Source organism: Sardina pilchardus, chromosome 23, assembly GCF_963854185.1.
Source record: "Sardina pilchardus chromosome 23, fSarPil1.1, whole genome shotgun sequence".
NCBI lineage: Eukaryota > Metazoa > Chordata > Actinopteri > Clupeiformes > Clupeidae > Sardina > Sardina pilchardus.
Window position 1 is genome coordinate 29,683,918 of NC_085016.1, and position 72,089 is coordinate 29,756,006.

A 72,089-nucleotide genomic window follows, 5' to 3' on the forward strand; every position below is an offset into this window, starting at 1 on the left:
AATTCAGCTTCAACCGTTTAACGTAGAAACTTCATTCAAACGTTGTTGCGTAGGTCTTGCTTATGCCATGCCTGCTTTGTATTTTTCAACTTTGTAACTTTTATACTTTTTAAACTATTAGTTAAAAACTATTACAATTTCCCCCATAGACTTAACATTGCTCATTATGACATCACGGCAGCAATTAGAATCTTAGGCCAGGTGGCCGGCCACCTGGGCACCAACTGTCAGTTTCTCTGGCTTTAAGCATACAGTCTCTCAGAAGACTACATATCCTGTTAACTGTTTACTCTGTCCACAACTGTTTCAAAATAAAAGTCCTCACTGCAATAATACACTATTAAATCATTTAACCATTGAAACTACTCAACTATTGAACTGTTCAACCATTCCAACTGTCAGTTATCATCCACTATGCCTCCAGTCAACTACATGAAACCTCCATGTACCTAGCAACCAACATAGCAACCATTAAAATTAAGCGTTTATGACCGTTTCCATAGCAACCAACATGATTATACTGCAGTAACTTCTTGTTTCCTGATAGTGGCCACCATGGATACCCTAGCAACAAATGTTTCAAAATAAAAGTCCTCACTAGCAAGTTAGCTAGTTAACATGGTTAGCATTGTTAGCATAGTTAGCATTTTTAGCATAACTGCAAAAAATCATCAACTAAGTTAGCTAATCAACCTGGTTAGCATTGTTAGCAAATTTAGCATTGTTAGCATAGTTAGCATTTTTAGCATTGCTGCTAGAAATCATTGGTTAAGTTAGCTAATCAACCTGGTTAGCATTGTTAGTAAAGTTAGCATTGCTAGCATAATTAGCATTTTTAGCGTAACTGCTAGAAATCATTAGCTAAGTTAGCTAATCAACATTTTAACATGAATAGAAATCATTAGTTAAGTTAGAACTGGAATGTTTCATCTTTAAACAGTCTACCTTCACACTATCAACTCTCTGTAAACTATGCAACCACCATGTTTACCCTAGCTACACCTTAGTAACCATATCTACATTATCTATCTATTTCTGCATTTTCATGCACTGGTAATTCCTTGGAATTGCATTTCTAGTTATTATTATTATTACAGTGCATGCAAATGCACTGTACTGTTCTTCCTAGGCTTCTTATAGTTATTATTATTCCGCTTACCACTTTTTCTAACCGCAATTTCTCTTCAACCGTTTAACTTAGAAACTTCATTCAAACTTTGTAACGTAGGTATTCTAATGGATCGGGTTGCTATGACTTTTCAACTTTGTAACTTTTATACTTTTTGAACTATTAAATAAAAACTATTCAAAATTTCCCCATAGACTTAACATTGGCCTCTATGACATCACAATCGGGTCGTTGAGCAATTAGAATCTTATGCCAGGTGGCCAGCCCCACCTGCAGCAGCCCTCTCTCTCTCAAGCTTTAAGCACACAATCTCTGTGAAGACTACATATCCTGTTAACTGTTTCCTCTTTCCACAACTGTTTCAAAATAAAAGTCCTCACTGCAATAATACACTATTAAATCATTTAACCACTGAAACTACTCAACTATTTAACTGTTCAACCATTCCAACTGTCAGTTATCATCAACTATGCCTCCAGTCAACTAAATGAAACCTCCATGTACCTAGCAACCAACATAGCAACCATTAAAACTAAGCGTTTTTGACAGTTTCCATAGCAACCAACATGATCATACTACAGTAACTTCTTTATTCCTGATAGTGGGCACCATGGATACCCTAGCAACTGCTGTTTCAAAATAAAAGTCCTCACTAGCAAGTTAGCATGGTTAGCATAGCATTTTTAGCATAACTGCTAAAAATGATTAGCTAAGTTAGCTAATCAACCTGGTTAGCATTGTTAGCATTTTTAACACAACTGCTAAAATGATCAGCTAAGTTAACTTATCAACCTGGTTAGCATTGTTAGCATTGTCAACATTTTAGAATACCTGTTAGAAATCATTAGTTAAGTTAGAACAGTAATGTTTAAGCTTTAAAATGTCTACCTTAACACCATCAACTCTCTTTAAACTATGCAACCACCATGTTTACCCTAGCTACACCTTAGTAGCCATATCTACATTTTTTTGCATTTTCATGCACTGGTAATTCCTTGGAATTGCATTTCTAGTTAAACTTCTTCTTCTAACGCAGCCAATTCAGCTTCAACCGTTTAACGTAGAAACTTCATTCAAACGTTGTTGCGTAGGTCTTGCTTATGCCATGCCTGCTTTATATTTTTCAACTTTGTAACTTTTATACTTTTTAAACTATTAGTTAAAAACTATTACAATTTCCCCCATAGACTTAACATTGCTCATTATGACATCACGGCAGCAATTAGAATCTTACACCAGGTGGCCGGCCACCTGGGCACCAACTGTCAGTTTCTCTCAGGCTCCTCTCTGAAGACTACATATTCTGTTCCCCTGTATCCTCTGCGCACAACAGTATCAAAATAAGTCCTCCTAATTCCATTCAACTTTATATCCATTCATCTTCTTCAAACCATTCACTCATCCACCCATTCTAAACAGTCTGCCTATCAACATCAATTAGACGATCTACATTCAACTTTTAAACAATCTACTCTGTCTCAGGCTGGCTCTCTTAAGACTAGCCAGTTAAATTGATTACACCTGTATCTGTATCCACTACTCTCAGTAGAGAGCTGTGTCTCTCCATTCTACAAGAATATAAGGCACATTCCATCCAACATTCTATCCATTCATCTTCTTCAGACCATTCACTCATCCACCCATTAAACTGTCTATCAACATCTATTAAACAATCTGTCTATCAACATCCATTAAACTCTCTGTCTATCAACATTAATTAGACTATCTACATTCAACTTTTAAATTATTTACTCTGTCTCAGGCTTTAAGAGTACTCTAGCTCTCTTAAGACTAGCCAGTTAAATTGATTACACCTGTGTCAACTACTCTCAGAGAGCTGTAGTGTCTCTCTTAACAAGAATATAAGGCACATTCCATCCAACCTTCTATCCATTCATCTTCTTCAGACCATTCACTCATCCACCCATTAAACTGTCAATCAATATCTATTAAACAATCTGCCTATCAACATCCATTAAACAGTCTGTCTATCAACATTAATTAGACTATCTACATACAACTTTTAAAGTATTTACTGTGGGTCCCTCTCAAGCAGCGTTTATATGTCCTCCCTCGCTCCTCGATCCACAATGATCTACATAAAGAAAGATAGAAGAAGGGCTAGACTATCCCATTGTTGCCGCTCCATCATTCTTTATGTAGATCAGTGAGGAGCGAGAGAGGACGCGTAAACGCTATATGAGAGGCACCTTCTGTCTCAGGCTTTAAGCATACAATCTCATTAAGACTACAGATCCTGTTTCACTACGTCCTCTGTCCACAACTGTTTCAAAATAAAGGTCCTCACTGCAATAATACACTATTAAATCATTTAACCATTAAAAACTACTCAACTATTGAACTGTTCAACCATTCCAACTGTCAGTTATCATCCACTATGCCTCCAGTCAACTACATGAAACCTCCATGTACCTAGCAACCAACATAGCAACCATTAAAATTAAGTGTTTATGACCGTTTCCATAGCAACCAACATGATTATACTGCAGTAACTTCTTGTTTCCTGATAGTGGCCACCATGGATACCCTAGCAACAAATGTTTCAAAATAAAAGTCCTCACTAGCAAGTTAGCTAGTTAGCATGGTTAGCATTGTTAGCATTTTTAGTATAATTGCAAAAAATCATCAACTAAGTTAGCTAATCAACCTGGTTAGCATTGTTAGCAAATTTAGCATTGTTAGCATAGTTAGCATTTTTAGCATTACTGCTAGAAATCATCGGTTAAGTTAGCTAATCAACCTGGTTAGCATTGTTAGTAAAGTTAGCATTGCTAGCATAATAAGCATTTTTAGCGTAACTGCTAGAAATCATTAGCTAAGTTAGCTAATCAACATTTTAACATGAATAGAAATCATTAGTTAAGTTAGAACTGGAACGTTTCATCTTTAAAATGTCTACCTTCACACTATCAACTCTCTGTAAACTATGCAACAACCATGTTTACCCTAGCTACATCTTAGCAACCATATCTACATTATCTATCTATTTTTGCATTTTCATGCACTGGTAATTCCTTGGAATTGCATTTCTAGTTCTTCTTCTAACGCACGCAAATCAGCTAGAACCGTTTAATGTAGAAACTTCATTCAAACTGCGTTACGTAGGTCTTACTTAGGACATGTGTGCTATGACTTTTCAACTTTGTAACTTTTATACTTTTTAAACTATTAGTTAAAAACTATTACAATTTCCCCCATAGACTTAACATTGCTCATTATGACATCACGGCAGCAATTAGAATCTTACTCCAGCTGGTCAGCCACCTGGGCACCAACTGTCAGTTTCTCTCAGGCTTTACAATCTCTCTGAAGACTACATATTCTGTTCCCCTGTATCCTCTGCGCACAACAGTATCAAAATAAGTCCTCCTAATTCCATCCAACTTTATATCCATTCATCTTCTTCAAATCATTCACTCATCCACCCATTCTAAACAGTCTGCCTATCAACATCAATTAGACGCTCTACATTCAACTTTTAAACAATCTACTCTGTCTCAGGCTGGCTCTCTTAAGACTAGCCAGTTAAATTGATTACACCTGTATCTGTATCCACTACTCTCAGTAGAGAGCTGTCTCTCCATTCTACAAGAATATAAGGCACATTCCATCCAACATTCTATCCATTCATTTTCTTCAGACCATTCACTCATCCACCCATTAAACTGTCTATCAACATCTATTAAACAATCTGTCTATCAACATCCATTAAACTCTCTGTCTATCAACATTAATTAGACTATCTACATTCAACTTTTAAATTATTTACTCTGTCTCAGGCTTTAAGAGTACACTCTGGCTCTCTTAAGACTAGCCAGTTAAATTGATTACACCTGTATCAACTACTCTCAGATAGCTGTATCAGTGTCTCTCTTAACAAGAATATAAGGCACATTCCATCCAACCTTCTATCCATTCATCTTCTTCAGACCATTCACTCATCCACCCATTAAACTGTCAATCAATATCTATTAAACAATCTGCCTATCAACATCCATTAAACATTCTGTCTATCAACATTAATTAGACTATCTACATACAACTTTTAAAGTATTTACTGTGGGTCCCTCTCAAGCAGCGTTTATATGTCCTCCCTCGCTCCTCGATCCTCAATGATCTACATGAAGAAAGATAGAAGAAGGGCTAGACTATCCCATTGTTGCCGCTCCATCATTCTTTATGTAGATCAGTGAGGAGCGAGAGAGGACGCGTAAACGCTATATGAGAGGCACCTTCTGTCTCAGGCTTTAAGCATACAATCTCATTAAGACTACAGATCCTGTTTCACTACTTCCTCTGTCCACAACTGTTTCAAAATAAAGGTCCTCACTGCAATAATACACTATTAAATCATTTAACCACTGAAACTACTCAACTATTGAACTGTTCAACCATTCCAACCGTCAGTTATCATCCACTATGCCTCCAGTCAACTACATGAAACCTCCATGTACCTAGCAACCAACATAGCCACCATTAAAATTAAGTGTTTATGACCGTTTCCATAGCAACCAACATGATTATACTGCAGTAACTTCTTGTTTCCTGATAGTGGCCACCATGGATACCCTAGCAACAAATGTTTCAAAATAAAAGTCCTCACTAGCAAGTTAGCTAGTTAGCATGGTTAGCATAGTTAGCATAGTTAGCATTTTTAGCATAACTGCAAAAAATCATCAACTAAGTTAGCTAATCAACCTGGTTAGCATTGTTAGCAAATTTAGCATTGTTAGCATAGTTGGCATTTTTAGCATTACTGCTAGAAATCATCGGTTAAGTTAGCTAATCAACCTGGTTAGCATTGTTAATAAAGTTAGCATTGCTAACATAATAAACATTTTTAGCGTAACTGCTAGAAATCATTAGCTAATTTAGCTAATCAACATTTTAACATGAATAGAAATCATTAGTTAAGTTAGAACTGGAACGTTTCATCTTTAAACTGTCTACCTTCACACTATCAACTCTTTGTAAACTTTGCAACCACCATGTTTACCCTAGCTACACCTTAGTAACCATATCTACATTATCTATCTATTTTTGCATTTTCATGCACTGGTAATTCCTTGGAATTGCATTTCTAGTTATTATTATTATTTACTAATCTTTACTATGTTTCTTTAAAGTTATTTTATAATTATTTTACTTTATTTTCATGTTATTTTTATTTTATTTTATTTTACAGCACTTTGGTCAACTGTGGTTGTTTTTTAAATGTGCTATATAAACTAGAGAATGTAATTCCAGGGAAATTACGAGTGCATGAAAATGCAAAAATGTATAGATACAGTAGATAATGTAGATATAGTTACTAAGGTGTAGCTAGGGTAAACATGGTGGTTGCATAGTTTAAAGAAAGCTGATAGTGTGAAGGTAGACAGTTTAAAGCTTAAACATTACAGTTCTAACTGAACTAATGATTTCTAGCAGTTATGCTAAACATGCTAACAATGCTCACTATGCTAACAATGCTAACCAGGTTGATTAGCTAACTCAGCTAATCATTTCTAACAGTTATGCTAAAAATGCTAACTATGCTAACAATGCTAACTGTGCTAACAATGGTAACCAGGTTGATTAGCTAACTTAGCTAATCATTTCTAGCAGTTATGCAAAAAATGCTAACTATGCTAACAATGCTAACCATGCTAACTAGCTAACTTGCTAGTGAGGACTTTTATTTTGAAACATTTGTTGATAGGGTATCTATGGTGGCCACTATCAGGAATAAAGAAGTTACTGTAGTAAAATCATGTTGGTTGCTATGGAAACGGTCATAAACGCTTAATTTTAATGGTTGCTATGTTGGTTGCTAGGTACATGGAGGTTTCATGTAGTTGACTGGAGGCATAGTTGATGATAACTGACAGTTGGAATGGTTGAACAGTTAAATAGTTGAGCAGTTTCAATGGTTAAATGATTTAATAGTGTATTATTGCAGTAAGGACTTTTATTTTGAAACAGTTGTGGACAGAGGAAGTAGTGAAACAGGATCTGTAGTCTTAATTAGATTGTATGCTTAAAAGCCTGAGAGAGAGAGAGAGCTGCTGCACCTGGACTGGCCACCTGGCATAAGATTCTAATTGCCCTATTATGATGTCATAATGTAATGTTAAGTCTATGGGGAAATTTTAATAGTTTTTATTTAATAGTTCAAAAAGTATAAAAGTTACAAAGTTGAAAAATACATAGCTGAAGTCACCTAAGTAAGACCTACGCAGCGCAGTTTGAATGAAGTTTCTACGTTAAACGGTTGAAGCTGAATTGCACGCACAAAAAGCGTTAGAAGAATATCAATAACTAGAAATGCAATTCCAAGGAATTACCAGTGCATGAAATTGCAAAAATAGATAGATAATGTAGATATGGTTACTAAGGTGTAGCTAGGGTAAACATGGTGGTTGCATAGTTTACAGAGAGTTGATAGTGTGAAGGTAGACAGTTTAAAGATGAAACATTCCAGTTCTAACTTAACTAATGATTTCTATTCATGTTAAAATGTTGATTAGCTAACTTAGCTAATGTTTTCTAGCAGTTACGTTAAAAATGCTAATAATGCTAGCAATGCTAACTTTACTAACAATGCTAACCAGGTTGATTAGCTAACTTAACCGATGATTTCTAGCAGTGATGCTTAAAATGCTAACTATGCTAACAATGCTAAATTTGCTAACAATGCTAACCAGGTTGATTAGCTAACTTAGTTGATGATTTTTTGCAGTTATGCTAAAAATGCTAACTATGCTAACAATGCTAACTATGCTAACCATGCTAACTAGCTAACTTGCTAGGGAGGACTTTTATTTTGAAACATTTGTTGCTAGGGTATCCATGGTGGCCACTATCAGGAAACAAGAAGTTACTGCAGTATAATCATGTTGTTTGCTATGGAAACGGTCATAAACGCTTAATTTTAAAGGTTGCTTTGTTGGTTGCTAGGTACATGGAGGTTTCATGTAGTTGACTGGAGGCATAGTGGATGATAACTGACAGTTGGAATGGTTGAACAGTTCAATAGTTGAGTAGTTTCAATGGTTAAATGATTTAATAGTGTATTATTGCAGTGAGGACTTTTATTTTGAAACAGTTGTGGACAGAGGAAACAGTTAACAGGACATGTAGTCTTCTGAGAGACTGTATGCTTAAAGCCAGAGAAACTGACAGTTGGTGCCCAGGTGGCCGGCCACCTGGCGTAAGATTCTAATTGCTGCCGTGATGTCATAATGAGCAATGTTAAGTCTATGGGGAAATAGCTCAATGTTAAATCTATGGGGAAATCGTTTTTTAATTCATAGTTTAAAAAGTATAAAAGTTACAAAGTTGAAAAATACAAAGCACACATGGCATAAGCAAGACCTACGCAACAACGTTTGAATGAAGTTTCTACGTTAAACGGTTGAAGCTGAATTGCGAGCGTTAGAAGAAGAAGTTTAAAGATAAGAAGAATAGGAAGAACAGTACAGTGCATTTTCATGCACTGTAATAAGAATAAATCGGATAACAGTAGAGTGCATTTTCATGCACTCTAATAAATCGGATAACAGTAGAGTGCATTTTCATGCACTCTAATAAATTGACATTGACATTGACATTGACAAATTTCCCCATAGACTTAACATTGGCCTCTATGACATCACAATCGGGTCATTAAGCAATTAGAATCTTATGCCAGGTGGCCAGCCCCACCTGCAGCAGCCCTCTCTCTCTCAGGCTTTAAGCATACAATCTCTCTGTGAAGACTACATATCCTGTTAACTGTTTCCTCTTTCCACAACTGTTTCAAAATAAAAGTCCTCACTGCAATAATACACTATTAAATCATTTAACCATTGAAACTACTCAACTATTTAACTGTTCAACCATTCCAACTGTCAGTTATCTTCAACTATGCCTCCAGTCAACTACATGAGACCTCCATGTACCTAGCAACCAACATAGCAACCATTAAAATTAAGCGTTTATGACCGTTTCCACAGCAACCAACATGATTTTACTACAGTAACTTCTTTATTCCTGATAGTGGCAGCCATGGATACCCTATCAACAAATGTTTCAAAATAGAAGTCCTCAGTAGCAAGTTAGCTAGTTAGCATAGCTAGCATAGTTAGCATTTTTAGCATAGCTGCTAGAAATGATTAGCTAAGTTAGCTAATCAACCTAGTTAGCATTGTTAACATAGTTAGCATTGTTAGCATTGTTAGCATAGTTAGCATATTTAGCATAACTGTTCAAAATGATTAGCTAAGTTAGCTAATCAACGTGGTTAGCATTGTTAACATAGTTAGCATTGTTAGCATAGTTAGCATTTTAGCATTACTGCTAGAAATCATTAGCCAAGTAAACCAATCAACCTGGTTATCATTGTTAGCATAGTTAACATTTTAGAATACCTGTTAGAAATCAATAGTTAAGTTAGAACAGGAATGTTTAAGCTTTAAAATGTCTACCTTAACACTATCAACTCTCTTTAAACTATGCAACCACCATGTTTACCCTAGCTACACCTTAGTAACCATATCTACATTATCTATCTATATTTTTTTTTGCATTTTCATGCACTGGTAATTCCTTGGAATTGCATTTCTAGTTATTATTATTCTCCTAACCAGGTCCAAATTAGCTTCAACCGTTTAACTTAGAAACTTGGTTCAAACTTTGTTACGTAGGTCTTGAAAATAAGACTAAGTCTATGTATATTTCAGTTCTGTAAACTTGATACTTTTTGAGATATTAGCAAAATATGTTTCCCCATTGACTTTTCATAGACCTCTGAAGCTCCTATCCTTGCCCATATAAGGAGATCCGGGAGTTAATTGAAGCCAACTGCCCATATATGGCAAGCTTTTTTGTAGGCGAACTTCAGAGGTCTATCGCACTGCACTGCTGATTAAGCTGATTTGCACCTGTGTCAAGAGCCAGCTGCTATCAAGTTTAATTGACAGCCAGTTAAATTGAACCTGCATTATCAGCCCTCTCTGTCTACCCATTCACTCATACACACACACACCTGACTGCAGCACTTCATATACCACACTTCTCCATGCACTCCACAACATTCTCACCTTAACCTAACCCATTTCACTGCATCATAGAAAGCCATGCTCCTTACATCCACTCACATCCACTCACACACACACACACACACACACGCACGCACGCACGCACACTCACACGCACTCACACTCAGAGGTGGAAAAGTCAAGCTTCAGAGAGTAAAAGTCCAATCACGTATTGGTTCGGTTTGTAAATTTAAGTTTGTTTCACATTTTATCTTATGTCTTGCTTTTGCATGCACTGGTAATTTCCTCGAAATTACGTTTAGTTATTCTCCTAACCAGGTCCTAATTCGCTTCAACCGTTTAACGTAGAAACTTGGTTCAAACTTTGTTACGTAGGTCTTGAAAATAAGACTAAGTCTATGTATATTTCAGTTCTGTAAACTTGATACTTTTTGAGATATTAGCAAAATATTTTTCCCCATTGACTTTTCATAGACCTCTGAAGCTGCCCTCTGCCCATATAAGGAGATCCGGGAGTTAATTGAAGCCAACTGCCCATATATGGCAAGCTTTTTTGTAGGCGAACTTCAGAGGTCTATCGCACTGCACTGCTGATTAAGCTGATTTGCACCTGTATCAAGAGCCAGCTGCTCAAGGGCCTATCAAGTTTAATTGACAGCCAGTTAAATTGAACCTGCATTATCAGTTCTCTCTGTCTACCCATTCACTCATACACACACACACTCACACACACACACACCTGACTGCAGTACTTCATATATACCACACTTCTCCATGCACTCCACAACATTCTCACCTTAACCTAACTACCCCATTTCACTGCATCATAGAAAGCCACGCTCCTTTCATCCACTTAAATCCACTCACACACACACACACACACACACGCACTCACACTCAGAGGTGGAAAAGTCAAGCTTCAGAGAGTAAAAGTCCAATCACGTATTGGTTCTATCTGTGCACTTAAACACAGGTGATCTCACCAATTAGCTGCTCTGCCTGGCTGAAGAGTTGTACTACTTAGAATCAGCTGGTTGGTTGGACTTTTCCACCTCTGTCCCTAAGCCACATACATACAACACACTGCCCCCCCCCCCTTCCCTCACCTTCCTCTGTCCATACCTGTTTGTAAATTTAAGTTTGTTTCACATTTTATCTTATGTCTTGCTTTTGCATGCACTGGTAATTTCCTCGAAATTACGTTTTCTAGTTTCATTTCTTATTTATTTCATTTCAATTTATTAGTCGGCTATTCTACGTGACAGAACAACTCTATATCTGTTAGTGATGTCACACATCAAACAATGCTGCAGAAACGCGAAAAAAATACTTTGATATGAGTAGGCTATCATGTGAGTTCCTGTTGATGATGACGTGTAGCCTCGTGCACGATGGAAATAACTTGAAGTAATCTAGCAGCAGTCTTGTAAATAGTGACCCACAGTCTTTGCAAAATCCTATTCTGAGACTGGGGTGCGTTTCCCGATAACGATGGATAGACACTCTTACGAGGGTTTTCTACGATTCATCTTAAGATCGATCGTTAGGATTTGCCGACTGTTTCCCGAACATGCTCGTAGCGTGAACGCGCGTCCACTGCTCTTACGATGCTCTTAAGGGAGCTGTCCACGATAAAAGTTCTGAAATATCCCCTAATTTGATGGTATGTCAGGTGACTGCACGTCATAGCTAAGCGCACCGTCTGAACTTCGGATCTATACATTAATTAACATCAATACGAAAATAGAAAACCTTTGACATCTGCATGTAAGCATTCCAATTAGCCTAGGCCATATACCACACGCATACATACTTTTGTATTATTTAACATTAGATTGTTGCCCCGTTTTTATGTTTGTTGGAAGATATGTATATTAGGCTTCGGCTAGCTTACTCCTACATCGTTTGCGAGTTCTTTGCTAACCTACTTGTGAGAGCACGGTGTGCTGCCTGTGCAATAATGTTTCGTGTCACTTAAGCAGATGTTTGAATAAAGAGGTTGATAAGAAAATGAGGAAATGTGTAGGCTTAAATAACATAGCCTATAGGCTTAGATTTTGACGCAGAACAGACTATTGTCACATATTCCTTTCTCTGTTTTTACCTCATAAACCTAATAAAAAATAAAAGGCTACACAAAAAGATAATGGCAAACTTTTCTGGCAACGTCTCCTTTCATAACTTGTAGGCTATTCTTGTCCGGTTTTAATAACATTATGTCCATTGAATGAATGCTATTTTGCACGCTAAAATCTGAATCATCACAAGTAAATTTACAATAAAGAATGGTAACGTAAGTTGGATCATTATATTCTTAGTTGTAATCCCCCTGCATATCCTGCTGGTGACTCCACTGAGGCATAGCGTTACGACGCTCTTAGGCAGTAACGAGAACTCTGGATCACTCGTAGATCTACGAGTGTTTTCACGATGCTCTTAACCCAGCTAACAATTTCTGGTTAGGAGAACGTTTTTAGAACGTTTTTTTCCTGGTTAGGAAAACGTTGCCTGAAAGTTGCGAAAGTTGCCACAAGGTTCCCCAGGAAAGTTTTCTTGACGAAAATACTACGTTTTTTTCTGGTTGTTTATTTTGGTTAGCAGAACGTTCTCCTACCCTTTAGGGAACTTTACTATATTTGGTTGCATTAACGTTCCCCTAACCTCCCAGCAACAAAGTGTAAAGGGGGAAAAAATATGTAGAATTATAGTGACATCGAGGCATGGCTCCGCTGTACACTTGCCGTCTGCGGCGACAGCCTATCAGCAACCTGGGAGAGCGAACGTGTCTGATGACTAAGGCAATGACATTACACACGCATGACAATTCACTTACCATTAGCTGCTTGCTGAACTGCGACGAATACGGCTTGTTACCATATGCTAGTGTCAGCTAAGTATTTAAATGCGGTTAGGTCTAATACTTTCTTGTCTACGGTGTCTTTTCCTATAATAAACGATTAGTCAGATCAAAACATAAGCAGAGCAGGCGCTAGCCTAACACACTGTTTCAACATTCAAAACAGGCTGTTTTTATTGCATCGTATGCCATTAAAAGTCCTCGGTTCAGAATTATGATGGATTTTGGTTTATTTTGTTTTAAATTGGGACTGGGAATTGTGGGATAGGCTGAGTGAACAGCACAGTAACATAGGCTATAACTTGGACGTGTTAATATAAAACAATTCTCCCCCGGGAACATTGTGCTGTTTAAGATGCAGTCTCAACGTTTGAGAAAGAATTCATTGGAGTCCTCATCATCATATTTTCATAACAAATAAAGCTTTAAAAACATGAATGCATTTCAGGTGCCACTCTAATCGATTATGGATTAATCCAAAACTATTCGTCAGATTAGTTAGCATGAAGTCGTTGTGTGCCTGCCTGGGACTATGGCTAGCTAGCTCTTCCACCCGGTTTACCCTATACAGTGTTTTTTTAAAGCCTGTTGGACTTAATGGAACAAGTGCATGGAGATGTGAAGAATGTGATCGATACCATACAGCCAGCCTACGTGAGTAACTTTATCTCTGTGTTAGGCCTATCCAAATGTCTTAAAGTTAGCGAGGTTGAGTCTGCTAAAACACCAACACCCCAGAACTCACGGACCCGAGATGGAAGTTTCTCAACCTAGCTTCGCTGGCCCCTTTAGCTGACGGGCTGGCTGGTCGGCCGAATATCAATCCAACAGAGGGGGGAAGAATAGAATAGGGCTATGTCGATTTTGCAACAAATTATTCCGACTTTGCAGTGTGGCTGCTGGCCGTGTTCAATTGGAAAATCATAGAAACTCTGGGGCGATTTTCATCAATCAACCCCACGCACATAACCAGAGAATACCGATATGGTTATACAAATAAGATACCTAAAAACAACTAAGTAGCAACGTTGTGTGAAAAGAGAAATGCAACCAGAATATAACGTTTTTTTCTTTAGTTGTAATAACGTTCGGGAAACTTTGATAACCTGGAGCTAACGTTCTCTCCAGGGTATTAGAAGGTTACTGATAAACTAACCACAGGAGAACCAGCGGCTAACGTTATTTGCTTGCTGGGATTCAACCAGAATATAACGTTTTTTTCTTTAGTTGTAAAAACGTTAGGGGAACGTTATTTGTTTTGACAACCTGGAGATAACGTTCTCTAAACGTTATTAGTAGGTTGCTGAAAAACGAACCATAGGGGAACCAAAAGCTAACGTTAGTGAAAGTTAGCAGAACGTTAATTGTTTGCTGGGAAGCTACGATGGTTTCGGGAAACAGTCGGCAAATCTTAAGACGGTCGTAAGAGGGACTTTACGATCATCGTAGGCTTACGATGCTTTCGGGAAACGCACCCCTGGCCTGTGACTAGACTGTGACTAAAAACTCAATGAATTGTCTTTAGATGTGAGTGGGTCTGAGACTGTAGTCTTTCAAAAATATTTTCCAAATCTTTGCAAAGTCTGTCAATGTAAGGTAGGCGTTTTTTAACCCGTGTGAAAACAAAATTGGACCATCCCATTCTTTTCTCCATAGTGTTTCGTCAGCTGGAGTTGAGTGAGTCTCTTGTAAACAAAAGATTGCATAATTTTTTTCTCTTAGCCATGTAAATATCTGTTGCCGCTTTCTTTTATCTGCCAGGCCATTGCAATTATAACTCGCTATTTGTATTCCATCAAATGACATATTCCACAATTCTCTGTGCTTTTTCCATTTTTATGGTAACTATTTTTTCCATGTAAAATAGGTTTTTGGATGGTATATTATTAATTATTATTCCATTATTTTCTTTTTTCAAACACACTGGGCATTTAAATGTGCTGTTCTTCTTGTTTTTCTCCCTGGAAACATACACCACATAAGTCATTCGCGCATCCACAAAATCATAAAACAAACATACAAATGACAAAACAAAAAAGAAAAAAAAGAAAAAGGGAAGGAAAAAATACAACCCCCTTTCCTTCCCCAAAGGCTTCGACCCCTTGTTATATTGGCCTGTGAACCACACATATAACATACCTTTTCAGACCAAACAAAGGAAAAATGAAAATCAACACAATACACAATAACAACAAAAAAGGAAGAGATCAGTGGGGTGTCCTACGAAGCTCGATGAACATACCCAGGCTTTCTTTGGATAACCTGGATCGACAAATACGAAACTCGCATTCAAAGTTCAACGGTCCTAAGAAGCTCACTTATCAGTCAATTTGTCAAACCAGGTTTTCCTCTTTAGTTTCAATGCGCGTTCACATAAGAGGCGTTCATCGCGTCATGTGACCCACCATTATACCAAATATGGAACGGGCAAGAGCAGTGTATTTCACCCAAGAAGAACAAGTAATTATTATGAATTCCAATGAAGAATTCAAAGGAGAAATTACGGTGAAGGGCAACACTGTTGCGTTAAATAAGGCTAGGGAGGCGTGCTGGCAAAAAATAGCTGATCGTGTTAATTCGTAAGTGAAAATATTCCGTATTGTCTGCCAAATACGCCAGTATTGTTGCCCATTATCCAATAGAGTGATGATGATTTCAACATGGAAAAGCAATGTCCAACCTGCTTTGTGGAAATGTATTTCATTCTATAATGTAGACAATCCATTCGAATGTAACATGGTGGACAAGGCAACCAACCCAAATCTGTAGCCTGACTACGCCACCCTGGGGCCTAGCGCCTCAGGGAACCTTTAAGAGATTGAGACCTTTAGCATCACAGGTTCGATTAAGCATTATGGAGACATGAATTCCTTAAACACAGTATTTATTAAACAAAAGAGACAACACAGACATTCTAACAAAGGCAGACAGAGCTTGCCTGAGGGGGCAGGCTAATATCAAGGGTGAGAAGTTTGCACCAAACACAGCAAGTTTAAGAAAGTGTCTCACACAGTAATGCAGCTCTCCACAGCAAGCAACTCTCAGTACACACAGCAACGGACAAAGACAACCAAACCAAAAGTAACTGGGACAAAATAATAAATCAAACATCAAACAAAATTAAATGAAGACAAGACAGCAGCCTGACCAACTGTAACAGTCCGGAGAAGCAGGAAACATCACCCCTGCTGTCGTCCGGACAGGCAGGGCACCCAGCTATAGTACATAAAATGATAAACATTAACCACAATGACAAAACTAACACAAACAGAAACACTTAAAAAGATGGCATACCTGGTGGGAGGCTCTGGTGTGCTCGCACGCACACCTTCTCACAGCAGAGCCTACATTGCTGCTAGCCACCAGGCTCTTAAATAGGCTGCACAGAGCCAGTTAACCAATTAGGGTCACTGCCCCGCCCCTCGTTAGCTAAGGCAGGCCAGAGGGAAGACAGAGGGCCAGCAGTCAGACTCTACCCTACTACACTAACCCCGCGTACACACTGTCTCCGTCCGTCAACGGATCACGGAGGTTGAACCTGCCGTATGTGTATTTGCATACACGTGATCTGATTGGATGACGGATCCGTCGCTGCCTGAAAAGTTGAACATTTCTCAACTTTCTTGACGGAGGCAACGGAGCTGAAGCGACGGACGGACCCACAATGCATTTCGAGTCCGCCCCATGCAAAGTGAATGAGATCCGTTGACGGACGGAGACAGTGTGAATGTGGGGTAACTACACGTGAAAAAAAAAAAACTAGACTTTGTACTCTCCATTTCCATCAACCCGAAGACGATGGTGTAGTGGATAAGTGTGCGCCTCGTACGCAGATGTCCGGAGTTCGCATCTCGTGTGATTGAAAATATTTTGTATGCATTGCCTTTTTCCCCCATCCAGATGTGGTGCCAGCACCTCCCGAAGAACATGGGTTCAGGTGAAAAATAAGCACAAAAATATAATTCAATGTGGTAAGTTAAAACCATCAATGTAAATTATTTCAGGTGACTGAAGCCTATGGTTTGCAATAGGCTAGGCTCTAACCTTTAATCTGATGTTGATTACCATGAAGCAAATAAAAAGCGATCCCTAAGTAGAAGCACTGGGGGTGGGCCAGCTCCACCGCCCTTCACCGTTTCTGAGGAGCTGGCCCTCGCGAATAATGAAGGGCGGCCGATGATGCAAGGAGTGGAGGGGGGCATGTCATCTGACCCCACTGCCTCCTCACAAGATGCATTTGTAATGGGTATGTATTGGCAATGAACATACATAGTGACTTGCTCATGAAATGTAAGCTTATTGAGTGTAAATTTAATTTCTGCAATTTTCAGTTGAAGGCAGTAACATTGTCTTAAGGGATCCGCCGACAGTGGATATATCCACTCATCAAACAGAGGTAGTTCAACTGTCAAAGCAAAGTGCCATGTATTCTTCTAAATGTTGGCTGAATTTGGGCAAGAATTGCCTATAATATGTTACCCTGATCCTTCTAGGACACAAATGATGAGGAGACACTGTCGGCATGTGAATCCAGGGAGACAATGGAGGTGATTTTTCTTAACAATTCTTACACCTACAATATCAATTTGCAGAATAGAAAATGCCTATTGTGTGACTGACACAGCTGTTAGTTGTGAAAGGGATAATGGACGTCAAAGGTGGTGCCACTTTTGCACTTCAAAAAGCCATCATAATGGAAACTGAAGTGAGCAGTGCTAGAACTGCAGTTAACTATTTCACATGACTCTTCATTTTGGTCATCTTTTATACAGAGGGATGCCCCAATAGATGAGCCTCCCACAAGGCCATCTCGTGGGAGAGACAAGGTTTTTATTTTGGTTACTCCTTTTTTTTAAGGTGCGCCACAAGGCTTTCACCATGATAAGTGAATTATAACACATCATTCCTATAGGTTGGAACAGACAATGTAAGGGCCCTCTACAAGAGAAACCTAGAGCTCGACAACGAGAAAAAAAAGCTTGAGATCAAAAAGCTCAAGCTGGAGATTCAGCTCCTCCATGTATGTTATGTTTAAGGCCTAGACTTTCTTTGGTTGACACAGATTGACCCTCTGACCCTTTTTTCCTACTTTCACAGCAAATGCGCGATTGATAAAAATAAAAATGCTTTGCCGAAAATGATAGATTAGTGATTCCTTTATTCTTGTCACACACAAGACCCCCCCCCCCCCACCCCCCCCACACACCACACACACACACACACACACCAAAAAAAAAAGATTACACATCCACCTTCAAACTCAACCAAAAATTCACCCAAAAAACTGGTGGGTGAGTGCCTGTCTTACGGCCACTCCCGTGGGATGATCTATGGTCATGGGGTCCACAACATCATCTGCCACCAATGGCACATGTGGGGCTCGCTCCTTTCTTATGGTGGCAATGTTGTGTAGCACCACGCATGCTGTGATGATTTGGCTGGCCCTCTCCGGCCTCACCCTTAGGCCACGTAGGCAGTTAAAACGGGACTTGATGATCCCAAAGGTCATCTCGATCCTCACCCTACATGTGCCGAGGGCCCTGTTGAAGCGGCCCTCCGACCGAGTCTGTGGGTCACTGTATGGCGTCATAAGGAACCTCATGCAGGCATACCCTCTGTCCCCCACAAGCAACCCATCATAGCGGCCTATTAAACAGGAAGAACATAATGTGATCAGTGCCTAATCAACATTTACAGTTATTGATCTTGAGTAATTGTCACACCTTGCTCAAACTGCTGGCAGAGAATTGACTCCCGGAAAATCCGAGAGTCATGCACCGAGCCGGGCCATTTGGCATCTACACTGGTGACCATCAGCTGATGGTCACAAGTCATCTGCAAATGGTAAGTTAGGCCATTAAGCACCATTACAAAGTTAGCACCTGCATGCAATTTGTCATCCAAAATTATCTAGCCCAGGTAATAGGCTACCTTACCTGCACATTGATGCTATGGGTAGACTTCCTGTTCACAAAGTCAGCTTCATGTTCCCCTAAAGGTGCATTGATGGGGACATGGGTGCAGTCGATTGCACTTATGAGTTTGGGGAATCCTACACAGATTAAAGAATTACATACAAATGTGTAATATATCACACTAGCCGTAACCTTTAGGGAAGACGTATTACGTCATGTACCATAAGAATTTGGACTATTTAAGCCATACATATAAGTGCACTTTATATTGGAGGCGAACCCCGCGTGAAGTCGTTGAAAACTGACGCTCTACCAACAGTCTATCACAGACAACGGTATTTAGCTACCTGAAAGTCGATAAAATGCCTCTTTCACAGTTTGTGAGGGCAAAAATCCCGGGAACACCACGAACACGTAATAATTTATTAAGCGCCGCTACAATCTTTTGGATTGAGCTGCGCACCGTCTCTTTACTAAGATTGGCCGCATCACCAACTGCATGTAAATATGTCCCCGTGGCAAAAAAACGCAGTGACACACAGACACACTGCGTAACAGTAAGCGCACGGCTTCTTTTTGTGGCATTTCCTACATAAGGTTCAACAAGTACGATTAAATAGCGAATACCCTCTGATGAGAACCTGTATCTCTTATAAAGAATATCTTCAGGAAATGCTAAGGGATCGGATCTGTCCCGAAATACCCTTTGTCTCCGGAGAGACCCCTGTACGATGCGGGCACCGAGGTCCACAGGAATTCCCACAAAAGGTGACGCCATTGTGAAAGGAGGGGCTAAGAGCTGCGGTTAGGGCTTAAGTAGCCGATCTAAACCGAAATCTTAGCTGAAAACCCGCTCCCGACCAGGTTTGGTTGCGAGCATAAGATACCATGGTGATACAGCGACGCTAAAAAAAAATCCACTTTCGTATGACAGCATACCCTGGCTTTGAGCGCAACATACCTCGTTAAGACACTAATCGAGCTTCGTAGGACACCCCACAGCACTTCAACGCTGCACCATGATACTTTTTTTTTTTTTTAATAGAACTAATGTCTTTCTCAAATGAAAGCAACATGTGATTTGTATAGCTAAATGGCCTCCAACACAAGGCTTTAGTCTAGAGCATCAGAGTCTTCAACAACTTGCTCAGATAGTGAAAATATGAAATGAGACGATTGAGTCACTTTTTGTAATGAAAACAAGTTATGTACTCAAATGAAAGCAACATGATTTGTATAGCTAAATGGCCTCCAACACAAGGCTTTTAGAGCATCAGAGTCTTCAACAACTTGCTCAGATAGTGAAAATATGAAAATTAGACGATTGAGTCACTTATTGTAATGAAAACAAGTCATGTACTCACAACCATGTTGTCACTTTTGAGTCTCTGTATAGCGCGTCATTGACGTACAATTTATCCACAACCAAACGCGCTTTAACTTTCTGCGTCTTGTATTCCTTCATGATAGGATAGAGGACCTTTCTTCTCTCGACAATTTCCCGGGCGTACCATAGGCGTAGTGATATCGTACGCAGCATCTGAAAATAGTCCCCATAGACAACAAGCAGTAGTAGTGCCAGTAGTGTGCAAGTTGCCTTGATTATTACGCCAGATGAGAGTGTAGTTCCATGTCAAATCAGCCTAGAAAAACGCCAGGTTTCATTTTCAGTTGGTCTTATTGCACTTTCTAACTTGAGAGGAGACACGTTTTAAATGAGAAAATTACCAGAAATCTTAGTCACTTTTAAACATGAAGCTAGCAGGCGAGAAGCTAATGGTCTAATCCGATTCAATGATCTATGCTAGGCTGAAGCTAAAAGTTGTATCGCCAGACTCACAGAATGGCTGGATGAACGGGAACAAGGTAAATATCGATTGTTTTGCTCGAGGGGAGGTGGAAAATGAGCGTATTTCCAAAAATGGCGGAATATCCCTTTAATTAGTGTCCCCACTGCAAGCCGGCAGTTTGTGTGACCACAAGGAGAATAGCAAGCGGCCTGTGGGGGGAGCAGAGGGGCGTCACAGCGGCGCAATGTTAAGTCTATGGGGAAATTTTTAATCGTTTTTAATTCATAGTTCAAAAAGTATAAAAGTTACAAAGTTGTAAAATACTCAGCTGAAGTCACATAAAGCCTACCTTACATTGCCAGACTTTGCAAAGATTTGGAAAAGATTTTTGAAAAACTACAGTCTCAGACCCTCTCACATCTAAAGACAATTCATTGAGTTTTTAGTCACAGGCCAGTCTCAGATTAGGATTTTGCAAAGACTGTGGGTCACTATTTACAAGACTGCTGCTAGATTCCCTCAAATTATTTCCATAGGCTACACGTCATCATTCACAGGAAATCACATGATAGTCTACTCATATCAAAGTATTTTTTTCGCGTTTCTGCAGCATTGTTTGATGTGTGACATCACTAACAGATATAGAGTTGTTCTGTCACGTAGAACAGCCGACTACTAAATTATAAGAAATGAAATAACAAATAATCATAAAGGCTACAGCTGTCGCCTATTTTGCCCCTTCCTGTTTCATGTTCGCGCAAGGTTACTATTGGTTTTTAATGTTCACGTCACTATTTGCATGAGCCACGACTGAAAAGACTTCCGATAATATCAAACATGTTTGATATTGTCGTAACGGCAAAACTAGAAAAAGACTGCCTCCGACGGACTTAAAACCGCTAAAATTGGCACCTTACACTAAACGATTTAGATGACGTGAGCGCGCTGCGATTTCAGTACAACTCCCAAGATTTCCGCCCGATTTTGGAAATTTAGTCGCCGACTGTTAAAACAGACCAAAATCGTGCAATGTAAGCCAGCCTTAAGTAAGACCACTGAATGAAGTTTCTACGGCCTGAGAGCCATGGTGAGAAGGAGGAACGGGGCGATGCGGATGTGCTATCCCTCTATGCTCTCCGAACGGAGTCAGACCACACAGGAGACGACCTCATGGGCGATCTGCAGACGGGCTCTGCAGTGCTGGGTGACAGCTCCGTGGGGGCGGGAGAGGTCCCCGTCAGCTCCCTGATGGCACGGGTGCTGAGCGCTGCCAACATCCTTGGCCTTGAGGCGCCCACACCTGCTCCGACTCCCATGGGAGGTATCTGGGAGGGCATCCCTTGTGCTACCCCACCACCCCCCGTGCCGGTGCCGCCTGACTACACAGCAATGCTGAGGTCGTCATGGGGTAAGTTGACGCAGCGCCCACAGTTCAATGCAGGCTGCCGCCAGCTAGCAACAGCCACTCGGACTCGGGGACATGCCACCGGTCGAGCCGTCAATGGCCGCGTTGACATCTCTGGGCCTCACTGGGGTGTCACCCAATCCACGCTGCCCCCGTAAGGAGTGCGCGAAGACAGACCGCCTGGCCACTCGTACTTTTAATGCAGCAGCACGAGCGGCCCGGATGGGTAACGCTCTGGCCATTAAGGGCCGTTCACACCAAGAACGATAACGATAACGATAACTATAAATAAATATCGTTCTCGTTAAAATGAATGACAACGTTCACACATAAACTATAACGATAACGACATGAAGAACGATATCGTTGCTGATCACTTTCAGAGCGATTTTGAGAACGATAAAAAGTTAACAGCCAATCAGAACCCGTAATATTCTAGCCATCATTCATTAACATGAGGAGAGACTTTTCTTATCGTTGGCCAGTATGGACGCTTTTATCGTTATGGTTATAGTTATAGTTATCGTTATCGTTCTTGGTGTGGATGCTCCTTTACACTGGCGTCACTTCGCAAGACGCTGAGTCGGGACGACCAGGACGCCAGGGCCCTGCTGGATGCAGCTCTGTCATCCCACGCCCAGCTGACACGTGATGTGGGAGACGCCATGGGTTCTGCAGTGTTGTGCCGCAGGCAGGTTTGGCTGGCACAGACCTCCCTGCCAGAGCCCATCAAGCAGGAGCTGCTGAACCTCCCAGTTGCCCCTGGGCATGTTTTCCACCCAGGATCCCAGGAGGTGCTCGACCGCGCTGAACGTGCTGCAGCGTTGAGGGAAGCTGTCCAGCGTGTGTGCCGTAAGCCTGCCTCAACGGTCAGCAGGGCGTCCGTGGGCGGATGTAGGCCGCGGCTGCCGGCCCGGCCTCCGCCGAGGGGGAACATCCCACAGTCCTCTGGTGACCGGCGATTTCGTCCACCTGACCAGAGATCGGCCCCATATTCCCGTTCCAGGGGTAGAGGGGGTCCACAGCGAGGCACAGGTAGGGGTGCCGGCCGCGGTAGTGGTCCCGCATAGCATCCCAGGGGCGCCCGTCGATTGTCCTTCCCAGTTGTCACGGACCTCCTGGGAGGGGATTGTCCCAGACCCTTGGGTCGTAGCCACGGTGGCTCGTGGCTACCGATTGCGATTTCGACGGCGCCCCCCTATGTTTTCAGGGGTCAAGGTAACGTCTGTACAAGACCCGGTTTTAATGTCCGCACTTGCCAAAGAGATTCAAGAGCTTCTTCTGAAAGGGGCCATCTCAGAAGTACCACCCAGCGCACAGCTCGCTGGGTTCTACAGCAAGTATTCTATCGTCCCAAAGAAGGATGGCGGTCTTCGGCCCGTTCTCGACCTCAGGCCCTTGAATCGGTATCTCAAGGTGCTGCCCTTCAAGATGGTCCACACAAGGATGGTGATGCAGTCCATCCGGCAGGGGGAGTGGTTCACATCTTTGGACTTAAAGGACGCCTACTTCCACGTTCCGATTTGCCCGGAACACAGGCCCTTTCTGCGCTTTGCCTTCCGGGGCAGGGCGTTCCAGTTCCAGGTCCTATCCTTCAACCTTTCACTCTCCCCACGAGTTTTTACTCGCGTGGTGTCAGCCACGCTCTCCCCCCTTCAGGCTCGCGGTCTCAAAATACTGCCGTATTTGGACGACTGGCTCATTTGCGCCCCCTCCCGAGAACAGGTAGTGCGCGACACGGAGACTGTTCTGGCCCACATTCAGTTCTTGGGCTTCACGGTCAACCACAAAAAGAGCAACCTGCAACCCCGCCAACAGGCAGAGTTCCTCTGTGTCCTCCTCGACTCGGTCGGCATGACGCCGTCTCTCACTCCACGGAGAGCAGACAGCCTGCTCGGCATGCTGGGTCATTTCCGCTTGGGTGGTCTCGTGACTGCTCACAGAGTCCAGAAGCTGCTGGGTTTGATGTCAGCAGCTGCGGCGGTAGTTCCTCTTGGCCTGCTGAGGGCACGCCCCCTGCAGTGCTGGTTCAATGCCTTCGGTCTTCACCCAAAGAGCGACAGGCAGATGAGGCTTCGTGTGTCCCGGGCTTCCATCAGAGCCCTGCGCCCTTGGAGGGACCGGGAGTTCTTACTCCGAGGTGTCCCACTGGGGGGCCTTCCACACAGGAGACAGGTCCTTTTGACGGACGCGTCCCTGACAGGCTGGGGAGCTGTCTGGGAAGGACGGACGGCGAGGGGCATGTGGCAGCCCCCATGGACGTTGGAGCACATCAACGTCCTCGAACTGAAGGCCATCCATCTTGCCTTGCAGAGATTCCTGCCGGTGTTACAACACCAACACGTTCTCGTGAGGACGGACAGTACTGTGGCGGTGCACTACGTCAATCACCAAGGGGGAACGAGGTCCCAGCGGTGCCTCAAGGTGGCGGAGGCCTTACTGACTTGGGCATGGCCGCGGCTGTCTTCACTGAGGGCAGTGCACATCCCGAGTGTGGAGAACAGAGCAGCAGACATTCTCTCCAGGACGGGGCCACTCCCGGGAGAATGGAGATTGAGCGCGGAGGTCGTAAGCCAGATCTGGATGCGGTACGGGATCGCATAAGTAGATCTCTTTGCATCGGCGGAGACAACGCACTGCCCGGAGTGGTACTCCCTCACAGGGCAGGGGGGCAGTTTGGGCCTGGATGCTCTGTCACAAGAATGGCCGACAGGCTTGTTGTATGCTTTTCCTCCACTCCCGCTCATAGCGCAGGTTCTCCGGAGGATCCAGGAGGGCCATCACTCAGTCCTGCTGGTGGCTCCACGGTGGCCAGCGAGGCCTTGGTTCCCGGACCTGCTCCAGCTGTTGCAGGGTCATCCATGGCAGTTGCCATGCAGAGCGGATCTTTTGTCACAGGCAGACGGGCGGATCTGGCATCCGAACCCAGGGACCCTCTGTCTGTGGGTCTGGCCCCTGCAGGGCCCGTCGTTGAGCAGGTAGATGTGTCTGTTCAGGACACGCTAAATAGCGCCAGGGCTCCATCCACTAGAGCTTGCTATGCACTCAGGTGGGGGATCTTTTCAGATTGGTGTGCTGGCATGGGCCTCGAGCCAGCGACTTGCCCCGTGCCTCAAGTTTTGCGCTTCTTGCAGTCCGAATTGGATCAAGGCAAGGCGGCCAGTACCGTGAAGGTATATGCTTCAGCAATTTTGGCCTTTCACCAGGGTGTGGACAATGGTCCCCTTGGTAGGCATCCCTTGGTTTGCCAGTTCTTGAAGGGAGCCTGCCGGTTGCATCCAGGTCGCACTTTGCGGGCACCGGTCTGGGATCTGCCCACGGTTTTAACGTCACTTACTGTAGGCCCGTATGAGCCTATTTTAGACGTAGATTTGCGTTCCTTGTCGCTTAAGACTGCCTTTCTCTTGGCGCTCTGTTCTGCGAAACGTGTCAGTGAGCTGTGTGCTCTCTCAGTTAGCGACGACTGCCTTAGGTAGCAGGCAGGAGGTGCTAGCGTGTCAATTTGGCTGAATCCAACTTTCCTGCCGAAGGTTCTTAACCCGCAGTCCATTAACCAGGTTCTGGAGGTGACTCAATTCCAGCCTTCTTCCACCTCACAGGCAGAGCAAGACAAGTTGCTGACCCTGTGCCCAGTCAGGGCCTTTAGGGCCTATCTGGCCCGTACGCAGTCCTTGTGGAAAGCACACTCTCAGCTTTTCATATGTTATGGGGCAGCAAGGCAGGGGCTTCCACTCTCCAAGCAGAGACTCTCGCATTGGCTGGTGGAGGTTATTTCCCATGCGCAGGGAATACCGGTTCCTTCTGGTATGAGGGCCCACTCTACCAGGAGTATGGCTACGTCTTGGGCTGCCCTTAGGGGTGTAGCAGCAGACGATATCTGTGCAGCGGCCTCATGGTCGACGCCATGCACTTTTACCCGTTTTTACAGGGTGGATGTCACTCGCCCGCCTCCAGTCGGCGATGCCGCCCTCATGTCCGTGACCGAGCGAGGTTTTAATAATTGATTCTGGGTTCCTCGCGACCCTTTTGGTATGTGTCATCCTTTTTAGACCGTAGTGACGGTTAGAGTGAGGTCGAAACATATCGGAGGTTACGAATGTAACTATGGATCTGTGAGACCGAGGGATGACCATCACTATCCTTGTCGCTCGGACCATTCTGAGGCGTTCAGGGATAGGAGACTGACCCGGGAGCATTCCCTGCTATTTATTAACTCAAGTCGTTCTGCTTCCGGAGGTCATGGACAGGACTATTTTGACATATGATCTCGGTGATAGGCAGAACGAAGGTGATCATTCCTTTTTAGACTGTAGTGACAGTCATCCCACGGTCTCACAGATCCATAGTTACATTTGTAACCTACGTTCTGTCACGTAGAATAGCCGACTAAGAAATTATAAGAAATGAATTAACAAATAATCATATAGGCACAGCTGTCGCCTATTTTGCCCCTTCCTGTTTCATGTTGGAGCTTGCTCGCTATTGGTTTTTAATGTTCACGTCACTATTTGCATGAGCCACGACTGAAAAGACTTCCGATAATATCAAACATGTTTGATATTGTCGTAACGGCAAAACTAGAGAAAGACTGATTCCGACGGACTTAAGAGTCATTGCATGAGAAAACCAGGCAGAGGTGGGAAGATGGGGGTCGGCCAAATCGGCTCATACTTTGTATATGTGATAAGTATGTGGAACTATGAACAGCCATATTGTCAAGACCACTGGGCTCGTACAGCGGTAACGACATGGAGGGAGACAACACCGATCACTATATTTAACAAATAGATGTTTATTACATAAATAAAGGTGAATCAGTAAGTGTAATGGTTAACCAAATGTGTAGTGTTCATCAGTAGAATGGAGTGTAGCATAGCAAAAGTGTATGTGCGGAGCGAGGCCTAGCCAGCCGCGCAGACGGACAGCCGGGACCAGAGAGAGAACGCGCAAGCAGACAGGAAGGCCTCTTTTAACAGGCCTGGTGGCCATCAATCAAGCTGCACGGCCAGGTAACAGCTCCACCTGTGGGTCTGGGACAGACAGACAGACAGCAGCCATAAGACACACAGACAAAGGGGCGGGCCACACCACAGCACGGCAAAGCCGGGCATGACATCACCCCCCCCTTAAGAACAGAGGCCCATTTTACTGGGACTCTGAAAGAACCATCAAGCTCCCACAATAGCAATAACAAAATCGTAAAGAATAATGAGTAAATTATAACAAAACTAACATTCACACATTGGAAAGGCTAATACATTCACACCACCATCCCAGTGCACCTCACTCATACTAGGACAATCAGACCAACAGTGACCATTTCCACCACCTCCATCTTTACCACATTCTGCAACCAGCAAATCCCGGTACCATGGACAGCTATTTAAGGAAAGCAGAACAGACACAGATTGAGCAGGACAAACAGACACCATTAAACTGACTCATCCGGGGCGTGAGAGTGACCAGCCCACACATTCTCCACACTCGAATGAGCCGAATAGCTTAACGAAAAGGTGGTAAAAATAATGCCCAACGTAAGAGGCGTTGGTTGGTGGGCTTCTCTAACGACTGGAGGAACGTGAGTGGATTATTGTCCGAATCACCCACGATCGAATGTAAACCCCCACCCACATAAACTACGAAGGGTTGAAGTGCCCAAATTAGCGCAAAAGCCACCTTCTCGAGAACGGAGTAATTCAATTGGTGTTTGTTGCATTTTCTCGAAAAATAAAACGATTTTTCAACACCCCTTTCATCGTTCTGCAAAAGAGCGGCCCTCGCCCCAACCCGACTCATGTCAACCTGCAACCGGAATGGTTGCTCCAATTTCGGTACAGCCAAGACAGGCGCCGAACTCAACTTGGAGTTTTGGCTGCTGTGACCACTCGCCACCCCCGAAGATGCGGAGTAGTTCAGCTTCCTTGCTACTTGACAAACATGACAAGTTCTGACAAACTTCATTACATCCCGCTTGATGCGTGGCCAATAAAAATGCTGTAGTATATAATTGTAGGTCCTCTTAACACTAAAATGTTCAGACTCTACACAGTGTGCAGTTTTCAAAACTAAATCGCGGTAGTTCTCAGGAACCACGACCTGCATCACCTGATCTGCCACATCAGGCTCAGCACAAAACAACCACTTTCGAAGCAAAAGACCATTCTGCACAAGATAACCCTTGCCGGGATCAGCTGCAGCCAAAGCAAAAAACATCTCCAGACTCTGATCGTTTCTCTGAGCTTCGACCAGCTCATCATAAGACAAAGGCGCAGGTAGTTCAGGGACAAGCAAACCAGAAACGGACATCTTAGACTTAAGGCTGGCTTACATTGCACGATTTTGACCTGTTTTAACAGTCGGCGACTACATTTCCAAAATCGGGCAGCAATCTTGGGAGTTGTACTAGAATCGCAGCGCGCTCCCGTCATCTAAATCGTTTAGTGTAAGGTGCCAATCTTAGCGGTTTTAAGTCCGTCGGAGGCAGTCTTTTTCTAGTTTTGCCGTTACGACAATATCAAACATGTTTGATATTATCGGAAGTCTTTTCAGTCGTGGCTCATGCAAATAGTGACGTGAACATTAAAAACCAATAGTAACCACGGTCGAACATGAAACAGGAAGGGGCAAAATAGGCGACAGCTGTAGCCTATATGATTATTTGTTATTTCATTTCTTATAATTTATTAGACGGCTGTTCTACGTGACAGAATAACTCTATATCTGTTAGTGATGTCACACATCAAACAATGCTGCAGAAACGCGAAAAAATTACTTTGATATGAGTAGGCTATCATGTGAGTTCCTGTTAATGATGACGTGTAGCCTATTGCACGATGGAAATAATTTGAAGGAATCTAGCAGCAGTCTTGTAAATAGTGACCCACAGTCTTTGCAAAATCCTAATCTGAGACTGGCCTGTGACTAGACTGTGACTAGAAACTCAATGAATTGTCTTTAGATGTGAGAGGGTCTGAGACAGTAGTCTTTCAAAAATCTTTCCCAAATCTTTGCAAAGTCTGTCAATGTAAGGTAGGCTTTAGACACATCAGATGGTGACTCTACCTGCGCGCGAGCCACTGTACGCTTCACAGCGCAGGCAGTAACAGCATCTGGAAAGTCTTGCAGACACCCATCTGGCTCCGCTAATGGCAGAGGTGCAACTGTAACCACAGGCGGCGGAGACACTAAACACCCACCCAGATTATTTCCCAAAATGATATGAATACCATCTACAGGTAGAGAGGGTCTCACGGCAATTGTAACCTCGCCATTTACAAAACCTGAAAATAACTGAACCCGATGTAAAGGCACCGGGAAAGGCTGAAGGCCTATCCCGCGAATCAGAACACACTTCCCCGTGTCTGATACTGAAGACAATGGCAGAACTGAAGCACAAATGAAGCTCTCTGAGGCTCCTGTGTCCCTCAAGATTTTTACTGGGACTCTGTGCTCCCCTCCTACCAAGGAGACAAAACCATCACTAATAAACGGCGCATAGTCTGACACACCGGACCTCCCAGATGTTACACGCTTATCAGACACAGCTCCAAGATCGATCTTCTCACCCGCGTCAGGCTGAACGACATTTAAAACCTCCATATCAACCACAACAGGCGTATAAGGATGCGCAACAGAAGAAACGCAACAAACAGCTTTTCCATGGTCAGTTTTAACCTCATTTCGCATACGCAACACTGGACACTCTCGCTTCCAATGTCCTACCTCCAAACAATAATTACATCGCTCACCAACCCCAGTCTCCTGTGTTTTATTATTCGTTGGGGGATCATATTTGACAACAGGACCAGCATGAACACGACTTGAGCGATATTCCCTACGGTTATTCTCATAACGTGAAGAATATTCACGCACCTTCCCTTTGTGCGTCAATACAAAGCCGTCGGCGAGGACAGCGGCCTCCGCAACAGTCTTAACTTCGTGCTCGTTGACATAAATAGCAATCCTCTCGGGCAAGATGTTTTTAAACTGCTCTAACATAACCAACTCTCGCAGCGCATCAAATGTTTCCACACCCTCAGCGGTCAGCCAACGATTGAAAAAACTACTCAACTCTCTTACCACCTCAGTATGAGTTTGTTTTTCGCCTTTACGCCAGTTTCTGAATCGCTGCCGATACGCCTCAGGAACGAGTTCATAACATTTCAAGACTGCTTGCTTTACCTTGTCATACACTCGTCTATCAGCAGGTGTTAAAGCCACAAAAGCCTCCTGTGCGCGGCCAATCAATACAGTTTGCAAAAGTATGCTTCTGTCCTCGTCATCCCAATCGCTATCAGTAGCTATGTTTTCAAACAAAGAGAAAAAAATATCTGGCTCCCGTTCGTTAAATTTGGGCAGGAATTTTATCATACCCGCTAAACCTGACTTACCTCTAGATTTATTCTGTTCAATTTTACCCTCTGTAATTAATTGCAGCCTTGTTCTTTCTATCTCTAATTCCTGCTCTTGGTTTTTAAGTTTTTCCTTTTCTAACGAACGGTCTTTCTCTCTCTCCTGCGCGTCAAAACGTTTTTGATCCATCTCCTGATCTAATCGCTTTGTCTCCTTCGCCAATTTAACTCGCTCAATTTCCAGTTCCATATCCATCTTCATTTTCAACAATTCTCTTTGTTGTTCAAAAGTTAATTTGCTGCACTCAGACTCCGTTTCAGGCCCAGGCATATTGGCAATAACAGTTTGAATTTCTGAGCTAGGATCAACTGGTGTTAGAACAGGCAAAATCTCTTTCTCTTTTAGGAACTCCCGAATAAAACCCACCAACTGTTTCTTTTTAGCGGATTTCAACACGGAGGGCAACTTAATATGATGATGATCGGCTACCTTTCGCAATTGTTCTGTATTTAACGCCACTAACAAACGTTCCGACGGAGCTGCTAAAAACTCCTCCAACGTCACCATCGGTACACTCCCAATCGGCAACAACAATAACCAATGTGCAAATATCAAAACTAACCAAAACTTGCTCTCTCTAGCCTACACAACACATCCAGCCAACCTGGTTACAAAGCCTAATACAGTTAAAGCAACTAGACATATCCTGGAGCATCCCCCTAACATTTACCCCCCACTATTCTGCCTTATCTTCGCACGGAGTCCAAGAGCAAGGATCATTGACTCACCAAGACCAGCGGGGACGTACTGCCTCGACCGAAGTCAATCCAGCCGTTTCGCCACGGCGGTGCCCTCAGCCCAGACTCCCGTGACAGCAGCAGCCTAAACCCAGCACCGAAGCACTCTAAATGGGGAAAAGCGATCGCTCCAAAAGCTTCTGTCCAGCCACCAAAACTGCAACCGAACTTTGTTTACCAATTAGCCGGAAGAAAAGACGCTCCTTACCCAACTTAGGCTACGATACACATTTAACAAAAATCAGTGTGCTTCTCCCAACCAATCAGAGAACTGATAGTAGGCCAAATTTACGTCACCCATTCATAAATCTTCAAGCCTACGCTCGTAACGTACTGTAGCACTACACACGCGGCCACCGCGAATTAAAGTAGCCTACCTTACTTACATTTGGATTCAAAAGCGGACGAGATCCCCATATGTCAAGACCACTGGGCTCGTACAGCGGTAACGACATGGAGGGAGACAACACCGATCACTATATTTAACAAATAGATGTTTATTACATAAATAAAGGTGAATCAGTAAGTGTAATGGTTAACCAAATGTGTAGTGTTCATCAGTAGAATGGAGTGTAGCATAGCAAAAGTGTATGTGCGGAGCGAGGCCTAGCCAGCCGCGCAGACGGACAGCCGGGACCAGAGAGAGAACGCGCAAGCAGACAGGAAGGCCTCTTTTAACAGGCCTGGTGGCCATCAATCAAGCTGCACGGCCAGGTAACAGCTCCACCTGTGGGTCTGGGACAGACAGACAGACAGCAGCCATAAGACACACAGACAAAGGGGCGGGCCACACCACAGCACGGCAAAGCCGGGCATGACAATATACTTAAAACCCTCCAGCTGTTTTTTGTTATGGAGTTCTGGGACCCCTCTCAGAGACCCTCAAAAATCCAACAATTCATGGCTGAAAATGACTGAAATTGCCATTTCTACCCTGATTATCCTGATAAAGATATGAACATAAGCTTTATATTTCCATAGAGCCTAGGTAGCATAGTTTTAAAGACCAAAAGGTGCACCGAGGGGTTATCTACACCACTGAAAGCAGAATTTTCCTCCCTCTAAATTTCGGTCATTTTTAAGAAGCATTATCTCGTATTCGCAGTGGCTTTGGTGGATGGTTTTACTGTTGCTGGAGAAAGGAACATCTACTGATTCAAAAACAATTGTCGTCTAATTGGGCCACACATAATGTGTGCCGTGCCAGGAGGGTTTAGCTAATGCTAAATTTACGGTTAACTATCTTATTCCGTGGGCTGTAATGGAACTTGCCTCTTGAGTGCAGAGTCTGCTTGCATAATAGTGGGGTACGAATTGTAATTCCGTAGGATTTTTTTGCTAAAATTGATTTTTTCGTTTTATTTGCTTTATTTGGGGTCCTACTGTTGAAAAATGACGGGGTGCAAATTTTCTGACCCCGTTTTGCCCTTCCCCTGGGGGGCGCTTTCTCACCTTGGCCAGGATACTGACTGCAATCATACATCTACTAATAATGATCACATTTTCACAATCTTGGTGTCAATTCAGGGGTTATTGAGGATGCTGAGTCCATTTATGACAGTTTAATTGTGATCAGAAGTTGTTATGACTCATTTTTACATAACATTGCAGTAATAAAGGCAAATCCAATGGGGCAAAGTCGCCAAACAGTAAGTGAGCTCATATCTTGGGAACGCTTTGATGTATGTTAACGAAACTTGGTCACATGACAACTGACCCCCTCCCAAGGGTACACAACAAATTTGGTGTAATTTGGCCAATGGGGGGCGCAATAATTAGCAAACATGCGTTTAGAGGTTACAGTAGATCATGATGATGTTGGGTTAGCAAAAAAAATCCAATGGCTAGTCATACTCTTCATACTCATATTGATGATTGTAACGATGCGTGCCCGAGCGGGTGGATTGGTCAGACTGAATGATGGACAGATGCAGAAGTCTTTGATCTTTGATTTCGATATACTTTTGAAATTCAAAAATCTGTTCGCAATTCGCGAGTAAGGAAGTTGCGGTAAGTGATTGCGTCACATCCTGTTTGTACTGCCACTGTTTAGCGTTGTAGCTTGCGGTGCTTCCCCGCTGTTTCCACGTAATCTGTTCACTTTGAACACATTGGGGTTTTATCTACGTATAACTCTACTCTAACCACCTGTGTAGCCAACTCACTTGCTTTTCTTAAAGACGATGCCTCGTCTCGATCCTGTCCCTACCTCTCCTCCTCCTAACGCTCTATGTTGCCCGGCGTGTCACATGCTAGCTTACTCCCCAGCCTCCTTTAGTGGACAAGATACTTGTAATAAATGCAGACGAATAGCTAGCTTGGAGGCGAGGTTAGATGAACTCGAGGGCCGCATCCGCACGCTGAATCTGACTAGCAAACAGTTAGCGACAGAATCCCCGGTAACCTGTGTGGATGCACCAGCCATTAGAGATAGGCCTACAGATAGCGTAACCATGACAGCCCCCTCGCAGCAGGGGACTAGTCCCTGGGTGACTATTCGGGGACATAAATCCAAACAGAGGCCCACTGCTAACCACCAACCCCTTCACGTTTCTAATCGATTCTCCCCTTTAGCTAGCCAAGATAAACCTGCCTCTCTGGTAATTGGCGCCTCTACTATACGATACGTGAAGCTAACGACTCCATCGGTTATAGTTAATTCAATATCTGGGGCCAGAGCTAACGACATCGAGTCAAATTTGAAAGTGCTGGCTAATGCTAAGCGTAAATATTCGAAAATAGTCATCCACACCGGCACCAACGATGTCCGATTGCGTCAATCGGAGATCACCAAGCAAAACTTTATTTCCGTGTGCAGGTTCGCACAACAGATGTCTGATTCTGTAACTTTCTCTGGACCCATACCCATTAGAAGAGGTGACGAAATGTTCAGCAGAATTTCGGACCTCAACCGCTGGCTGTCAGAGTGGTGTGCCAATAACAATGTGGGCTTCATTGATAATTTTAGCTCCTTCTTGGGGAAGCCTAGACTGTTGAAAAGAGACGGTATCCACCCCACTCCGGAGGGTGCTGTTCTCCTTTCAAGGAACATAGACCATCACCTAACCGAGGCTAGTTCCTGACAAACCAGAGGTTAGTCCAGGCAGCAGAGATATTGTCTTACACAGATCTCTGTCGTCCCAGAGTCACCCAGATAGGCCAACACAGGGCCAAATAGAGAGGGTGTCTGTACCAAAGTTGTCTCGTGCTCGATCCATTAGGGGAATTGATTTTAGCAATCTTAAGGCTGGCTTACATTGCACGATTTTGGTCTGTTTTAACAGTCGCCGACTACTTTTCCAAAATCGGGCGGAAATCTTGCCAGTTGTACTAGAATCTCGGCGCGCTCCCGTCATCTAAATCGTTTAGTGTAAGGTGCCAATCTTAGCGGTTTTAAGTCCGTCGGAGTCAGTCTTTTTCTAGTTTTGCCGTTACGACAATATCAAACATGTTTGATATTATCGTAAGTCTTTTCAGTCGTGGCTCATGCAAATAGTGACGTGAACATTAAAAACCAATAGTGACCTCGGTCGACGAACACGAAAACGGAAGGAGCAAAATAGGCTACAGCTGTAGCCTATGATTATTTGTTATTTCATTTCTTATAATTTATTAGTCGGCTATTCTACGTGACAGAACAACTCTATATCTGTTAGTGATGTCACACTATCAAACAATGCTGCAGAAACGCGAAAAAAATTACTTTGATATGAGTAGCCTATCATGTGAGTTCCTGTTGATGATGACGTATAGCCTAGTGCACGATGGAAATAATTTGAAGGAATCTAGCAGCAGTCTTGTAAATAGTGACCACAGTCTTTGCAAAATCCTAATCTGAGACTGGCCTGTGACTAGTCTGTGACTAAAAACTCAATGAATTGTCTTTAGATGTGAGAGGGTCTGAGACTGTAGTCTTTCAAAAATCTTTTCCAAATCTTTGCAAAGTCTGGCAATGTAAGGTAGGCTTTATTCAAATAAAAACATCCTCGATTACACAATCCCCCCAAAAAACGCAACTTAGGCTTGCTTTACTTAACATTCTATCATTATCAAGTAAGACCCCCTTGGTTAATGAAATTATTACTGACAACCACATAGATGTAATGTGCCTCACTGAAACCTGGCTTAAACCAGATGAATACCTTCCATTGAATGAGTCCACACCTCCTTCCTATCTAAACCACCATGTACCACGCCATACTGGCAGGGGTGGTGGAGTAGCTACAATTTATCACTCTAGCCTTCTCACATCTCCCAAACCCGCACATAAGCTTACATCTTTTGAAGTCCTAATTCTTAATTTTATACATCCAGACTGGAAAACTAATCTGCCTGTAACCGTGGTCACACTTTATAGACCCCCAGGCCCCTACACTAATTTCCTAGAAGAATTCTCTGATTTTCTTTCCACTTTAGTTGTCCAAACAGAAAAAATACTTATATTGGGTGATTTTAATATTCATATGGATAATGTGAACGATAGTCTCACAATTGCATTCCAATCTCTAATTGACCATCTCGGCTTCTCCCAAAATGTTAATTCACCCACACATCGTCATAACCATACTATTGACCTAGTCTTGTCATATGGCATAAACATAGAAAAGTTAACAATCATACCACAACACCCCACCCTAACTGATCACCATCTAATTACTTTTGAAATGACACTACATTATTTAGTACCTAACTCCACTTACTACTATAGTCGCAGCCTATCTGAAAAAACGACTGCAGACTTTCTAGAACAAATTCCACTAACCCTTTCCACATTTGTGACTCAGGATATATTAGAGGGCCCTTCTCCTAAAACAGAAGGTCCTTCCCTTAACTCAACAGAGGTCGATCTACTAACTGATAATGTAATGAATGCACTACACTCAACCCTAGACTCTGTAGCACCACTCAAAAAGAAAACAAGGAAACAAACAAGACACGCTCCATGGTATACATCAGAGACTAAAACCCTTAAGCAAAAAACACGCAAACTAGAGCAAAAGTGGCGCACCACTAAATTGGAAGTGTTTCGCCAAGCATGGAGAGATAGCCTCATCGCTTACAAACAAGCACTTAACAAGGCCAAGTCAGCTTACTATTCCTCACTGATTGAAGAAAATAAAAACAATACAAAATTTCTTTTTAGCACAATCTCCCGCTTAACGAAGAGCCATAATGAAGTAAGCCAATCTATTCCTTTAAGCTTAGATAGCAATGATTTTATGAACTTTTTTAATGATAAAATTGAAACAATTAGAGTTAAGATCAACAACCAGTCAGTTTCACCAAATACACATACTCCATTGCCAAATAATAGTGAAAACATAACAGAATCACAGATGCAACCTAGCACAACATTCAATTCATTTACACCTATTGACACATTAGAGCTCACCTCCACAATTTCCTCATCAAAATCTGCAACTAGTCTGCTAGACCCTATTCCCACTCACCTTCTTAAGACCGCCCTCCCCCTCCTCGATAATACGTTACTTCAGATTCTAAATAATTCAATGTTATTAGGACATGTTCCACAGCAGTTTAAGATGTCTGTTATCAAGCCATCACTCAAAAAACCTAGCCTTGACCCTAACATCCTAGCTAACTATAGGCCTATATCTAATCTCCCTTTTATATCAAAAATACTTGAAAAAATAGTATCCAAACAAATTAGCGCCTTCTTACAAACTAACAAAATTCAAGAACTGTACCAATCTGGCTTTAGAGCCCACCACAGTACCGAATCAGCCTTAGTTAAAGTGTTTAATGACCTCCTTATTGCTGCTGATAACGGCTATGCATCAATACTAGTCCTCCTTGACCTCAGTGCTGCTTTTGACACCATAGATCATGACATACTACTCCACAGGCTTGAACATTCCATAGGTATCAAAGACTCTGCACTTGCTTGGTTTAGATCATACCTTACTAACCGCCAACAATTTGTACAGGTCCATAATGAACCATCCTCCCAGACTATGGTTAAATATGGAGTGCCTCAAGGCTCAGTACTAGGGCCCCTATTATTTTCTCTTTATATGCTTCCTCTAGGTTCTATAATTAGAAAACATGGCATTGATTTCCATTCTTATGCAGATGATACACAATTATATATTTCCATAAAGCCCGATGAACCAACCCCGTTAGCCAAACTCAACACATGTCTGAGAGACATAAAAATTTGGATGACTAATAACTTCCTGCTATTGAACTCAGATAAAACAGAAGTTATGGTTTTAGGTCCTAAGAAGACTAGGGATATCCTATCCACATCACAGGTTACATATAGTGATCTCTCACTGACCTCATCCACAAGTGTTAAAAATCTAGGAGTTACAATTGATCAAGAACTTCTACTCAATAGTCACATAAAGCAGATCACAAAAACCTCATTTTTCCATTTAAGGAACATTTCAAAGATAAGGAAGTCCTTATCCTTATCAGACGCTGAAAAATTAATCCACGCTTTTGTCACTTCCAGGCTAGACTATTGTAATGCGCTATACGCCGGCTACAATAATACCTGTCTAAAAAGCCTACAGCTTATACAAAACGCAGCTGCTCGCACACTCACTAGGACCAAAAAATATGAACATATTTCCCCCATCCTAGCATCTCTACATTGGTTACCTGTTAAAAGTCGCATTGACTTCAAAATTCTACTTCTCACATACAAAGCCATAAATGGAAGAGCACCCGAATATATTAAAGATCTTCTAGTCCCATATAATCCACCTAGACCCTTACGATCACAAAATACTGGACTTCTTGTAATTCCAAGAATTTCAAAAACTACAGTAGGAGGCAGAGCCTTCTGTTACCGCGCACCCCTCCTCTGGAATAATCTTCCTCCCTCAATTCGATTAGCAGACACCCTCCCTATTTTTAAGTCTAGACTTAAAACATATCTCTTTAGTGCTTCCTATAGTTAGGTATGGTGCAGTGTGGAACTTCAACCACCTCAGGGTCTTACTGGAACGGACCACCTCTGCTGTGGGCTTGTGTGACTGGTGCCCCAGTCATGCATCCCATGGTGGCTACTGACCACACCTGAGCTGGTGCTGACCACCCTCCACCATGCCTTAGTTATGCTGCTTTAGCATTGCGCTGTCATGGACTTCTTATGTGGCATGCCGTACAACTCCTCTTCTCCCCTCTCCCTCTGTCTCTCTCAACTCTCCCTCTTTCCTTCTCTCCCTGTCCTGTCCTCTATAGTGTAGCTTGGGGGGGAGGGTCCCGCGTACTGTCTGTTGCGCGTGCGGGCATTTGTTCATTCACTGCGCATGCGGGCTTTTGTCCATTTGCGCCGTTTCGGTCATGGGCCTTCCCCGGGTGGGCTTGCGCATCATGTCTGGGCTGCGCGCCTGGGTGGTGTGGCTGGGTGCTCTGGGCCGGTCGGGGTCCGTTCGCGGGTGGCGTTGCTCGTCCGCGGGGGGCCTCCCGTCGCCGTCTGTAGATGGGGGGGGGGGGGGGGTTCGTGTCGGCTCCATTCGCCAGTGGCTCTGCGTGGGCGTATATTGGCGGTCTGGCTGGGGCATGCGGTCTGATCAGATGTGCACGGCTGTGCATTTAGTGGGATGGGGGGGACGGGGGAGGTGGGAATGCTGGGAGTGGATGGCGGAGGGGAGGGCTGTTGCGGCATTGTATTTGGATTGGGCTCGCGGTCCGGGCCTTCTTGGGGTGGTGTTTCTAGAGTGGAAGTCCAATGGTTTTAACGATTTTAATTACATTACACCAATGTCCAATGATTTTAACGTTTTTAATTACACTACATCGCCTCCCTACGCCTCCCGACCCTGTCAACAGGATGACAGGATGACACGTCCAAAGACATGAAGCATTCTGGACTTTTGCTCTGGGGCGCTGCTTCCGGGGGGCCTGGGCGGCGGGGCGGATCAGACTGTGTGTCCTGGTCGGGCCGTGGTGTGTGTTCGCGTGGTGTTGTGGTTGGGGTGGGGCTGGCGCGGGCCCCGTTCTCTCTGCTCGCGGATGGTGGTGGGGGGTGTCTGCGGATGGGTGGCGCCGCCTGTGGGCGGACTCTGGCTGGCCATGCTCGGCCATGCTGCTCCGACGCGCGGTTCAGAGGTGGTGTGTGGGTTCGCCTGGGGGGGGGGCATTGGGGGGGGCATTGTGGGTGGGTGGATGTTGCGTGCGTGGTGGGTGGGTGGATGTTTGCATGCGTGGTGGACGATGTGCGGGATGCCTCTTCGGGTTTAACTGGGTAACCTATTCCTACACACCTGTCCCCACAAAAGAGGTGTGAAAAAGCGTTTTGTAAACCCTCTATAGTATAACCATTTATATCACCATTGATATACTTATTAATACTTAATATGACTTACAGTAATACTAACACACTCTATTTCTCTTCCCTTTCCCCTATACCTCACCTGTGAGGTAAACCATTACCAGCCATCAACCATCTCTGTGCCTGTCCCTCATCACACCTGAAGTCACATCCCTCTGACTGCCCTACCATCGCCATTGCCTTCGCCATCCCTATGACTGCCCTAACATCGCCTGCTGGGGTTCCCTGCCCGAATCTTTGGCCCTCGGATCCCAGCGACCCATCACCTTCCGAAATAACTAATGGATTACTAATGGACAATTTATTCCCTACACTGGACTATTTGAACTTTCATTGTCATTGTAACTTTCAAACTACAAATGACTGTACTGTAACTGACCCAAGGCAGATGGGTTGGGCCCTTGAGTCGTGGGTCTGTCTGAGGTTTCTTCCTATATGTATCTCCAATTCTAGGGAGTTTTTCCTTGCCCCTGTCACTCATGGGCTCTCTTTGAATGTCTAACACTCTGTAAAGCGCCTTGAGACATGTGTAATGTATTGGCGCTCTATAAGCGACATTAAATTGAAAAAAAAAAAAATTGATCCAAAAAGGAACTTTCTTTATTGTATATAAGCTGCCGGCAGGTGATGCAAAAAGACAAACAAACACTGATACAAAACGAAAAACAAAAACTGGGACAGTGCCCCCTAGTCTACCTATAGCCTACCTCAAGAGGTCTTTATAGCAGGACCTCTCACACCTGAGGAGGAATCTATCTGTCCCCTGTCTGAGCTATGCAGACACCATATAGCACACAGGCCTGAACCACTCAACATAAATCAATTAACTGAAATACACAGCATTGCTGTTTACACATGACACAGGCAATACACACTACTAATAAACTTTCATGTAATTTATCTCCCATGCCATACTAAACATTACTAACGCACGAAATATAATTACCTCTCTGAACACCCCTGCTCACATACGCGCTCCCAACTCCGGGCGCGAAATACGCACACAAAGGGTTCCCTTGCCCAGCACCCCAGTTTGTTCCCTGCCACAAGGAAGTAACTGAAGCACCGAGAACAGGCAAGCACATTCACACCCCAGCATACCTACAGTTCAAACATATCCATTTTACCAACTAGGAAGCATTGATGTTAAACATGCGCATTTAAGAACGCTTACCTTGCCGGTAAATAGATTACGCTTTAAACCCGGTGCACTACATAGTCTCCTGTATGAATCAACTCGTTAAACAATTTCTATAACTAACTTAACAGTCTTAACATGCATCAGGTCTGCACAACAGTACACAAGCAAACATTCACATTGATAATGATTTAATAGCGCAGTCTTTGTTCGCACTGAAGTTTAGAAAAGTCATTGTTCACGTTGCGGCGGGAAAGCCGCATTTGCCAGTGACAGACGCAATGCGCTCTGTCACATAACCCCCCCCTTAAGAGTCTTCGTCCCTGAAGACCATCAAGAAGAAGTCCGGCATGAAATTTCTCACCCCCCAGTCATAAACTCCACTGCGCCCCTCACCTCCTGCATGCACTTCACATTTGGGATGACCTAGGCTTTCTGCGGGGGCAATTGGGCTTAATATGACCGGTCTGGCCGCAAAAATAACACCTTTGATCTTCGGGATTTGATCTTGAACTTGTCCCTGCACCACTATACTGACCCCTCTCCCCTCTGTCTGCCCATGGGCCCCTGGTTTCTTTTAAGCCCCCCAGCTCATACGGCCTCTGACTTTGCCGTGCCCTGATGAAGTCTTCAGCAAGGTGCACGGCTTCCTTAGCAGACACGGGGTTGTGTTCTCGGATCCAGAGCCGCACCTCAGTGTTCACCATCCTGAGAAACTGCTCCAGCACCAGCATGTCCCCAATCTCTTCTTTAGTGTGTGACTGAGGGCACACCCACTTGACAAACAGCTCCTCAAGCCTTGTGAAGAGCTCCTTAGGTGTTTCACCTGGCCGCACCGACGTATTCCGAAACCGCTGCCTGCGGGTCTCCAGGTGGATTTCAAACTTCTCCAGGATAGCTTGCTTCACTCGGTCATAATCCCCCGACTCCCTGATATCCATCGCCAAGTATGCCCCTCTTGCCTTCCCTGTCAGCAATGGTACCAGGTTCAGAACCCACTCAGCTTTTGGACACTGACTAATAACTGCCATACGTTCAAATGTTTCCAAACACTCCTCAATATCCTCTTCTTCCGTGAAGCGCTGCATTTTCAGCCTTCTCCAGCTTACCAACTGCCCCTCTCGTTCTGTAGCTCGAGATCCCCCTCCTGGGACCGGAACTGGACCTGCTACTGCCGCTGATGCTTGGGCCCCTACCGTTGCTGGTTGGTGGCCTAGCCCCGCCGCTGGATGGACTGGCACTGCCGCTTGGACTGCAAACGCCGACCTCTGACGAGCTGCTGGCCCCCATTGCGGCTCGGTCTGAACTTCAGTAGACAGCACCCGTGATGGACTTGTTACCGTCGACACTGGAGCAGAAAGTGACAGCTGGGCTTGGCCACGGGTCCTCCCCAACTCCGTTCTCTCTTGTCGCACCTGGTCTTGCAGAAGGTTGAATTGATGGACCATCCCCTTCCATCTCAGGTCTTGGCGTGCTTGGTCTAGTTTGGCCTGCTCCTCTTGCTTCTGCTGGCCTATTTGGAGTGACTGCCACATTTCCTGGAGATCCTTTAGAGCATTCTCCATGGATTTCTGAGCGCCGGCCTCATCTTCCGACAGCTCTGATTCCTGTCCTGGATTATGGGTACTCCGCTTCTTTTTGGGACCCATCACATTTGCCACCTTTCAGTCTGACCTGAGCACGATAGTAGTTTCCGCTGCCACCAAATGTAACGATGCGTGCCCGAGCGGGTGGATTGGTCAGACTGAATGATGGACAGATGCAGAAGTCTTTGATCCAAAAAGGAACTTTCTTTATTGTATATAAGCTGCCGGCAGGTGATGCAAAAAGACAAACAAACACTGATACAAAACGAAAAACAAAAACTGGGACAGTGCCCCCTAGTCTACCTATAGCCTACCTCAAGAGGTCTTTATAGCAGGACCTCTCACACCTGAGGAGGAATCTATCTGTCCCCTGTCTGAGCTATGCAGACACCATATAGCACACAGGCCTGAACCACTCAACATAAATCAATTAACTGAAATACACAGCATTGCTGTTTACACATGACACAGGCAATACACACTACTAATAAACTTTCATGTCATTTATCTCCCATGCCATACTAAACATTACTAACGCACGAAATATAATTACCTCTCTGAACACCCCTGCTCACATACGCGCTCCCAACTCCGGGCGCGAAATACGCACACAAAGGGTTCCCTTGCCCAGCACCCCAGTTTGTTCCCTGCCACAAGGAAGTAACTGAAGCACCGAGAACAGGCAAGCACATTCACACCCCAGCATACCTACAGTTCAAACATATCCATTTTACCAACTAGGAAGCATTGATGTTAAACATGCGCATTTAAGAACGCTTACCTTGCCGGTAAATAGATTACGCTTTAAACCCGGTGCACTACATAGTCTCCTGTATGAATCAACTCGTTAAACAATTTCTATAACTAACTTAACAGTCTTAACATGCATCAGGTCTGCACAACAGTACACAAGCAAACATTCACATTGATAATGATTTAATAGCGCAGTCTTTGTTCGCACTGAAGTTTAGAAAAGTCATTGTTCACGTTGCGGCGGGAAAGCCGCATTTGCCAGTGACAGACGCAATGCGCTCTGTCACAATGATCATTGCACATTTTACCCACTCATTATAAACAATTGCCCATTTTGGATTTTCCTGAAAGATAAACTAGATCATCAGCAGTCACAACTTTGTTTGGCCCCCTCATTGCTGCTTGCCAATTTTTGTCAAAGATAACTATTTCAACACAAGATATGTCTTTTAATTCTGTCTAATGACACAAAGCTGAGAATCACATTGCTAAGATACAGACAGAAGATACAAGAAGACAAAATTATCAAATGATGCCATTTGTAATGGATGGCAGCTAAAAATCGTTATGTAAAAATGCATGAAAATCAATATCGGATGAAATGAGAAAATTATCTTTTTCTTGTACACAACTTAAGTGTGACAAGCAGTATGACACAAAATACCCCAGAAATGTTTCACTATCAGTAAACTGAAGTGTGTGTTATATGAAAGTCTCGATTTCAATTTGAAATTTTGAGCAAGAAAATCTAAACCGAGAGATGAGAGGAAAAATCACATGTAAAATTCTAGCTCTCTAAATAAGGTGGTTCTTCAAATCCAAAGGATAGGAGAAACCCTATGAGCCCTAGGCTGTTTTAAGGGCATTTCCACTACCTTTAGTTAGAAGCATTTATCCTGGTCATTGTAAGTGCCATTAACACATGCTACATAATACAAGAACCATGGTGGAGGGATACTTTGGAGCTGAGCAATTTACAGAAATATGTGGTGTGTGCCTTACAGAAATAAATGGCAATTTTGATTTAGTGATGAGAATTTTTTTGACACTTTTTGTGCTCCATATTTGTGACACGAGCTGATCTAACCTGACTTGTTTGCGTGGCACACATCACGTGCACACATGATGATTCTCTACTGTATAATAACTTTTTACGGCATCGCAATGAACAAAGTAAAGGCAAAAAAAGTGCTTATTTGTCAAACACATTTGGATGCAAATGAATTGGATACCATACAGGAATTTGCTAGGATCTCAAAACTGGATTATGAATGTGCCTTGCCATAGAGAAACACATGATAATGTTGGATTATGAACATAAGCTGTTATGCCACAAAAAATACACAAAAACATGGGGTAAGTGGAGCTAAATGAAGTTATTATTTTGCTGTCACTTCGTCTCTTTCATGACCTAGAAGGTTGTATGGTATCTGTGGATAGCTCTGTGTCTCCTCTTTCATCTGACATGTGTGCCATAGCTTTCTGATCTTTGGTTCAAGAGTAAATCAAACGAGAGTAATGGTAGCCTAAGCTATATGACATTATTATTTGTTTGTCACTTTGTCTATTTTTATAACACAGAAGGATGTATTAAGTATCAATGGAAAGCTCTGTTTCTCCTCTTTCATCTGATATGCGTGCATGTCTGTGCGATCCCGGGTTCGTGAGTAATTCAAGCGAGAGTAATGGATGTGCGGGTGAACGCAGAGAGCAGTATAGACTATAAATATGATATACTTTGATTTAATTTAATGACAAGTGTTTAGTCTCGTTGGAAAGCCCCAGTTCTGCTCTTTCGTGTTATAAAGGCTTCATCTCGCTGCAACTAATAATTGCGGAGCAATGTAACAGAGAAGAGTGGGAGTGTTTTTTGACGCACTTGGTCAATAGGGCTCATAGGGTTAAAAGGGATCCATTACAAATGGCATCATTTGATAATTTTGTCTTGTTGTCTTCTGTCTGTATCTTAGCAATGTGATTCTCAGCTTTGTCATCAGACAGAATTAAAAGACATATCTTGTGTTGAAATAGTTATCTTTGACAAAAATTGGTAAGCAGCAATGAGGGGGCCAAACAAAGTTGTGACTGCTGATGATCTAGTTTCTCTTTCAGGAAAATCCAAAATGGGCAATTGTTTATAATGAGTGGGTACAATTTGCAATGATCATCAATATGAGTATGAAGAGTATGACTAGCCATTGGAATTTTGCTAACCAACGTCATCATGATATACTGTAACCCCTAAACGCAGGTTCGCTAATTATAGCGCCCTCTAGTGGCCAAATTACACCAAATTTGTTGTGTACCCTTGGGAGGGGGTCAGTAGTCATGTGACCAAGTTTCGTTAACATACATCAAAGCGTTCCCAAGATATGAGCTCACTTACTGTTTGGCGACTTTGCCCCATTGGATTTGCCTTTATTACTGCAATGTTATGTAAAAATGAGTCATAACAACTTCTGATCACAATGAAACTGTCATAAATGGACTCAGCATCCTCAATAACCCCTAAATTGACACCAAGATTGTGAAAATGTGATCATTATTAGTAGATGTATGATTGCAGTCAGTATCCTATGGTGGCTACTGACCATGGTGGCTACTGACCACACCTGAGCTGGTGCTGACCACCCTCCACCATGCCTTAGTTATGCTGCTTTAGCATTGCGCTGTCATGGACTTCTTATGTGGCATGCCGTACAACTCCTCTTCTCCCCTCTCCCTCTGTCTCTCTCAACTCTCCCTCTTTCCTTCTCCCCCTGTCCTGTCCTCTATAGTGTAGCTTGGGGGGGAGGGTCCCGCGTGCTGTCTGTTGCGCGTGCGGGCATTTGTTCATTCACTGCGCATGCGGGCTTTTGTCCATTTGCGCCGTTTCGGTCATGGGCCTTCCCCGGGTGGGCTTGCGCATCATGTCTGGGCTGCGCGCCTGGGTGGTGTGGCTGGGTGCTCTGGGCCGGTCGGGGTCCGTTCGCGGGTGGCGTTGCTCGTCCGCGGGGGGCCTCCCGTCGCCGTCTGTAGATGGGGGGGGGTGGGGTTTGTGTCGGCTCCATTCGCCAGTGGCTCTGCGTGGACGTATATTGGCGGTCTGGCTGGGGCATGCGGTCTGATCAGATGTGCACGGCTGTGCATTTAGTGGGATGGGGGGGACGGGGGAGGTGGGAATGCTGGGAGTGGATGGCGGAGGGGAGGGCTGTTGCGGCATTGTATTTGGATTGGGCTCGCGGTCCGGGCCTTCTTGGGGTGGTGTTTCTAGAGTGGAAGTCCAATGGTTTTAACGATTTTAATTACATTACACCAATGTCCAATGATTTTAACGTTTTTAATTACACTACATCGCCTCCCTACGCCTCCCGACCCTGTCAACAGGATGACAGGATGACACGTCCAAAGACATGAAGCATTCTGGACTTTTGCTCTGGGGGCGCTGCTTCCGGGGGGCCTGGGCGGCGGGGCGGATCAGACTGTGTGTCCTGGTCGGGCCGTGGTGTGTGTTCGCGCGGTGTTGTGGTTGGGGTGGGGCTGGCGCGGGCCCCGTTCTCTCTGCTCGCGGATGGTGGGGGGGGGTGTCTGCGGATGGGTGGCGCCGCCTGTGGGCGGACTCTGGCTGGCCATGCTCGGCCATGCTGCTCCGACGCGCGGTTGAGAGGTGGTGTGTGGGTTCGCCTGGGGGGGGGGGGGGGCATTGTGGGTGGGTGGATGTTGCGTGCGTGGTGGGTGGGTGGATGTTTGCATGCGTGGTGGACGATGTGCGGGATGCCTCTTCGGGTTTAACTGGGTAACCTATTCCTACGCACCTGTCCCCACAAAAGAGGTGTGTAAAAGCGTTTTGTAAACCCTCTATAGTATAACCATTTATATCACCATTGATATACTTATTAATACTTAATATGACTTACAGTAATACTAACACACTCTATTTCTCTTCCCTTTCCCCTATACCTCACCTGTGAGGTAAACCATTACCAGCCATCAACCATCTCTGTGCCTGTCCCTTATCACACCTGAAGTCACATCCCTCTGACTGCCCTACTATCGCCATTGCCTTCGCCATCCCTATGACTGCCCTAACATCGCCTGCTGTGGTTCCCTGCCCGAATCTTTGGCCCTCGGATCCCAGCGACCCATCACCTTCCGAAATAACTAATGGATTACTAATGGACAATTTATTCCGTACACTGGACTATTTGAACTTTCATTGTCATTGTAACTTTCAAACTACAAATGACTGTACTGTAACTGACCCAAGGCAGATGGGTTGGGCCCTTGAGTCGTGGGTCTGTCTGAGGTTTCTTCCTATATGTATCTCCAATTCTAGGGAGTTTTTCCTTGCCCCTGTTACTCATGGGCTCTCTTTGAATGTCTAACACTCTGTAAAGCGCCTTGAGACATGTGTAATGTATTGGCGCTCTATAAGCGACATTAAATTGAAAATTGAAATCCTGGCCAAGGTGAGAAAGCGCCCCCCAGAGGAAGGGCAAAACGGGGTCAGAAAATTTGCACCCCGTCATTTTTCAACAGTAGGACCCCAAATAAAGCAAATAAAACGAAAAAATCAATTTTAGCAAAAAAATCCGACGGGACCATTATTTCATGACAATTCGTACCCCACTATAAAGTGGTCAAAATATTTATAAATATTCGAATATTTATTAAGAAGCAAGCTTCGAATATGATTTTTGGGCAAAAGCCCTAGTGTGTGTGTATAGTATAGCATTAGAAATTATATTATTATATCATATTGTATGCTCAAGTAAGTATGTTATTGCATTTTAATGCAGAGGTTTATGTCACATGATCAATTTGTTGCTATCATCTGTGTACCCTGTAGATATTTTAAAATATATATTTAATCTTTTTTTCTTTTTGTCTGTTTCTTTCTCCTCTCCAGTGAAAATGGAGCTGCTAGAAAATTACTCTATCCAGCTGCTGGACCCTGGACCAAAAGTCAAGAAAGTGATTGGGATCAGCCTCAACCCGATGCTGTGTGAAGTCGGCCATTTCTTTCCTGATCAACTTTGTGCCGGTATGTAGTGTACGTGCACCATGAAGGAACATAATAAATACAGGCTCCAGGTCAGAATGATGTGTATAATAAATGTGTACACTTTATTTCAGCATTGGACAAACATCTCCTCCCTATGCGCTTATGATGAGGGGTCTTCAAGGACGCAGCCAGAGCTTGTCTGCATCGGCCATCTGACGAGCCCAGCACGACAGTTCGTCATTGGTGGTAAAATGTTAAAGGAACACCGATTTTTCATATTAAACTATGTTATTCCCTTAAAGTGTAAGTCTGGCGAAAATTGAAAAAAAAAAAGTTTTTCTGAATGAAAATACATCAACTAAAGCCTACCTTACATTGCCAGACTTTGCAAAGATTTGGAAAAGATTTTTGAAAGACTACAGTCTCAGACCCTCTCACATCTAAAGACAATTCATTGAGTTTTTAGTCACAGACTAGTCACAAGCCAGTCTCAGATTAGGATTTTGCAAAGACTGTGGTCACTATTTACAAGACTGCTGCTAGATTCCTTCAAATTATTTCCATCGTGCACTAGGCTATACGTCATCATCAACAGGAACTCACATGATAGGCTACTCATATCAAAGTATTTCTTTCGCGTTTCTGCAGCATTGTTTGATAGTGTGACATCACTAACAGACATACAGTTGTTCTGTCACGTAGAATAGCCGACTAATAAATTATAAGAAATGAAATAACAAGTAATCATACAGGCTACAGCTGTCGCCTATTTTGCCCCTTCCGTTTTCGTGTTCGCGAGAGGTTACTATTGGTTTTTAATGTTCACGTCACTATTTGCATGAGCCACGACTGAAAAGACTTCCGATAATATCAAACATGTTTGATATTGTCGTAACGGCAAAACTAGAGAAAGACTGCCTCCGACGGACTTAAAACCGCTAAGATTGGCACCTTACACTAAACGATTTAGATGACGGGAGCGCGCTGCGATTCTAGCACAACTCTCAAGATTTCCGCCCGATTTTGGAAATGTAGTCGCCGACTGTTAAAACAGACCAAAATCGTGCAATGTAAGCCAGCCTTAAGCCACGGAAGAAGTATTTTTCGTTGATCACACAGTACAGAGCTAGCACGGGCCAGAGCTACAGCCCAAAATAGCAAACAGTGGGTTAGCATTGGGCTTGCAGCCACACGCTTTCAAACTCCCATTTTTTAAACCACTAACATTGCTCAAAACAGCGCCAAACCTCGTCAGCAGCTTGCTCTAGGTGTCTACACATAAAACGAAGCACCAATCAGTCTGTAAACTTTGGAATAGTTTGTACACTTAGAATCACTTCGAGACAGCAACCCTATCTGAAGCACAGAAATGTCATGCGAGACCTTGCACGGAAGCATTGCGTTCTATAATCACAGACTTTCCTTTGTGAGGAGCTGGAAGGGGTAAGTGTTCATAAGTCTTCTTTTATAAACGTCGGTTCGTGAACCAAGTTGTTGGTGCTTCGTTTTATGTATAGACACCTAGAGCAAGCTTCTGAAGAGGTTTGGCGCTGTTTTGAGCAATGTTAGTTTAAAAATGCAATTTTGACTAACCGTAGTCCCTGCCGCCAATAGCTCATGCTTCCGTGTGAGATTCTTGCGTGACATTTCTGTGGTTCAGATTGGGTTGCGGTCTCAAACTGATTCTAAGCGTATACATACTATTCCAAAGTTTACAGACTGATTGGTGCTAAGTTTTATGTGTACCTAGAGCAAGCTGCTGACGAGGTTTGGCGCTGTTTTGAGCAATGTTAGTGGCTTAAAAATGCGAATTTGAAAGCGTATGGCTGCAAGCCCTATGCTAACCCACTGTTTGCTATTTTGGGCTGTAGCTCTTGCCCGTGCTAGCTCTGTACTGCGCGATCAACGAAAAATACTTCTTCCGTGGCTTAGTTGATGTATTTTCATTCAGAAAAACATTTTTAAATTTTCGCCGGACTTACACTTTAACTATGACGAGTTGATACATACCTCTCACGTTTCAATGCATGCATTCACTGTGTGGCGGAATAACACTTGGGAGCACTTCGACTCGGCGCAGTAATATCATCACTCTTGCACTTTCAATTTCACTTTGGAGTGAGGATATTACTGCACATAGTCGTAGTACGTAGTTATCCCTCTTACCCGCTTAGAAATGCACCACATTTTATTTTGTCTCACCATACTTGGTGGTGTGACTACTCGTATTAGGGAAAAAATTGAGATGTTTGGTCGTTTCTACATTAATCTCTGTTTGGATCCTAATGAATGAACTGGGCTAGCCAGTGAGTGCACGCATTGAAACGTGAGAGGTATGTATCAACTCGTCATAGTTAAGGGAATAACGTAGTTTAATATGAAAAACCGTTTAAGTGTTCCTTTAATGTTAAATGTGTTAAGTATGTATTAAGTATGTATAGTATATATAAGGCATATTTGTTTAATATGCACTTAGTCTTTTGAGCGTTTGTTATGTGTTATGGTTTGTATATTAGTATTGTTTTGTTATAATTTGTCCATTGATAGAATTTGACATTTATTTTTGCTATTGTCCTTAAATTTAGCCTTACCATGCCATAGTTATTGTTATTATATTATTGATTGAATTACTTATTTAATTGCTATTCTCATATTCATTGTTTTATTTCTCATTAGGTTAGTGCTTAAAATGATTGTTTTATACAGTTTTATTGATAATATTGCTATTCTCCCTATTTTTGTAATTGTTCACTGTTAATTTAATTTGTATTGTTATTTTTTTGTATGTCGCTTTGGACAAAGGCGTCTTCTAAATAACTAACCATAACCATAGTATGTATAAAGGTATTTGAGGTATTTAACTTGAAGGCAATGTTAATGTTGACTTGAAAAATAAACATTCAAAAGTATATTTCAACTTGTGTCTTCATCTTTATTTATATTGATATTGATTAACCTAGTGGAATGACACATAATTGTGTTGGATAACTGGAATTCTGAGCACACTAATGTGTAAATAGCATTTTAACACGTAACACATAACTGTGTTACAATAACACATTATTACACATCTTTGTGTCACTATATTGACACAACTTTTGTGTCAGTATACTTACACATCAACTGTGTCACCATTAACACAAGTTGTGTTGCCCCAAACAGAACTCATTGATGTGTTGAAATTCAACACATGTTGTGGTGTTTTTAACACATTCATGTTTAGAGTGTATTATGGTTGAATCCCAGCAAGCAAATAACGTTAGCCGTTTCCTGTGGTTAGTTTTTCAGTAACCTTCTAATACCCTGGAGAGAACATTAAGCTCCAGGTTATCCAATTGAACACGGCCAGCAGCCACACTGCAACTTAGCCTATTCTATTCTTCCCCCCTCTGTTGGATTGATATGAAGGGGCAGCTAGCGCGAGAGGTTGAGAGAAGCTACTTCCATCATCTCGGGTCCGTGAAAAAAAAAAAAAACAGCCAGCACCTGGTGTGTTGGTGTGTTAGCAGACTCGAGTATCTTGCAGCGGAGATCTACTCCTCTTAAATGCATTGGCGTCAATACAGGCAAAGCGCTATCGAAAATTAGGGCTGTCAAAATAACTGATTAATTTAGATTAATTAATTTGAGATAAAATAACTGATTAAAAAAATTAACGCAGATTAATCGATGACCTTTGACCCGGAGCCATTCTAGTCAGTAACCATTAGACCTTAAAATGGGGAGACGAGAATGTGCTGCCTGGATCATTGATTGGCACATTTACTTAAAAAAAACGGCCTGACGGTGTTAAAAAGAAAGTGTTGATTAAAACAAAGTCCTTTGCAATGTCTGCAGCACAGAATTTGCATATCACCGGAGTTTGTCAACTCTTAAGTACCACATTACTGCAAAGACATAGTGTTGATATTGCGATTTTGCGATTACATTTTTATATGCGATTAATTTAGATTAATTAATCACAGAGTATGTAATTAATTCAATTAATAATTTTAATCGATTGACAGCCCTATCGAAAAATTAAATCACCATAAATCGTCAAAATCTCAAGCGATTTCGTAGTGCTTTGGTTTGTTTCAACTGACAAACGTGTATTTACGTCGAGTCCAGAGAAAAACAGCTTTTTAAAATGATGAAGATAAACTTACCCGTCTAGCCCCATAGACTCCCATTCATTCTGCGCTAGCTCACGACCGCCTCTAGAGGAACTCTGAGTGAACTCAACCAGGTTTGATACAATGGCGAGATCTGGTTGAAGGCCCCATCACATTACACGCGGCATACGCTATCAAACCCATTACTTTCAATGGTTTGAGCTCGCAAGAACTGGTCTGCCGCTGCGCTCAGTATAGCGTCAAAGTTGAAATATGTTGAATTTGACCGCGGCGCGCTGTAAGTCAATGGTCTTTTGCGCGGAGCCCACCGGTAACCACAACAACAATCGTTAGAACATTACCTCAACCAAGAGCAACCTAGCGGTGAGCGCAGCACATGCCATCTGTAATGTGATCGCCCCTTGAGGCTGCTGCTTGTCTCGTTGACTCAGGTTGCAATCTCACCAGAAATTGCTGTTATATGGTAAGTTGTTTGAACATTTACTTCTGTGCTTTAACACGGTCTGATACTAGTCTACATAGGCCAATCATTACTTTTATAATCATGTGGCGATGCGTTTGGCGAATGTGAATGCGATGTAGTTTAGTCTAATTCACAAATGGAAAAGCCACTATAACGGTGATTTTCTGACGTTTCAACTGAGTTTGACATCATTGTGAGAAGTCGCCAAATTTGTCGCTAGTCAATAGATAAGATTTTAATCACTCGGGATGCCCAAAAGTAGCTAAATATGTAACACTGGACAATACGGGTGAACTAGTTTAGAGCTTCAGATCCCCACTCCATGATGGCGCCGGTGTTAACGTATGCCTAGAAGCTTAAGGCGACATCTAGTCAATATATATATCTATGGGTCCAACCAAGGATGCTCAAGACAGAAACTTGGGCGCCATGCTCCAGAGGTCTCATGAGAAAGGAGTCCAGCTCAACACAGAGAAAAGCGTCATAGGTGCTACTGAAGTCAGTTACTTCGGTCACTGCCTCTCACAGGAAGGCATCAAGCCTGACCCAGCCAAAGTCAACGCCATCAGGATGATGGAGCCTCCGAAAAACCGTGCCGAGCTGGAAACAGTGCTAGGTATGGTGAATTATCTGGCAAAGTTTGCACCTGGGCTGTCAGAAATCAATGCACCAATGCGCCAGTTGCTCAAACAGTCCAGTGACTTCCTGTAGGACAGCCAACACGATGCTGCGTTCCAGAAGATGAAGGACGTCATCAACAGAGAACCGGGACCGGTCCTCGCCTACTCCGATCCTGACAAAGAGCTCAGCTTGCAAGTGGATGCATCTAAATATGCAGGGCTGCCAAGTCTCACGCTTTGAGCGTGACAGTCACACAATTTGACCCATTCTCACACCACACGCCATACTTGACATTTCTCACGCAAAATATTTCCCCATTCAGTGCGCTATATATATTTTTTTTTCATGATGATAAACTTTGGTCATTAACTTGCCGTAGGTCGAGCTCTGATTGACTGACACCAATAACCAATCCACTAGTCCTTTGTGCCTAAATCTCACCAACTACTGAAGGCATCACGCAATATAAACCAATCAGAAGCAACGTAATGCGGGTCTTGGCGCCTCTAACTTGTCTTTCAAACACAACAGCGCCGACTCCGACAATTAGATTTAAAACGTTCTTGCTAGTTTTTGTTCAGTTGATTCGCTGTTTCTCCTTGATTTTCCAAGTTAACGTTAAGGCTGCTAAGTCTATCATTGTCTTATCCTTGTTGCAGAGGTGTGTAACATTTATTTATCTATTTATCTCTTTCTTGATAAGTTCACACTTGAAAAATCGACTCTAATCGGAGCTGCCAAATGTCACGCTTTTGAGTGTGACAGTCAAAAAAAATTGCGGACTGCCATTTTCTGTAACTTGGCAGTCCAGTGGGGTATACTACGAATCTCGATTAGTGGGTTAGCGAGGTATGTTGCGCTCACTCACGGATAAATTCATCCGTGAGTGAGTTTCGTAGTACCACTCAACTCTGATTGCGACTTTCGTTTTTAGCAATCCAGGTTATCCTAAGAAAGCTTGGTTATGTTCAGTGAGATTCGTAGTATACCCCACTGATATGGCTTAGGTGCTGTATTGCTTCAAGAAGGTAGGCCAGTCAGTTATACATCTAATAGAATAGAATAGAATAGAATAGAATATATACTTTTTTGATCCTGTGAGGGAAATTCAGTTCTTTGCATTTTACCCAATTTAACCGAATTAGTGAACACACAGCACACAGTGAACACACAGTGAGGTGAATCACACAACCCAGAGCAGTGAGCTACCTGCCCAACCAGCGGCACTCAGGGAGCAGTGAGGGGTTAGGTGCCTTGCTCAAGGGCACTTCAGCCGTGGACTGGTCGGGGATCGAACCGGCAACCTTCAGGTTACAAGCCTGAAGCCCGAAGCCCTAACCAGTAGGCCACGGCTGCCCCTACAGAGACACGGCTGTCTCTCACAGAGACAGGAGTAAATTATGCCCAGATCGAGAAAGAGATTTATGCAATAGTAGCACTGTGAGTTGTTTGTCGTTTTCTGTTTCTTTTCGGATCTCAGACAGTCTATCATGACTCACCGGCATGCTGTTGAACACGGTGTGCACCTGTACGTCCATGCCTTCGCTCAGGCTGCTGTCAGTAGCGGCAAGTGATTTCCTCGACAGTGTGTCGGCGACAGGTATGTCTTTGCCTGGACGGTGCGTGATCGTGAAACAGTATTTTTGCAGCTGATTCCACGTGGACGTGACGACCATAGGCATGTTGGTGGAAACGTTTGAGACCGAACAGTATGCTAAGGAAGATTGTTCAAGACGGGTGGCCTGGTGACCGAAAGAACTGCCCTCTCAGCGTGAGAGAGTTTTGGAATCACCGTGACAAGCTCTCCGAAATTAATGGCATCTTCTTCAAGGGGGAGAAAATCATCATTCCTTCTAAAGCCTACCTTACATTGACAGACTTGGCAAAGATTTGGAAAAGATTTTTGAAAGACTACAGTCTCAGACCCTCTCACATCTAAAGACAATTCACTGAGTTTCTAGTCACAGGCCAGTCTCAGATTAGGATTTTGCTGACTGACTGTGGGTCACTATTTACAAGACTGCTACTAGATTCCTTCAAATTATTTCCATCATGCACTAGGGCACGTCATCATCAACAGGAACTCATATGATAGCCTACTCATATCAAAGTAATTTTTTCGCGTTTCTGCAGCATTGTTTCATGTGTGACATCCCTAACAGATATAGAGCTGTTCTGTCACGTAGAATAATTAGACTAATCATTTATAAGAAATGAAATAGCCTAACAAATAATCATATAAGATACAGCTGTCGCCTATTTTGCCCCTTCCTGTTTCGTGTTGGAGCAAGGTCACTATTGGTTTTTAATGTTCACGACACTATTTGCATGAGCCACGACTGAAAAGACTTCCGATAATATCAAACATGTTTGATATTGTCGTAACGGCAAAACTAGAAAAAGACTGACTCCGACGGACTTAAAACCGCTAAGATTGGCACCTTACACTGAACGATTTCGTTGACGGGAGCGCGCCGCGATTCCATTACAACTCCCATGATTTCCGATTTTGGAAATCTAGTCGCCGACTGTTAAAACAGACCAATATCGTACAATGTAAGCCAGCCTTAAAGGAGAATTCCGGTGTGATATTGACTTTAAATGTGTTGAAACATGATACCGAGTGTGAGCGATTGTCTCAGAGCTGATTTCGACCTGTCAGCTGTTCTGCGAAACCCGGCGGGAGCTTAGAAATAGTCAACCAGGTTTTTAACGTTTGTGCCTCGGGCATCGATCTGCCGTGCAAATAAATCACTGTTTTACACCATTAATGAGGCTCAAAGTAGCTCCACACTTTATTGGTAGACTTCTGAGGGCCCTGACATTTAAAACGAGACATCGAGAACTTTGAAAAAGCACTGGTTGTTTACTTACATGACTGTTTATTCAGGCAGTCACTTTCGAAAGTTTACCGGTCGCAGCCATCTTGAATTTAGTCACGTGACTGATTCATGACTAGTGCACGCATAGACATAGCGATTACGTGAACCAGTCACGAATCAGTCACGTGACTAGATTCAAGATGGCTGCTACCGCTAAACTTTCGAAAGTGACTGCCTGAATAAACAGTCATGTAAGTAAACAACCAGTGCTTTTTCAAAGTTCTCGATGTCTCGTTTTAAATGTCAGGGCCCTCAGAAGTCTACCAATAAAGTGTGGAGCTACTTTGAGCCTCATTAATGGTGTAAAACAGTGATTTATTTGCACGGCAGTTCGATGCCCGAGGCACAAACGTTAAAAACTTGGTTGACTATTTCTAAGCTCCCGCCGGGTTTCGGAGAACAGCTGACAGGTCGAAAACAGCTCTGAGACAATCGCTCACACTCGGTATCATGTTTCAACACATTTAAAGTCAATATCACACCGGAATTCTCCTTTAAGCTGCGAGGTAGGATGCTAAAGAAAATCCATGCATGTCACATGGGCATAGAAAAATGTAAACAAAGAGCCTGTGACATTATGTTTTGGCCTGGAATGTCTAAAAGCATAGAGACAATGGTAATGAATTGCAGCACATGCCAAGAACACCAACCAGCAAACACAAAAGAGCCCATGATTCCTCACTGCATCCCTGACAGACCGTGGCAGGTCGCGGCCACCGACATCTTCGCATGGCAAGGTGAGAATTACCATGTTGTTATGCCACCAGTAAGAATGCTCTCTTTCGTACAGCGGTAAAAATTGGTCAATATTTTGTGGGCCATGCCAGGTGGCACAGAGAGAGGAGCTGCTGCCTAGCTGTCTTTGTGACCACACCAATATAGTGTGTCCAGCTCAGATCCTCACTAATGTTTATGCCCAGGAATCTTACCCCGCGTTCACACTGTCTACGTCCGTCAACGGATCTCGGAGGTTGTGTCTGCCGTGTGTGTATTTGCATACACGCGATCTGATTGGCTGACGGATCCGTCGCTGCCTGAAAAGTTGAACATTTCTCAACTTTCTTGATGGAGGCAACGGAGCTGAAGGAACGGACGGACCCACAATGCATTTCGAGTCCGCGCAATGCAAACCTGACCTTGTCAGGACCCTGACCATGTGACCTTAGAGCCTGGCAAGGGCAGAGTCCAGTGGATCTAAGTCACCTGAGTGTGGACCAACAAGACGACTTGCAGCAATTGTTCGGGAAGTACCCGGGCCTGTTCCAGGAAAGACCCGGGAAGACAACGGTGTTGCAGCATGTCATACACCTGAAGGAGTTGACTCCCATCCGGCAAAGGCCCTACCGTGTTCCTGAGAGGCTGCTCGAGCCACTGAGAGAGGAGGTGGAGACCATGAAAAAGCTGGGAGTCATAGAGGCCTCCAGCAGTGAGTGGTGCAGCCCTGTGGTCATCGTGCCCAAAAAAGACGGCACACTCCGGGTCTGCATGGATTTCCGCAAACTCAACGCTGTGTCAAGGTTCGATGCATATCCCATGCCCAGGATAGATGACCTGATTGAGAGGATCGGCCGGGCCAAGTTCATCACCACCTTAGACCTCTGTAAGGGATACTGGCAAGTACCGTTGGAGGAGACGTCCTGTGAGTACACTGCTTTTCAGACTCCGTTGAGCCTATACCAGTTTACTGTAATGCCCTTTGGACTTCATGGAGCTCCCGCCTCCTTCCAGCGGCTCATGGACCGCGTCCTTCAGGGATGTGAGGATTGCTGTGCCGCTTACCTTGATGATGTGGTCATCTTTAGCGACACATGGGCCAATCACCTGCAACATCTGCAATGCGTCCTAAGCCAAATCCATGATGCCGGCTTGAGTTTGAACCAGCGGAAGTGTGACTGGGCTAGGAGTGAGGCGCAGTACCTGGGATACCATCTAGGCGGAGGACAGATCCGACCACAGGTGGATAAGCTGGAGGCCATCCGCAACAGTCTGCGGCCTCATACCAAGAAGCAGGTCAGATCCTTCCTAGGCCTCATAGGCTGGTATAGAAGATTTATCCCGGATTTTGCAACCATCGCCACCCTCCTCACAGATCTCACGACCAAGGCCGCCATGAATCCGGTGAAATGGACCAAGGACTGTGATCAAGCATTTGCCATGTTGAAGACCCGCATGTGCTCTTCACCTGTCTTGCAGAGTCCGGACTTCACTCAACGGTTCCTGGTGTGAAGCTGCATGTCTTCTGCCATAATGGGACATGTGATATGTGGGCGTACTCAAAGATTTAAAAAAAATGCATTGATGACAACAAGTCCTCTCAGAGTTCCTTTCAGTTACAAAATCTTCGAGCACAGTGGGAATAAGCAAACAGCTACACGCAAGGTGTATGACACCAGGATAAGTTATGCCAGGTCAGTAACGTCTAATTTCATCAGGCATCTCAAAGCGCACCCAGATAGCTCAGTCACTTACTAATAAAAGACATGTAAAACAGATATTGTCACAGGTAACAAGCTAATGATCATGTTTTAATACATGTCATGATACTGGGCACAGGCAGATTGCATCTTCATAGCTACAAGACTTACCCCTCAAAGACTTGATACTTGACTTGGACTCAAGCTCAAAGACTTGAGACCAGACTTGGGCTGCCATAAAATGACTTCTGAACATTTTTTCAGTCTGAATATGTTACTTATAGTGACAGAGCAGTAACATATTAAGATAATGGATTAGTTTCAAAATATGTATTGATGTTTTTATCACACCTCATTGAGCATGAATACTTACATATATTAATTATAATGGCTAACGTGTTCTATAAACTAAAGTGTTACTGTTAATACCTGTGTCTTTTTTTCCTTGTAAACATCATTGGGGCCATCCTCAGATATGACTGGTATTGATAGGTTTGGAAATGGATCAGAGAATATTTGAAACACTATTGCTGGAATCATGTTTCACTTCAGAGCATGTAGATGGCTGCGGCATAATTAATCAAGTCACCGCCTTTAGGTCTGAAGCAGAGGTGACAGCAGAGGAGACCATGACTCCTGTTGTTACCTTCTGTTCTCATTAACCTTCAACAGTTCAACATTCAACAACTTCAACAGTTTGCTTTACAATGAAAACAGTCATTTTAGAATAGATTGTTTTAAGAACCTTCTCTCAACCAGGTCAGGAGTTGTGTAATCCTGTTGCTCGGGTTAGGTGATACAGATACATGGAACATTTATTGACCACAGTCAAAAGAAACTAGATGTACAGCAAAACGGTCAAATATGGCCGCCGCTCAGTTCTGCACATTCTCCTCAAAAATAAAATACTTTTGTCAATTTGTCTCCATGTCCTACTCCATTCCCTACTTTTGTGAATGTAAATGAATGTGTGTATAGTGTGTTTGTTTTTGTGTGTATATGTGCTTCCCTCTCTCTCTGTGTGTTTGTGGGTTCACTTGTGAGTGAGTGTGTGTGTGTGTGTGTGTGAGAGAGAGAGAGAGAGTGTGAGGGTAATGGTTGTGTGTGTGTTTGTCTGTGTGTGTCTGTGTGTGTGTGTGTGTGTGCAGATAGATCGGTTCCAACAAATATGTCACAATGAGATTGTGACTGATATTCTTCTTGTAGGCCTACATCCATAATGAGTCTGGGCAGCGAACTTCTAACAGACCTTTGGTATCTCACCAATCTGTGGATATGTGACTGTGGCTGCTTTTGGTTCAGAGATAGAATGGTTGGAGCATAATAAGGACTCAGATAAATAAATAAATGCAGTAGTAGTGTTTTTAACCCTTAAACAGGCACAAGTGAAACATTAGTGAAGTGAAAAATTAGTTGAAAAAAATAATTTCATGTTATTTCATGTTATTTTTTGTCTCATTTGCACCTAAGGAAATCATTTCCATACTCATTTTGAAAATAATTTGTATTTTTTGGATTTTATGAGTTGTATCTCCCAGGATACGTTGCCCTATTATTGCCCGGATGGTCACGATTTGCCAGCAGGCTGTATCGGCTGGGCCTGCGGGCCATCTCATCTGCTGAGGATCTGCCAGCGATTGAGGGCTAGGCTGTGCGTCTTCATTGCTCTGGGACTTCTCTCAGCCGTCTGACTTGAGTGCAGTTGATTGGACTAGGTTGACGTGGACTTTTCTGTTTTTTGTTTGTTTTATTATTTATTTGACATGTGTTTATTTGTTTGTCTGTCTTGTATGTCTTGGTGTCACGGGTACGCTGGCGATTACGCCACTCCGTCCGGCATCTTGTGTCTTGTTATTTTGTGAATTTGTTTGTTGTGTTGTCATGGGTACGCTGGCGACTACGCCACTCCGTTTCGGCACTGTCTCTGTGTTTCTGTGAAGCGCTTTGGGTTGCACTCAGTGCACGTTAAATGCGCTATAAAAATAAAAGTACCTTACCTTACCTATTAAGGTACGAAAAAAATCAAAATAGTAAACATTTTAATGTTTTATTTAATAAACATAACTCATACAAGCTTTATTTTCTTGGCCATTTATTAAACAAATATTATTTTTAAAATTAATTTTATGTTTTTCATAGTATGAATAGCAAAATTTGTAAAAAAAATAAAATAAAATAAAAAAATCCGAAATTTTTAAAAAATTCTTTTTTCTTTTTTTTAAATCCTGATGATCACAATGCTCCACATTTCCTCTATAAACAGTCAACATCACAAATATTATCTACTTTGTCAGTATTTGTGTACACTGGAAAATCCAGACCCTGGCAATTTAGAAAGGTTAAGGGTCTGGCCATGAATAATGTAATGGCCTAACTCGAGGGACGGCACCAAGCATGCATTTAAAAATTTCACTGCACGCAATTGGATAACACTATGACCAATGTTTACTCTGACTGATTCCGGACTTTGACGCAATTGGATATCACTATGACCAATGTTTACTGACTTCCAACGTTGCAGCTCTGTCGTCATCTGTTTAGCTCGCCTCTGGGCCGCCTATATCAGATACACCGATGTGATTGCTTCTCCGCAATGCAAGGGACAAAAATAATGTGCATCATTACTCATTGCCAGAGTCTGTTGCAGACACAATTCAAAGTGTGCTCTCGCGAGAACCCTGAATTTACAGGGTGACGTTAATCTGCCAAATCTGCAAAATATCAGCAACGTATGGCCTATACACACTCTAACAGTGCTGTGTTGAGTATATGACTAGGGAAAGTAACAGTTTTAGGAAGCTATCCAGACCAATAAGGGGCAGCATATTGGTTAAGATGGTTTGCCTGCTCACAAATATGACCAAGTGTCCATCAATGAAGGCACTGTCACCTAAATTCCTTAGCTTTTTTGGGCGTTTGTTCCATTGCCACATAGAATACACAATATTACACATTGACCACATGTTATGCCGCTAATCTGGCAACGTATCTCGTGGGATACATACATTTCAAAGTTGCTAAACTAACACCATGAGCATAATAGGCTTTATTTCCCTTCATAAATATATTTAGACTATAGTTATAATCAGTAATAATAGTTAATATGGTTGTTTTATTGAAAATAATTATGTTTTATACGTAATTACTCATCTCATGGTCAGCCTGTGCTCCAGCACTGGTGGCCATTTTGATTTCTGATCAGGCTGACGAAACAATGACTGATAACCTGAACCAAGTCATGTGACCTAGATACTGATAACAGACAAGACTTTTGATAACCGATAACTTGATTTGAAAAAAATATATATTGTGGCCCCATACAGGATGTTAAAAAGTATGTATCTCGTAGTGCACGTCGCCTGTCGACCATCTTTCTATATCAAACTTCTCTAGCTGCCTAATAAGCTTATTGAAATATCAATTAATAACTCTAAAGCCCAATTCACACCAAAGATTCCCGACACTACGAGACCGAGTTGCAGCGGTGTGAATTAGAAGTTGCACGTAGTTGCAAGCCGTCGCAGAGCATTAAACATGTTGAGTCGCAGTTGCAAGGTTTTAGAATGTCGCGGCCCGTCTCGTCTTGTCTCTTTGGGAATCTTTGGTCTGAACCCTACTTAACAATTTTTATGAACACTAACTTCATAAAGCTACTGTAAGTCAGTGTATTAGGGCCTAGACAGCATTTAGTTTTCACTAGTATGTTGGAAGACCACAAGAGAATTTACACCTTTAAGAAAACTGACAATATACAGTTAAAATAGGTCGGCAGCAGTACCACTTCAACTCCATACTCACTACAAACATTCTATTCAAGCTGGTGCACACATTCCTTCAGCCCTTAATTGGTACTATCATGTAATATATGACAAGTTACTAGAGCTCTACTCAAGCTCTCTAAGCATATGGCTCATTTCTCCTTTATGATTAACCAGGCTAGAGCAGGGAGAGATGTGCCTCCAATCCAATGTTGTAGTCACTGTCTTACAGTGGCTTATGGTTTGAAAGCCTTGAGTTCCACCAACTTTACAACCTATGGACAAAGATAGTATGGTTCTGTAGCGATCAGATTTCTGAAAACCTATTTAAAATGAAAACCAAACTAATCTAAACTCCCAAGACAGTCTGCAAGGAAAATCATCTTCACTTAATTACTTCAGCATTGTTCCCCATATGCAGTCCACAAAAGAGGGGTTGGGTTTAGAATAAAATGTAATTTAGTCACTGTGCACAAACAATAAGGTCAGCGGGTGCTTGGTGTATGTTGTTGCCAATTCCCCGAACTTGTGTCACGCCTGGTCTTTGTGTTGGCATGAACAATGGGTGAGAGGGAAGCGTGTGCCTGGCGAGGCTCTCTTTTAGAGTGGGCAGAAGGCCAGCAGCTTTGATCCCCCTCTCAATGGCAGAGGGAGGAGCCAAACAGGCTGTGGGCTTTTAAATGGCCCATTGTATACTAACTCTGCTGCCTGTGAGTCTACTTTGCATATCTGTGAGTGTATGCATGTTAGTAAGTTATTATAATGTATGTGTTTGTTTGTGTGTGAGTATACATGCCTTGAGTGGTAGGTCTTCATATGTGTGTACGTATTTGAGTCTACATGTGAGATACATGTTAAGAGTGTTTATAGTTGTATGAGGACATAACACACACACACACACACACACACACACACACACACACACACACACACACACACACACACACACACAGAGAGAGAGAGACACAGAGAGAACCACATAAGCAGAAATCAAGAGACTATGCTCCTGTTCCTGCAAAACCAGGTCAAACACTCTCATTAGATAACCATGTGATTTCATTTCAGCCATTGCCACTGGGCCATACCTCACCTCACCCAAACAAGCATACCTTCCGCTACGCTTTCCTTGTCCATGCCTTTCCTCAATTACTGCAACACAAGTGGACCAGAAGTTGTTGAGCGATTAGCCAGACAATGGCCTCAGTGGTGGCACCATGCCCTGGCTATAAAAGACAAAATTGTAAATGGGTTACCGGGCAACAATACACAACAAAGATACAGTTTGTTATTCTTCTGCCCCATTGCGGCATAGAGAGAAAGATAGAGACAACAAAAAGAAAGAGAAAAAGACGGTATGGCGGGAAGATTGTAGAATCTTGTTTGTTTGTTTGTGTTTGTCTAGGTTTGTAGAAAAATGTGTATGTAATGCAATAATTAACCAACAGTAATAAATCAATAATGTCATAAGAATGCCCTCTTAACCCTTTAGGCGCCAGAGGTTTTTTCCTAAAACATTCAATTTTGACATAATCATTTCAAAAGGCTTTAACTTAAAAGTGATGAGAAGAGATAGAGACTTTCTGTAAATTATAGAAATATTAAGGATGGCCCAAAGTTTATGTAGGGCTTAAATGTATCCAACTAATTTGCAGACATACACATCACCAGGACATGAAAACGCAAAAAGAACAAACATTGTAGCCTACTATACTGAATGGTCAGGGAAATAGTAAATCATCATAGGCTACTAATAGCAAGATGACGGGAATGATGATGATGCTGCAAATTTATGTAGCAGGCCTTTTGCCATAGAGATGATGAATCCCTATTCATCCAGGTGACACTTCTTGTAGTGTTTCATGGTGTGGTACCTCTTATTGCAGGGCACAACACAAAGGCCCACCACACACTGCCTACACCTGTATTTTGTCTGCCTTTAGATCTGCCACTTTGTGTTTTTTTTTCTGTGAGTTTTTTTTTTTGTTTGTTTTCTTTAGTAGACAGACATACACATCACAAGGACATGAGCACACAAAAAGAACACACATTGTGCCATACTGAATGGTCAGGGAAATAGTAAATCAATAGTGTAAATAATAAATGGCAAGATATGATGGGAATGCACATTTCTGTGGCAGGCTTTTTGCTGTAAAGATAATGAATCCCTATTCATCAGGTGACACTTCTTGTATTTCATGGTACTTCTCATTGCAAGGCATAACATAAAAACCCACTCCACACTGCCTACACCTGTAGCCTATTTTGTCTGACGGCAACTTTTACATCTGCCACGCGCGCCGGCCGAGAGAACTCGAACTTCCAACCGTTTCCATTCTTTCAAGATGAGAAAACTGTTCTTTACCGGACGGCCACACATTGGTTCTGATAGCCCTGTCGATCTTGAATCCAGTGAGTAACGAGACGACAGGCATGGGAAAAGTGGAATAAACATTTCCATGTCAAGGGCGATCTCTACCAGTCAAAGGCTCTGCTTTTACCTGCTTTGACGCGGTCAAACGCCACTTTTGAAGATGATGGTGGCCAGCTGGGATACTAAACTGGGTGAAGCTAACCCTTCAAATCCTGACACCCCGGTAGGCACCCTTATGTGTCTACTTTTTCTTTTGAGGGCCAAGCAGAGAGGTACCATAGTGTCTCTAATTTAGCTATTTGGGTCCAAGTATGGACGTTGCTACTTTTTCTTTTCTTGTTTTATTATGCATCAGCTGTCTCCTTCTACTGGAGTTTATAGCTGCCTCTAGAAATGCTTGGTAGCCTACATACTACTGTAATTTGGTTCACTGGGAAAGAACCCACTCTTTTCACCAAGCATAATGTCTGCCTTGAGTTCTCTAGCACCATCTTTTTGGAAGTGTTAAAGTACCAGACAAGTGCGACAACGAGGTCAAGCAGCCCAGCATGGCAAGTTGTCATGGAAATATGATGCCCCTAAGCACTAAGTTTTATGCTAACTGACAAAAGATGATCCCCCCCAAAATATTGAAACACAAGGTCTCTAGACAGTTTCACTGCTTGGTCCTCAGTGAGAGAGGGAAGAAAAAATGTCTATGTTGGCTTTCTGCTCTACCTCCAGTAAATGTGAGTGAGTGAGTGAGTGAGTTATTATAACTTATATACCCCCCCCCCCCCCCCCCCCCTTACCTGCTCAGGGACTGGCGGATGGAAATGAGCTGTTAGCTATAATCTGGTACAAGTCATCTCTTTACTTTATGTAACTAATGAACCTTGTACATGGTCCCTGCTTTAAATAAACCAAATAAAATAAATGCTGAACTACAATATTGGGCGATTGGGCAATATTGTAATAATATCCTGTTGATGTAAAATTGTATCATAGTATGTGTAGTATTATCAATACAGAGACTATTACATTATTGGTAAAGACATTGAAGCTTATACTTAGTGGTTTCATATTTTATGACATTATTGGAAGTTACTATACATTATCAGGATGTTTTAACATTTTGGGGGAGCATATCAAAAAGTGAGATAAATCTGAATGTTTTGTGTAAAAATGGTCAATTGTTCCCTCATTCTGTAGTATACTCTGACGTGTGCCATGAATGAGCAGAGTAACAAAAAGAACAACAAAAGCAACGCAGGAAGCAGGGTGGGAGGAAGAAAACGCCCATTGGACAAGGCACTCCTCTGACAGATTTTTTTTTTCATTCAAAAAGGGGCCTGTTTGCCTCACAGGGGTCTCAAAGGGGCTGCTGGTGCACTCGATGACCCTGCTGAATCAGGTCCCTTTCTTACTTTTCATGGCTTTCTATCTTTGCATGTGTTCTATCCTGGTTTTTCTGTCCAACACCCCACTTGCTATCAACTCTCTCTCCCCCCTTTCTCACTCGCCTGTGCTCTTTCACTCTCTGTTGTTGACCCTTTGGCTTTGTGTCTTTTGACCCAACAGGCAACAGCTCATCAATGCATTGTAACCCTAAAGTGTGACTCCATGCCCCACCCATGCTCATAGTCCCAGATAAGCAAAATTAACCCAGTAATGAACACTCTCTCTTTATCTGCACATACCCAAATGAGCTTTAATCTAACTTGATCTCATTTCTAACAAGTTTGGATGCCTATTCATGCGTCTCATCGGGTTCCTTTACAGGTGTAATATAGCACCTAGATTATGAATGCAGACTGAAACCCTTGAATAGCGATCAACATACAGAATGTTACTCGTTTTAATCTTCTTTCTGTTCAGTGGAATGTGCTACTATGAATGTTTATTTCTTCTTAAGCCAAAGGATCCTATCTTATGTGAAGCTGCCAACCAGCACTCTTTAAGTGGTTTATTGAGTAGCCTGTCCCCTGGTATGTGTGTCAGTAGAGCAGTATGTGTGACCGTGAGGTTGTTACCCTGCTGTCTCCTCCTGTGTTTCTCAATACCTTCCCGGAGGCCCCCCATGAGCTTGTTTTCATTCCTGCTTAGTTTGCAACCGGGCAGATCTGTCATGCCCATATAGCCTAGTTGATAGCATTGGCTTTTTTATTCCTGTGAATTCCTCTATGAACTGATCTTGCCATATGAATTGCTGCTCACCAAAAGTATAAGTATAGACCAACCTCTCTGGACAAGCCTTTTTGCAATCAAACAATAATCACTTCTGTCATGTCTGCAACACTTATTGGTTCTCTGAAAATGTTTCAGTTTGTCTTATTATTAATTGGTTGTACATGCCTCATTCATCTCTCTATTCATTTCTATTTACATTTTAAAACTTATTTACTTCTGTATTCATTTTGACTCAAGTATTTTAGTTTGCAGCGTTCATTTGCCATTAATCTTATAAAGCACTCAAACAAGTATCACTCCACAGATGCTATAATTAACACTACAGACTACATGTTCTTTCCATGTCTTTTTACTAGAGCTTCTTAATTGGGAGAACAACACCGGAAGCAAACACGGGCATCCCACTCCCTGCTCATGTAATTAAACCTAATTAATTACATTAACCGTGAATGAAATCGGCTTAATCGGCTGAAGTAAAAGCATGTAGCACGAGCTGGGGGATGTAATTGGGTAAAGTGTACAGCTGAGTAGTAACACAAAGATTTATTCTGAGCTCCGTGCTTAAGATCCCCTGCTTCTCTACTGTAGCTCCTTCTCTCTGACAGATGACTGAGGGAAGAATCCTTACTGGGTCCAGCATACAGAGGTCCTGTGAAGAACCTCCTCTATTTACAGAACCATTTGCCACAAAGTTAGAAAGTGATTTTCTTACATAATTGGCAAGAATCAGTGACTGAGAGGGTTCCAAGTGAAAAGATTTTATTGTTCTTCAACAGAGAACACCAAAGGTCGTTCCCACAGTCTGGCATGTCCTCTGGCCTTGGCTTAATACTGCCCTTTTGCCCCATTCTCTTCCGGCTTGTGACCGCTGCTGCCCTACTAAACTCCTCAGATCTGAGTGTGAGTGCAGAACGTGCTTTGTGGCTGGCTAGAGGAAGGATGTGATCAGGGTGACAGCCCAACCCAACTCTGATACTGGCCAGTCAGATAGACAAAGATCAGTGCTGGAATAATCCTCCAAATCTCAGAATTTCTTTTGAAACAGTTGCATTTTGTGAGTGAGTGAGTGAGTGAGTGTGTGTGTTGTATTGGCTCATCTTTGTTCAAGTTTGTATGTTATGGATTGTAAATGGTGAGTGCTGATGTAGGCTTATGTCAAAGTACCCATATGCAGGGGGCGCTGTGGCGCAGCAGGCTACAGTGTCCATACCATTTACGGGTCCGAGTGCCCATGGGGACCCAGGTTCGAATCCGGCCTGCGGTCATATCCCAATCCCACCCCATCTCTCTCTCCCACTTGTTTCCTGTCTACCTCTCCACTGTCCTATCATAATAAAGGCAAAAAGGCCAAAAAATATACTTTAAAAAAAAAAGTAGGCTACCCATATGCAATTATTGAAATGATTTTGCTCACCACACTGTCAGCTGTAGCCTATTGTGTCATTTTCACTGTCTATCCATAGGCCTATTATAACAAGAGATCAGGCATTCTTAGTGATTGAAATTCAAATTGATACCTAGACTAAAAATCGTTGCACGGCCATGTTTGAAGTTACAGCAGGCTACATAGGCTAATTGAGAACTCATAGGCTGGTAATGTGTGTTGTTGCCGTGAGATGTGTGGCCTTTATAGAGCTGTTCTATTAGGTCTATAGTATTTGATCCTAGGGAGAGCGATTAACATGAATTTCGTGCTTTGCTCTGATAGGCTTCATAAGCTGACAAAAAATGATAGGCCTACTTCCATGTGAATGATAGCCCCGGGGCGCATGTTGATTCGGCCTAATTGGGTTGACGCCTTCTCCTTGAGAAATACATTCCCCCGAGAAACTGTTTTGATCTGGTGGTTTAACGTGAGAGGCAACACGACAACGTTAACAAGATTATTTGTTCTGCCAATTATTCGAGAAAGAAGAAAACTCCATGTCGATATAGACTCGTTAATTCTTTAGGCTATGAATTCCGATACATTTGTGAAGTCTGGTCAGATCAATGAATAACTAGAATATATTGTAGTTGGGACAGCCCCTGCGGGTTCTTGCATATTTCTCTTGCCGGGTAGGATACTGCAGATGGGATGTGATGGTTGGTTTATGGAATGCGTGGTATGCGTGCAAGAATGAACCAAACGTTCTTCTTAGGGGGGAAAGCGCTCCGCGCTTGTAATATTTTGTAGTTGTTTCAAGTAGCCTTTGATCAAATTAGTGATGACGTCCTATCCTTACTATTAACACAAACTTGGTCTCATGCCACTGTATAGATATGTTATCGTGGATATTCTCATATTATACGATGAGGACGACCTATCCCCTAACATCGCACCGGAGAATGGTTTGTTCCACAGTAGGTGGGTCTACTGCGGGCCACAGGACGCAGATCAATGAACCGGGCGGGTTCCTGAAACTGGTTAGGCGACCCAAGGTGGAACAAACCTTGGACATCTTTTACTGTTAAAGTTCATATTTAAACGGCATCATTGAGAGACATAACATTGGCTACATTACTGAAGGCAATCCAAGCCTCCATACAAACCGTGTGCTATGTGGATCATTTATGTGCTTTAAAGAAACCCGGGATAGGCTACATCGACTGCAATATATTTGATCTAAATACTTTTTGGCAAAACGAGTCTCGAAAACCAAGGAATTAAAATGATATTCGCCAACACTGCCAACCCAATGAGGACCCCGTACCGTAAGCAGGTAGGTAGCCTTCACAATTAACACAGCGAAGAGTCTGTTTGTAATTGTCAACTTAATTAAATGGAGAGTCATTTTTACGTTGTTGCCTGCATCATCGTCTGCTTTGTTGTAGGCTAACGAGTGGGGCTACTAATTATTACTTACCGTGATGAAAATCTCTCACTAACCGGTGTATAGCCTCCGTCCAAGCTTACATGTAGCTCTTTGCGTGAACCAACCTAGCGTTTGTCTCTCCGTCGTCTTTACATGGTTGATTGTAGGCAATAACTGAAAGCAACAGAAGTGTAGGATGGGCTATGTTAATGGTTGGCCTTTTCTAGATAAATGTCACCTATGTGATTTTTGGAGGTGGGTGATGCTAAAGGCAGGGTCCTGAGTGCTAGGCAGCCTAGATGACCTTTGTCGTGATAAGGATGAGATAGCCTAGCTGGGGAGAAAACGGCATATATCACACTTCTTTTCGAAACGACGCAGGAATATTTAGCTAAACAGTTCCCGCTTGCTTAGTTTGAGATCACAGGCTACAGCTTTGCAAAACCTACACGCATTCGCGTTTGACATCCGGTTTGATTAACGTCCATGCCCCGGGCAGTGCTGATACAGATAAAATAGGAATCCTTTCCACTGTTTTTAATTTCTAAACGCTCCCTCCCTATGGTTGCCGTCCATGTTCATCCCCACTTGCATTCCCTACCGTCTTTCGTGTTGAATCTGTATCACAACATGTATGACCCAAGCTTCATGTGATGCTGTAATCAGGCAATGTCATCTCAGTCTGTGTGTGTGTGTGTGTGTGTGTGTGTGTGTGTGTGTGTGTGTGTGTGTGTGTGTGTGAGAGAGGGGGGGGGGCTTAAAATATTCAGTCGTTTGTCATATATCGCCCACTTTGTATAGCCTACTTTATCTCTTACAATGACATCAGCAGTAAGCATGGATTTGCTGATGCTATAGCCTATAAATGGTGATTGGTCTTTGGTGTGATGGAAGGATGGAAAGATGAAGTCGCAGCAGGATGCTCAGAGCGGAGGAAATCTCGGGCGCTAATGTAGATGAGCTGCCATTTGGGTCAAAGCATCCAAGGGGTGTGGCCAGATAGGGGGAGTTGTAGCTTGCTACATTCCCTAATGTCTGGAAACGTAGAATTTCAATTTAGTTGCACTCTTTAAAAATGTTCTTGGAGTGCTATATAGAAACACTGAGGCATTTGATGGACCCTTCAAAATGGTTTAAAGAACCATTTTTGGACCCATATTAAGCATGCAATAGAACCATTTTTGATTTTATCTCCTTTTTTCTAGTAGGCTCTTGCATGTACGCAGACTAAATGTGGCTGCCTCTAAGCAACTACGATGTTTCACTGTTGAACTCTGATGTGCACAAGAATGACACCTTATTTAGCATTTCGTTAAATTCCCCAGTTTTAACTCTGTGTTGGAAAGGAAAAGGTGCTCTAATATAGGCTAGGCTATGTGAGATTGTTACATGAAAAAAAGAGAAAAAAGAAAATGCTAAAGTTATCACAGATAGATTTCTGAGCAACAGAGCCTCCATTGCTTTTCCCTCCCTCATCAGATTGGACTGTGTGGGATCTGGCTTGTAGAGGTTGATGTGGCCTTGCGATTTCACAGTTTACACAAACCATATGTCCACAGATGACTGCTCCCCATAGTTGTGCAGTCTCAGGGGGTATGCCAAGGCATGAGAGATGGCCTTGAAATTCTGTCCGATCTCTCCTTCTCCTCTTTCCCTCTCTCTCTCTCTGTCTCTCTCTCTCTCTCTCTCTCTCTCCTGCAATCCCTCTTTTCTTCTAACATTCTTTTTTATATCCAAGTTTTATCTGTTTTTTTTTATCAATCTCATCATCTACCTTTTTGTATTTGCATGTTGCTTCTTTCCTTTCTCTTGTTTCTTTTTTACTCTCTGGTTTCCCCTTTTTTCATTCTTTTCCTCTTCCCTTCCTTTCTGTTTCTCATTCACTCTCTTGTTCAACTTCTCTCAATTGGGATTCTTTAACTATCTTCTCAGAAGCACCTTTAAAATGTAGGGTTGTACAGCCTATAGTCCCTGTACAGGCATTTTGTCTGTCATTTTCATTGCAAAGAATTGATGTGCCATCTTTGATGTGTCATCTTTGACTACAAGAACGTTTCTCAACAATAGATTAAGCACTGGACCTTTCTCATACAGAAACTCTTTGTTAGTTTGAATTGTTAGTTGAATTTCTTTAGGGCTGAAAAGCATTCCAAATAACTTTTGAGGAACCTCCTTTGGGGAAAAGCTGAAGGAGGTTTGTATTCTTGAGTTCTGCCAACAAGGGGTGTTAAGACAGACTATTTCGGAAGAGGTAACTGCCCTCTCACTGTCATTTTGCAACTCCTTTGCTTTGTGGTCAGATACATCTGTCATGACCTTTAACCCTCATGTTGTCCTCAAATCTTACCAACGTTCGTTATTCTTGGGGTCAATTTGACTCCAGCTAAAAAAACTCTCAAAAAATGATTGAAATTATTTTTTTTACCCAGTTTTTTTTGTGGTAGGTACT

General features: G+C 43.0%; 1 protein-coding gene, 1 long non-coding RNA gene and 1 pseudogene across 3 annotated transcripts in view; 1 reads left to right on the forward strand and 2 right to left on the reverse strand.

Annotated features, from left to right (window-relative positions):
- Positions 1-15,894: 15,894 nt before the first annotated feature.
- LOC134070833 (uncharacterized) lies at positions 15,895-16,370 on the reverse strand. The gene is made up of 2 exons (XR_009936992.1): positions 16,322-16,370; positions 15,895-16,243 (listed from the first exon to the last, which is right to left on the reverse strand). It is a non-coding gene; the product is annotated as an uncharacterized LOC134070833 (long non-coding RNA).
- Positions 16,371-18,299: 1,929 nt separating this feature from the next.
- On the reverse strand, positions 18,300-19,720 carry LOC134071038 (putative nuclease HARBI1; annotated as a pseudogene).
- A 49,527-nt stretch (positions 19,721-69,247) lies between these two features.
- The window catches only part of rbms1a (RNA binding motif, single stranded interacting protein 1a), a 34,698-nt gene continuing 31,856 nt past the window's right edge, over positions 69,248-72,089 (forward strand). For both annotated transcript variants that reach the window (XM_062528181.1, XM_062528183.1), the window contains exon 1: positions 69,248-69,547. In XM_062528181.1, coding sequence (XP_062384165.1) covers positions 69,497-69,547 — 51 coding nt within the window. In that variant the 5' untranslated portion in view covers positions 69,248-69,496. The remainder of the gene's footprint in view (positions 69,548-72,089) is intronic.